Below are 60,948 nucleotides of genomic sequence, written 5' to 3'. Positions count from 1 at the left end.
CATTAATTTATTTATTAATTTTAATAATTAGATTAAAGTTTAATTTTCTATAAAATAATTTAAATAATATATTTTTTATTTATCCTTAAAAATCATAGTTTAAAGTTCAGAATTCAAAAATAAAACATAATATAATATTTATAATAAAGGTAAATAATATTTAATTAAAAAAATTAAACAATATTTATCATAATATTGAAATTAAAATTAAAATTTTAAAAAATAAAAAATATTTTAAACTTTATTTTTAAAATTAAAGATTATTTAAAGCTTTATTATAACAATTTTATCTTTCAAATTTCCTTCATTATAATTAATTCATAAATTATATTCATAATTTTTTTAAAAAAATTTAAAATTTAAATATTGTTTCATCAATATTTTTATTTAATACATCATATTTTAAATAATAAAATTTTATAAAACATATGAGTAACCAGTCCATCGCACAGGATAAAAACTAATTATATATAATTATTTCTTTATTTACTATCATTTAATTCATAAATTATTAAATTTCTAAAAAAATATTATAATAAATTTTATTTTAATCTAAAAATTCAAAATTAAATGACTTAATTGTAAGTTAATCTAACATATTTTAATTAAAATAAAATAATAAAAATTATATATTTAAAGTTTTTTATTTTTAAGTTTAAAAGGCAAGTTTGTTAATTTTGAAATTTTAGACAGGAAATTGAACTTATTGTTCACTTTTAATAGTACTACATTGATACCCCTACTTCAATACGGGCATATTGTATTTTATAATAAATTTGGGAAATTTTTAAAAAATACCTATAATATATAAACATAAAAAATATTAAAAAATATAACAATAAATAAATATAAATAAATATGTTAAAATCTACTGAAAGTTTATCAAATCTATATAAAAAATCACATAATAAATATAATTATTTATGTATGCAATATGTGAATATAAAATGGAGTTGAATAAATAAGAGCTATAAGGATTTGTGAAAATCAAATCAAATCAAATCAAAATTTCATGTATAATACTGTACAAAATCAAAGTTGTACCTCTTATATTAAATTTTAGTTACGATAAATTATATGGATGATATGTAGTTGAATCAAGCTCTCCTAATCCTAACTAAACTTGGATGCTATTACTATTGTTTTTATCAGTGTCGGCAGAAACATGACTCCCCATCCTCAAACTTTGGATGAAGGCAATCATCTGTTAGACAAAAAAGTAAATAAATTTAGGTAGCAACAGATAATGAATTGATGAAGTTATCATCAACGAAGGCTATTTTTTTGAAGAAATGAGGGAATAGTGGATATCCATTACCAATGTGATGGCGATGCACATAATACTAAACCCAGGAAATTGAAATGGTGCCTCTTCAGACAAGAACAATGCTGGATGAAGAGAAATTGGTCAATGAAAGCTATATTTAAGGGAACAAAATTAATGACCTTGTTTTTACACACACCTGTAAGAGGACTAAAAATTAATGGAGCTATGATGTTGGCCAAAGAACTTACGGCTGAGATGCATCCTTGACCTTTCCCCTGATATGTTATTAATGTCCAAATGAACTCAGAGGATTGAAATAGCAGTGAAGTGATGAATCAATTTGCTAGAACTTACCTGTTCTCCGGGGCCAAATTGTTTTGATGCAATACTACGTAACTGTTTACAATACATAGTCAAACAAACATATACTCATTAAGCTAATACAAAAAAACCAAAGCTGGCAGCTACATATACAAGTGAAGGACTTACAGATGGTGGTGCAAAGACCATCATAATAGACAATGTTGTTGCTGCATATGGAACCTGCAGTTAGATATCAGGTCATTTGAGCTTGAAAGAAGGTGTAAATACTGAGTCTAGTAGTATAAAAGAAAACTGAAACCATCAATTTTGGTGAAAAATGTTACCCAAGCTGACCAGGCTACGCCGTAAAGAATGGCCTGCATGCACACCAAGTGAAAATTCATCAGTAGACCGTCTTTTACTGTACTCGAGTGTGAGTGTCAAATGTGGATATGTATCTGATTAGGCATATTCAATTTTGGAGGATTATATCGTAATATCCAATGTCAACAAAAATGTAGAGTTTGAGCAACACTGGTTTTCCAAACACATCAAGTCACAATAACATCATCAGCTTACAAGGGTTCACGAATAAAGGTTGAACAAGGTGAGTATACAACTCTTACATTTACACAAGTGACTAAGAGTCCTACTGAAAGCAACCTTCTATCTCCTATTGAAGATACCAATCGGGGCATGAGGAACAGCTGCAAATTCAGAAGCATATGAGAAAATGATTCATTAACAACAATATTATAATACCATGTACATTTACCTGAGAAATGGTTGATGCAATTCCATCAATTAGCATCAGATCAGCAAACTGATTCTTGTTAAAGTGGAAACGAGCCTTTAAATAGTACTGTACGGTAGAAAATTTTATCAGATGGCTGTAATTGTAAGAGTCTTTTAAATTGTTTGAACATCATATGGCGAAGGTCATAGTTTCACACTTGAAAAGGAAGTTATTGGAACCCACCCATTGTTTGAAAAGTCAAAAAGGGTGGGCACCGAAAGTAGAAAGTAAAATTGGTTGGCAAGTTGGGTTAAAAGTTGGCATGGGATAATTGCAATTTTGGTCCCTAATTGTATAGGGACATTGCAAGTTGATCCTTGAACCTCAACTATAAATAGGCCTAACCATTTCTTACTTTCTTCATCCCACACTTGCCATTCTCTACTTAAGGCAATTGTTCTCTCTCCCTATTTGTAAACTTTCACTTGTATTTTTTGAGTGAAATATATTTGGTAGTGCCCGAGGACGTAGGCAAAATTTGCTGAACCTCGTTAAAATTCTAGTGTTCTTTATTTTTTGTTCTGCATATTTTGCAAGTGTCATTGTAGTGATTTATTGTGCTATTAAATTACGATAGAGGGATATTCTGGCTAGGAAAGATCTGGTATGTAAGCGATCCTCGTGATCCACCTCTCTTTCCTGGGAATTGAACTTAGTGTGATTTTTCAGTACAATAATTTTACTCTTTCACACGCTTCCGCGCAACAATTGGTATCAGAGCCAGGTTCATACTTGGAGAATACGACCGTTTATGGTACTATTCACGTATACGGTACTATTCATGTATACGTTACTATTTACGTATACGGTACTATTCACATATACGGTACTGTTCACGTATACAGTAGTTGGGATTGAGGAGAAAAATGGCAGCAGCATCGTCATCAGCAAGGACTACTGTGACAAATGCAAAATTTGAAGTAGAGAAATTTGACGGTACCAATAATTTTGGTATGTGGCAATGTGAGATCCTGGATGTCTTATGTCAGCAAGAGCTAGATATAGCCCTTGAAGAAAAACCTGACAAGATGGATGACAAGGAGTGGGCCAAGATCAATAGACAGGCGTGTGGTACAATCCGCCTATGTTTGGCCAAAGAGCAGAAGTACTCTGTCATGAGGGAGACATCAGCGAAGAAGTTATGGGATACACTGGAAGAAAAGTTTCTAACGAAAAGTCTTGAAAATAGGCTTTATATGAAAAAGAAACTTTATCGATTCACGTATGCACCCGGTATGTCGATGAATGACCATGTGAACTCATTCAATAAAATTTTAACAGACTTGCTAAATTTGGATGAGAAATTTGAAGATGAAGACAAGGCATTATTGTTGTTGAATTCCCTTCCTGATGAATATGATCATCTTACCACCACATTGCTTCATGGGAAGGACACGATCACATTTGATGCAGTCTGTAGTGCGTTGTATAGATCTGAGACTCGAAAGAAAGATAAAAGAGATCACAGAGATACAACCGCAGAAGTCTTAACAGTAAGAGGTCGTTCACACAGCAGCAAATCTGGTAGAAGGGGAAAGTCCAAAAGGAGACCCGCCAAAGATGAATGTGCCTTTTGCCGTGAAAAAGGGCATTGGAAAAAGAATTGTCCTAAGCTACAAAAGGGCAAGGCTATTTCTAATGCATGTGTAGCGGAGCATGATGAGGAGTCAGACTTTAGCTTGGTTGGCATGGCAATGGCATGTCAAACGGATGAGTGGATTTTGGATTCAGGATGTACTTACCATATGTGTCCTAATAAGGACTGGTTTTCTAGTCTTAAAGAGCTAGAAGGTGGAATTGTTCTTATGGGCAATGATAGTGCTTATAAGACAATGGGAGTGGGTACAGTCCAATTGAAGAATCACGACGGCTCAATCCAAGTCTTGACAGATGTTCGCTACGTACCTAGCCTGAAGAAAAATCTCATCTCATTAGGTGCCCTAGAATCTAAAGGGCTCACAATCACTTTGAGAGATGGATTACTAAAAATAGTAGCTGGGCAACTGACGGTGATGAAAGGCACAAGAAGAAATAACTTGTATTTTTTAAATGGAAGTACATTTATTGGATCAACATCAACAGTTTCTACAAAAGATGTAGATTCAGAGGCTACCAGATTATGGCATATGCGATTGGGACATGCTGGTGAAAAAGCTTTGCAGACATTGGTGAAGCAAGGCTTATTGAAAGGTGCAAATTCTTGTAAAATGGAATTCTGTGAACATTGTGTTCTGGGCAAGCAGAAGAGGGTAAAATTTGGTCCAGCAATTCACAATACGAAAGGAATTCTGGACTACGTTCACAGTGATGTGTGGGGACCTACCAAAGTAGCTTCTTTGGGAGGTATGCACTATTTTGTTACTTTTGTTGATGATTATTCAAGAAAAGTATGGGTGTATCTAATGAAAAGAAAAAGTGAAGTTTTGGATGCATTTCTGAAATGGAAGAAGATGGTGGAGACTCAGACTGGTCGAAAGGTCAAACGACTTCGATCAGATAATGGTACTGAGTACAAAAACGATCCATTTCTACAAGTATGCCAAGATGAGTGCATTGTGCGACACTTCACTGTTCGGGATACACCACAGCAAAATGGGGTGGCAGAACGAATGAATCGAACTATACTGGAGAAAGTTCGATGTATGTTGTCCAATGCTGGATTGGGCAAAGAATTTTGGGCTGAGGCAGTTACATATGCATGCCATCTAATTAACCGTTTGCCATCAGCTGCAATAAATGGAAAAACTCCTATGGAGATGTGGACTGGTAAATCTGCTACTGATTATGATTCTTTGCATGTATTTGGTTCCACTGCATATTATCATGTAAAAGAATCTAAGTTAGACCCAAGAGCAAAGAAAGCATTATTCTTGGGTATAACTGATGGAGTAAAAGGATATCGTCTCTGGTGTCCTGATACAAGGAAGATTGTTTTCAGTAGAGATGTGACTTTTGATGAATCAACCATGTTGAAGTACAAGGATTCACAAAAGGATGACAAAACCAGTAGTACTTTGCAGCAGGTGGAGCTTGAAAAGGTTAACGATGATCCAGCTAATATTGAAGGGACAAATGATGAAGAGGTTCCTACCCAAGAACCTCTACAGCAACAAGATTCAATTGCATATAGAAGGCCAAGAAGAGAGATTCGTAAGCCTGCTCGCTTTGATGATATAGTGGCCTATGCACTTCCAATTACAGATGATGATGTTCCTTCTACTTACACAGAAGTAATAAGTAACCCTGATGGTGTAAAGTGGAAGCAAGCAATGAATGAAGAAATGCAGTCTCTTCATAAAAATAAGACCTGAGAGTTGGTGACACTACCCAAGGGAAAGAAGGCAATTGGATGCAAATGGGTATATGCAAAGAAGGAAGGATTTCCTGATAAAAATGAAATTCGATACAAGGCTAGATTAGTAGCAAAGGGTTACGCTCAGAAAGAAGGAATAGACTACAATGAAGTGTTTTCTCCAGTTGTGAAGCATTCGTCTATTCGGATTTTGCTAGCCTTGGTTGCGCAATATGATCTTGAACTAGTTCAGCTTGATGTGAAGACCGCGTTTTTACACGGTGATTTGGAAGAGGAAATCTATATGACTCAGCCAGATGGATTCAAGGTTGCTGGAAAAGAAAATTGGGTTTGCAAACTGACAAAGTCGCTTTATGGATTGAAGCAATCTCCGAGGCAGTGGTACAAGCGATTTGATCAGTTCATGAAAGGGCAAAGGTACACAAGAAGTAAATTTGATCATTGCGTGTATTTTCAGAAGCTACAAGAAGGAACTTTCATATACTTGCTCTTATATGTTGATGATATGCTAATAGCATCTAAGAGCAAAGTTGAGATTGAAAAATTGAAGACTCAACTCAATCTCGAGTTTGAGATGAAAGATCTAGGAGAAGCTAAAAAGATTCTCGGCATGGAAATATGGAGAGATAGAGCTCATGATAGAGTTAGCTTGTCTCAGAAGCAGTATTTGAAAAAGGTACTACAGCAGTTTGGCATGAACGAACAGACAAAACCTGTAAGTACCCCGTTGGCTTCCCATTTCAAGCTTTCTGCACAACTATCTCCTTCGACGAATACGGAACGAGAATACATGTTGCAAGTTCCGTATTCTAATGCAGTGGGTAGCTTGATGTATGCAATGGTGTGTACAAGACTCGACATTTCACAGGCAGTTAGTATAGTGAGTAGGTATATGCATAATCCTGGAAAAGAACATTGGCAAGCTGTGAAATGGATTCTACGGTATATTCAGAAGACCGTGGATGTTGGATTACTGTTCAAGCAGGATAATACACTTGGTAAAGGTGTTATTGGGTACGTTGATTCTGACTATGCCGGTGATTTGGACAAGCGAAGATCAACCACCGGTTATGTGTTTACACTTGCTGGAGGACCAATAAGTTGGAAGTCTACACTACAGTCTACAGTTGCATTGTCAACCACAGAAGCCGAGTACATGGCTGTAACAGAGGCTGTAAAGGAGGCTATTTGGTTACAAGGTATGGCTAAAACCTTGGGGTTGGTTCAGGAGCATATTAACGTGTATTGTGATAGTCAAAGTGCTATTCATTTAGCAAAGAATCAAGTCTATCATGCACGTACAAAACATATCGACGTACGATTCCATTTTGTGCGGGAAATTATTGAAGAGGGGAAAATTTGTCTTCAGAAGATCAAGACTGCAGATAATCCCGCAGATATGATGACCAAGGTTGTAACATCAACCAAGTTCGAACATTGTTTGAACTTGATTAATATCCTGCAAGTTTAACAGTTGAAGAAGGCACTATCAAGTATTGTTGTCAAAGGCAGAAAGAATTGTGTGAAGATAAGATTATCCTAATCAAATCTTCAAGGTGGAGATTATTGGAACCCACCCATTGTTTGAAAAGTCAAAAAGGGTAGGCACCGAAAGTAGAAAGTAAAATTGGTTGGCAAGTTGGGTTAAAAGTTGGTATGGGATAATTGCAATTTTGGTCCCTAATTGTATAGGGACATTGCAAGTTGATCCTTGAACCTCAACTATAAATAGGCCTAACCATTTCTTACTTTCTTCATCCCACACTTGCCATTCTCTACTTAAGGCAATTGTTCTCTCTCCCTATTTGTAAACTTTCACTTGTATTTTTGGAGTGAAATATATTTGGTAGTGCCCGAGGACGTAAGCAAAATTTGCTGAACCTCGTTAAAATTCTAGTGTTCTTTATTTTTTGTTCTGCATATTTTGCAAGTGTCATTGTAGTGATTTATTGTGCTATTAAATTACGATAGAGGGATATTCTGGCTAGGAAAGATCTGGTATGTAAGCGATCCTCGTGATCCACCTCTCTTTCCTGGGAATTGAACTTAGTGTGATTTTTCAGTACAATAATTTTACTCTTTCACACGCTTCCGCGCAACAGAAGTCATACATACCATTGAAGAAGATATCATCCCACCCTCCGCAAGACTAGCGAAGAATGCTGCAACTGCTGCTTGGGAAAATGATGGACTGAAATTACAACTTTATCAGCCATGATTTCATACAATATACACCATCAAAATATGAATCCCAAGTATTACCTGCTCTTTAGCAAGCAAATAACATCCCCCAGTGATGGAATTTTCTTGAATACTGGCATCTTTCCAGGTGCATTTCCATCCTTTTGAATGATATCTTCCCCTTCTTTCAACATTGGTTGTATCATACTATCAACTTGATCAGGTCTACTTTCCTCAAGGAATATTCTCATGTACACTAGAGCAAGCGTTGATACAAATGTAGCAACCTGAAAGGATTGAAAAAGAGAAAAAAAAACAAATGTAGCAAAAGATTGAGATGTAACAATGAGCAAGGTAGCGTGTAAGAGGTTGTAAAGATGGGTGAAGGAAGAACCTGAAATGTTGAAGCAGTGGAGAGGAAACGAGCTGCTAAGGTTGCGCACACAAATGCACCAGAGCTTACTCCTGACAGAATTCCAAATGCAGATGCTCGTTCGCTATCTGATATATTGTCTGCCTACAAACAAAAGATACCAGAACTTCAGCATCAATTAAAAGTTTAAATCAATTAATCTCCAAAGGTAATGCTAAAATTATGTCAACTAGACTTAAAGTTGAATATGTGATATGTGTTCTCATACTACATATCAATGACATGAGAGAGATAAAAGAAGTAACAATGAGGGTTGAAGGTTACCAAATAAGAAAGAGATAGGCAGTTAATGCTGCCTTCAGAGACCATGGCAGTCAGAGTCCTGACTGCATAATAGGCGTAATAGTAATCGGTTGTTCTGCTGCATGCCAATACAGCTGCAAAAAAGCATCTGTCAAATCAACTTAATTTCCATGTGAAAGAGCAGGTAATTAGAACCTAAAATTAAAACTTTTCTACAATAAGCCAATGAGATGAAAAGGAGGGAGGAGCAGAAATGAAAAGAAGCTTTGGAAGCATACCAAGGGGGATAATTGATAATGTCATAGGCAATGTGAGTAGTGCTTTTCTCCCATACTCATCCGATAGATTTCGTATAAGTGGAATCATCAATACCGTCCCTACTCCTATCATCTGCATCATTATCCATTTCAGTAAATCAATGCCACCAACCAATTAATTAGTTTCATTGTATTTTATTGAGGTTGGAAATGGATGATAATGTGTGGGTTTTTTTAGTACATCCCAAAGCTTATATTATCTTCAAATTCTATCATAAGCTCTTGTTTAGCGTTGATGGAAAAAGAAAAAAAAATATTATATTTTTAAGTATTTGAATCTTCTTCTAATTTTAATTTTCAAATTCATATCGGTTCAAATCCGTAATTAAATTTGGTTTATGTCGCATATTTATATCATTTTCTTAACAACGTAGAAATAAGATGACATGGAAATTGATATATAATAAACAACATACAATATATTTAATTTGTAATTAAACATTATTTAGGATAGAAGTTAATTTTGGTATAAATTAAAAAATGAGTACATACCAAAATTTTTTTAAGACAATGCAAAATCTTTTTAATGATTTACCAAAACATTTAACGATTTACAAAAAAAAAATTAAGTAGTTATCAAAATTTTTAACAATTTATCAAAAAATTTAAGATTATACCAAAATTTCTAAAATTTACCCATATTTCTAAGATTTCCTTGTTATCTTAAACTGGATAAACTCAAATGTTGAGTTTATCAAATCTAAATAAAAATTTAAATCAATAAAATTTTGCTATGTACTAAATTTTAAATTTATACCAAAATTAGCTCCAAGTCCTAAATAATATTTAATTGTGAATTAAATTTATTTATTTATTTTTTTAAATCTTAATTTTTATGTCATCTTATTTTTACGGTGTTAAGATGAACCTATTATCAAATTGGACACAAAAGGAACTTGAATACTAATTTAAAAAATATGGAACAAAATTCAAATATTTAAAAATATATTTTTATTTTTCCGTTAACAAACGGGAGATTATATAGGAAGCTCAGCTTTAGCGCGTAGAATTTCGGTTGTAACCTTTTGATATAATGATTTATTTATTTTATCTCTTCATTTATTTATTTTTATTTTTTTAACTTTTAAACTTACGTTTTTATCAAATCAATCCAAAATAAACGAAAATTTAACTTTTTTTAACTTTGTTGATGTTGCATATACATGAATTGTCATGCGAATGACACATTAACATTTAATTAATTTTTAAAAAAATTATAAAAATACTTTTTAAAATTTTAAAAAATTAATTAAATATTGATGTGTCATCTACATGGCAATCCATATGTATGTCACGTCAGTAAAGTTAACAAATGTTAATTTTTCCATCCATTTTGAGGTGAATTGACAAAAAATATAAGTTTAAGAACTAAAAAGGACAAAAAAATTAAATTTATGACTAAAATGACTTCTTTAATAAAGTTAGAGGGCCAAAAAAATAGTTATACCTAATTTTTTTGGCACCGTCTTATGAACTCTGCAGCCATGAAACTTCGTTTGAAAAAGTTAAAAAGTGCAAGGGACAAAGATGACTGTGTTTGTCAGCACTGTATAGGAAGTTGCTTCCCTCTCATAATTAGGTTTTGCCGTCTTTCCTAAATGTCACTATGTCACGCCATTGCGATGCATGGCTTCTACATTTTGAATTAGGTTAAAATTGTAATCAGTCATCTACTGTTCCCAAATTCAGAATTTAATCTTTGTATTTTTATTTTTAAAATTTTAATTTTTTTTATTTTTTATATTTAAAATTTAAGCCTGCTTATTAATTTAGTTAAATTTTTTTATTAAATTCATTGATGTGACATTTTAAAATAAAAAAATACTCACTTAATAATCATATAATTAAAAATAATAATATAATAATAAAAATAAATTTAACATAATAATTTTAATAATATTAACAATTAACCTAAAATTTTAAAATCTAAAAAATAGAATTGAAGTCCAAAAATAAAAAGTAGAGTTAATTATCCAAACCCATCCCATGTATTGCTTGGAAGGGACAACTTTAGCATTAAATTCCATGAAAATATCACTCAAGAAAAGGCACCCTACATTACCACCACTTGGGTAATTAAGGTAGTGATCCATATGGTGAGTCAACTAAAGAAAAAGGTTCCTAGGTGTACAATTTCCCTACCTTGTCATAAATTAACTTTGAAGATATTGAATTTTCAATTTTAGTTTCACCAACTAAGGTCAAACAAATGTATATATAATTTCTTTTTTCCTTTAAAATTTAGTTATTTAAAAAATGCTATTATATTTTAAAAAGAAAAAGGAAAAGCTAACATTGTAACTTGTGTGGGGTTCACCAAATATATTTTTATATTTAATTAAAATTAAAGAACTAAAATTATAACCGGGCTTATTTACTTTTTATTTTTTAAGTTATTTAACGGAACGAGTCCACTGATTAATTTTTTATTTTTTATTTTAGTTTCTCCATATTTTGTAGGCACATTAAAAGGGTAGATGTTGGTCATAAATTTTAAAACTCCTCCATACCCAGAATGAGGATCAAACTTTCAACCATTGATTAAAGTAGAAAAGATCCTTACCATCCCGCCTGATTTACTTACTACTAATTTAAAAGCTTTGTTTATATGTATTAACCTCTAAAACATAGATTTTCCACCTACTTAGCGGGTTTAACGTTAATGTATATTAATTACTATATTTTCCATTTTTCCAATCTTTTGAAAATAATAGTAGATGAAAAATGAGATATGCAAGCAAAGACTTTTTCTTCATTTAAACTTTTAAAATCATTATTAGAATTTGATAATATTCACAACATAGGTGTTTTAATATATATACACTTTGTACCAAATATATATAGTATGTATATGTATACTATATATAAATGAATTATGTAAAAACTTTATATAATGTATATAAAATAAATAAATATAGTATGTCATTTGAAATTTTTATTTAATATTTTTATTAAAAAATCTATCTTAAAAAAAGCCTTCCAACTTTATTTTAATATATTTCATATATTTGTATTTTAATATATACAAGTTATTATCTCCAATAGTTGTATATATTAATATTGTTGTTAATTGAGCTGTTGTCACAAGTCAACTCGACACTAACTCACAATTGTCGATAAAACCATGATAAATAATTGCAGTACATTTAATATTATTTATTTGATGTATTTATGTGTTTAAATTTTGTTTTACTCACAATTTAATCTATTTTTTTATTTTAATATCGTACATATTTTATGTGTTATTATGATTAATTAGTTTCAAACATTAAGTTTCATTATATATTGTATGTTATTTTTAAACACACATCTATGTTCTAAATCCGTGGTTTCCACACGTGTATGTATGTGATAGGATTTTTGGTATTAATAATGTATTTGATTGAAACTATTTTTATTTTAATTTCGTATATATTACAGATGTGTTGTTATTATTAGTTTCGAATCTTATGCTTCATTACTTATTGTATGTTATTTTTAAACAAATATTTAAATTCAAAATTTGTGATTTCCACGAATATACATATATGACGGAATCCCTAGTAGATAAAAGGGTTTTGTTTCAATACCCACAGTTTAGTTTTTTTTTTTAATTTAAAAGAGGAAGTTACCTAGTAAATATGTAATATAGTGAAGTAATGCATGCTTGCAAAAGTGGATGATTTTTCTAAAAACGTAATACTAAAAATCTACTAGTTGTGAAGGGGAAAAAGGAAAAAAAGGTTTGAGGATTTTGATTTTGAAGGAACATGTTGTGGCTTTGCAGGGATTCCAATACCAAAACCAAACCAACAAAGCTAGTTGTGGGATTGTGTTAAGAACATAGGACGATGAACCTGTTATTATTATTTTCCTATACAAGCTTTTAGGGGTTGTAATTTTGTTAAGAAGAAGAAGAAGAAGAGAACGTACAGCTTGTTGGAAAGCAGATAGGTAAATGGCGAGGGAGCATTCATCGGTAGCAGGGCAAAGTGCGAACATGGTAACATCCGTGATGCCCGGAATCACTATGAAGTTTCCCATTCCTGACAGGAATACCGTCACCATTAAATGTCTTAAACCCCTTACCTTCTTCTCCATCTCTCTCTTATTTTTCCTCTCCAATCACTATTACTATCGACTCTCCATTACCAACCACCTTCCCTATCATAAACTGTTTGTAAATAAGACGGAGAATCAGCTTAATTTCTCACTTGATTTTCCTTTTCCTGAGAAGGACAAATGAATAAAAGGAAAGGACACCGCATGATGCTTCCTCTCTAATTAAACTACCTTCTTTCATCTCCCTTTTATTATTGTACTTATAGAGCAATATTAATTAGGGTAAACTACACCCATGGTCACTTTTGTTTACCTTAGGTTACGTTTTAGTCACTTATGTTTGAAATGTTACGTTTTAGTCATTTACGTTATCATGCTGTAACATTTTAGCCACTGAGCCATTAATCGTCGTTAATGGTGTAACGGTAAGCTGACGTGGCACGTTAAATCATCATTTCAAACAAAATTTTAGGTTAAATTATACAATTGATCCCCATATTTTTTTCGTTTTAAGTAATTTAATTTTTTTTCTTTTATGTTCTTTAAACTTTCTTCTTTTTTTCCATTCTCTTTTGTTTCTCCCTCTGTTTTCATATCTTTCTTATTTCTTTTAACATATTAGGAAGTCGAATTGGCAGTGAAAAAAGAAGTAGGAAGTCGACTATCATCATTTGCCTATAACCAAAACCCATAAACCCATACCATGCTTCTTTCTTCACTACCAATTCGACTTCCTGGTATGTTAAAAGAAATAAAGAAGGTAGGAAAACAGAGCGCGAAGCAGAAGAGAATGGAAGATAAAGAAAGAAAGTTAAAAGAACATAAAAGAATTAAATTGCTCAAAACGAAAAATTATGGGGACCAATTGTACAATTTAACCTGAAGTTTTTGTTTGAAATGATAATTTAACGTGCCACGTCAGCTTACCATTACACCATTAACGACAATTAACGGCTCAGTGACTAAAATGTTACAAAACAAAAGTGACCATGGGTGTAGTTTACCCTATTAATTAAAATGATGTTTATAAGAACCAAAATAAGAGGATGGGCACATGCACGAGCCCTAAGACCGAAAGCTCATTTCAGTTTACTTTTTACATTTTTATTTATTTTGGTTAAACTAAATTACTTGATTTTCTAGATTTTCTTAGCCTTTAGAATCAAATAAAAACTATGCATGACAACCTTGAGAGATACTGAATCAGTTTACTTTATGTTTTTCTCCAAACATCCCCTCTTCTTTTAAAAACTTCTTTTTACTTATTTCCTATTTTCTTACTAGTTAAAAGGCAATGATATTCACCCTTCAAGCACCAATTCTAAGTTCCTAAATTTTTAATTTCTAACACGTCGAATATTTAGTGTTCACGATTACCCTTCGTAACAATATTATTTCTAAAATTTATAATTATTTTTTGTTTATATGATAAAAAAGGTAAAGGTAGCTGCGCACCTTCTAATTCTTGTTACTTTTTTTTTCATCTAATTTTTGTGCTTTGGGGTTTCTATTTCTAGACCAATAATTAATGGGGGATGGTTATGTTTGGATTTACTGTAACGTAATATGTTTCGTCTGCCATTTATATTTCTCTGAATTTGTAGCTTTGAGTAAATTAAATGTGCCGAAAGTGATGCTATACCTTTTTGGGTATGAATTTGATTTCACTTCAAATGGTCTTGGAAATTGACCAACAAAAGTAAAATTAGACTACATTCTGGGTTGTTTATCTAGAAGCATAATAATTTAATTTCAGATGAATTGGGATTAAATTATATTATAATGATACTAAAAATTTTAGGGTAAATTATATTATTAATCATGTTTTGGTCACTAAATTATTATTTTTGATCTTGTGTGTTTTAATCGCTCTTCATTAAAGGGGTAATGGAGGCATGGCTTTTTTCTAACTGGTATAATAACACATTTGGTCCTCAATACTTACGTATTCTATTAATTTGATTCTAATTCTAAATAATTCAATAAATTTAACCCTCTATATTTACAAATTCTATCAATTTAATTCTCAAACACATACAATTAAATATAAATATAATTAAATGATTATCATATATCATGAAAAATACAAAATACAATATTATATATATACTGAGGAAATATTATATTATTTATATTTAGAGTTTTATTTGCTCAAAATTTGATTTCTTTTTATTGTTTTAGATTTATATCTAGATTTAGGGTCAAAGTAATTGTTTTTCAATACCTTTCTCTCTCAACCTGGTTAATTTTTTTTTTTTTTGCTTTTCATCCTTAGCTTTGTAGGCTTTTAGCCAATTATATACTTGCCTATACAACTTCAAAGGTTTTTTTTTATCAAAATAATACAAAAAAAATAATTACAAAAATGAGATAGGTTGTAAATTAATTACGAAAATAGGGTATTTTCTGCATTCAAATTGGGTGCCACCAATGTGTCAAGCGGCACCAACTATAAAAAAAATAATATTTTAATAATAAATAATAATAAATAATATTTTAATGAAAAAAGGGTGAAGCCAAATTGTGCAACACCTCTTTTTCCCCTCCTCACTTTTAGCTTTTTTTTTTTAAATTGGGGAGGTTGTGATATAATTTTGAATTTCATACTTTTATTTTATGAAAATTAGAAGTTAGTTTATCTGTCATAATTTGATATTTCAAATTAGGCTCTCCATTACACTAAAGGAACTTATTCTCAAGCAATTTAGGTGTCTTTTCTTTACTTTTGTCGATTTTTAGCTTATATTATTAATAAATAGTTTTTTTATTAGTTTTATGTCATTTTGAGACCAAATTGGTCAAATTGTGTCATAGGGGACCTAACGATGTGATTGAGTTGGTGTAGAAAGTCAATAATGTCCCGAACTTAAGGAAATCGTCAGTTAGAGTGAGTATCGCAACACTAAGGCCATGGAAGTCATGATACTCCTAAAGGTGCTGAAGTGAGGAAAATTGAGGTCGACTCCAATGATATCACAACACCAAGAATGGGTATCGCGACATCGGGACCTTAAGACCCCCAATTTTGATACTATTTTGGATATCGAGACATTGAAGCCTGGGTGTCGCAATACCGTTGCTTGACAAGGAGAAAATTGACTACAGGGGTAGTTTTTGTCCAACACCAACCCCAATCAAAAGTCAGCATCTTGGGGCACTTTTGTCCAAAAATTTTGGGTTGTATTCAGTTGTTGGTTGACAACTTTGAAGGAGCCACCTTTAACATTATTCCACACATTTTTTTATCATCTTTTTAGCTAAGTAGTTGATTCTTCTTCATCTTTTTAGGGTTTTAGTTTATCACTTTTCTGGTTTTTAGCTGTTAGTTAGTTAGTTGTCACTGTACCTAAGTGTTATTTACCTTTTAGTATTCAAACTTTAGCTTGTATTTTCAATTTCATCAAATGGTTTTAATATAGCTCATCTTCATTTCCATTTTAAAAGCTTAGAAATCTGATCTTTGTTGATATTTTCTTCACCTCCATTGTTGCCTACATCTTTTCCCTTAAGCATCCATCAAGAAACTATTAAGCTTTCTTATTCCTACTTTTTGTGCTTAATCTAATGTATGGTTTGAATGTTTATTGGGCTGTTGTTTGTATGGAAATGATGTAAGGTAACTAAATTTATGATGAAATTAGTTGACTGAAATGTTACTTGATTAGTTTTTGGTATAGGGATTAAATTGTAAAAATTAGACTAAATTGAATAAACTTTAAAACTTAGAATTGACATCTCTAAGGGAACATATAGATATGTGAGAATAAGAGGGGATCCTATTGAGCATCAATTCGTTTATTCCGAGTTAGTTTGGTGAGGTCGAGAGATAAACCAAACAAAATCGTCTAATTTGGTAAAATGATGATCGAAAGGTAAAATTGAGCTAATTAGAAGTCTAGGATTTTTAGGTCTCTAATCCAAAGACTAATCGACAACATAGAAGTCAACCAACCACTGTTGTTTATTGGATTGTTAATTTCATAGTTTTACAGTTTTACAATTTGGTCTTTATTAGTGATAGGTAATTACTTAGCTTAATTAACCTGAGTTGGCGTAATATATAACTTAACGAGTATTTAGCTAGACTTCTTTGTTGCATGCTTGCCAATTAGGAATCACTCAGTTCCCAAACTCTTTTGGGTTTGATCCTTGGAATATTCGAGTGTTCCATTGTAACACTAAAAATATTACAACTCTACTTGCTACATTTGTAGTACACCATTAGATTATTGATTGTTTTTGTGTTGATTCTTAGCCCCAATGCATGCACGCCGGGGCACGATCATTAATCCTTTTATTATCATAATTAATAAAATCATCAATTCAACTATTTATATGTGGCAAATTAGAAAAGAATCAATGGTTCAAGTTTATATGCTTTTATCAACAATTGGATTAGTTTTAATAACATACGAGGATTAAATTTTAACAAATTAAAGTAAAGGGATTAACTTCTTATTTTTTTATTAAATAATTTAAATAACTTTTTAAATTTGAAAACATGCAAAGATCAAATTATGATAAATGATAATAAAATGATTAATTTCTAAATTCCATAAAATAGAGGTATGAAATTCAAAATTACACCTCAACCATCCCAAATTTAAAAAAAAAAAACCTAAAATTGAGGAGGGGAAAAAGGGTGCCTTAACACTTTTTTTACATTAAACTGTTTTTTTATAGCGGGTATCATCTAACACATTGGTGATATCCAATTTTACTGTAAAAAAAACCCAATTTTCTTAATTAATCTATAACCTATCTTTTTTGTAATTAAAATTTTATATTATTTTAATAAAATACCCAACTTCAAAGAAAAGTATCGCAGAAGACCAAAACTTTCACCCGTTTTTATTTCTAGATTTGGCACTATTGTTTTATACTTCTAACATTTTATAATAGGGCGTGACACACTGCTTTTGGTGGCTCCATTGTCGCAGAGGTCGATGTTATTCGTTCGTGCGTCTATTGTTGCATTAATATTTTATATTTAAAATTTATTTAATATCATTAATTTAATATTTTTAAATATTTTTATATGTATATATATTTTAAATATTAATAAATTCAAAATAATATCTCGAAATAGATCGATACCAACGTACCAATTTTAATAGAAAAATGGTGCATCCATCGATGATACTGATTACTTAATTAAATTTCTAGTTTTCTATTACGATAAAGTCTTAACCTAAAGCTTAGTTTAACAAAAATATTTTTTAAAAAGTTATTTTTTGAGAGAAAAAAATACTTCTCTCAAGCTAAAACTTAGCCCCAAGGCACTTTTTTTTATAAGCTGAAAATTTTGACTTCTCCCCAAAAGCACTTTTAAGAAGTATTTCGAAACTAGACCTAAGTAACTGTTAAACTTCTGATTTTGTCGGTGTCACTCGTCAATCAAGTATCAATTCAGTTAGATAAATTATATTATTATAAAAATATTTTTATCATTTTATATTTTTTATAAATCAATAAAAATTTACAAATAATGAAACTTAAACTAAGGACCCATAAATTTCAATCCTTTAACACTACCATTTCAACCAAAACATCCATGGATTTAAACATAAACATATTTAAATGAAATCAAATGGATGTCACATAATCTAATTTCATTTAAATATGTTTATATTTATAAAGTAATAACTCATATTAGTTTAGATCCATCTATATTTTTATTTTTTAAAATGTAATATTTTTTTATTTTTTTATTATAGTATTATAAATTTTAATATGTAAATATAGATATAATGCCAATATTCTCTATAAAAAAATACCAGTAATAATCAATTTGATGGTTGAACCATGACAAAATTAAAAATTTTAAAAAAATAAAAGATAAGAAAAGAAATTTAATAAAATGATAAATTGGTATTTAAATTATATATTTTTCAAATCTTAGTGTTTAAACTTTTTTTTTAGAATTGGTACCTAAATTTTATTTTCGTTACCAAATTACCCAATTGTTTAAATTTGTTAAAAAAACCAACGGATTAAAAGTCGTCACATGGCATAATGTTTATTTATATCAAAAATAATTCAAAAAAAATAAAAAGTAAAAATTTATATTTTTAATATATAATTTTAAAAAATTATTTATTAAAATTTATTTTTATAACATAATAATTGTATAAAACTTAAAAATTTTATAAAAAAAGTTTATATATTAAAGAGATCAAAATAAAAGCTCAAAAATCATATAAAAGTTCACAAAAAATTCTAAAAAAAGAGAGTTAATTTTCTTTAAAAAATTATGAAATTTAATTTTTATAATATATCAATTATATAAAACAAAAGTTATATATAATTATAAAATGATAATTATTTGGTGCACATTGATAGAAATTTTTAACCTTATAAACGGGTTAAGATTTTACTACATGTCCTATTTACTTATTTTTAAAATTTTAAATACTACTTGACATATGATAAAATCACAACTCCACTGGTGGAATTAAAAAATTTTAATGTATCAAATAGTTACCCATAAATAAATGCAGAGCATTTAAAAATATATAAAGGTTCAAAAAGATTCACACTATAAGTTGATAAGTTGACCGATCAAAGCTAATCAATGCCAAATTAATAAACAATGCTTATGTGGCTTTTTATGTCGCTTGCCCTTGGTAATTCAGTGAATAATCTTTGATAGATGTTGACCATAAATTTTAAAATTATTTTATATCCAAGACGAGAATTGAACCGTTAAAGAGAGAATTCGTTTTAGCCTAAAACAAGGCTGGATGGAATTTAAAATTGGGCTGGTGAAGCCCAGAGCCCAAATTGCTATTGCTTCATTCACTCTTTTCTGGTGATGAGATAAAACGATGTCGTTAGCCCTGTTTCTTTCAGATACCCAATGATTCATGACACATTAAACAGCGTTACTTGAGATTTATATTTTCTTTTGCTTTCTCTCAGATTTCAGTCTCAAAACGAACATCAACACCCACTCTTTTGTTTTACCTCCTTTCCTCTTTCTCCCTGGTTTAGCTTATCTGTTTTTCTATATGAATTCCTCTGACTTTGATAGGTATTAATATTTTTGCCCTTCTATTTCTTTTTTATGCTTTGTTGGATTCCATATCTGTGATACATTTCGTTGAAGTTTCAAGTTTTTTTTTTAGATTTAATATAATGGCAGTTTATTAGTAACTTTCCCTGTTTGATTTTGATCATTTCCGCCGGGCTTTTTGAAGTTTTCTTTTATTGGTTATGAGGTGTAAGTGAGTACTAATGGAAAGTAAGCTTCAACGCCCTCAGTCTTTTCGTTTAAACCGTAGAGGAGACCGTAATAATCAACGCCCTTTTGCTAAAGGTAAGCAAAATCTATACGATTTTCACATCCCTTGATGAACTGAAAAATAGGGTTACCGTTATAGCATTGATTTATGTTGTATGATCGTATATCTTTGTATTCATTAAGGAATGGAGTGTAAATTGTTTCTGTTACCGGCTTCATTTTATGGATTATTGATTTTGGGGTCACTTTGACAAGATGTAGTTTTGGTGGGGTTTTGATGCAGATGATGAAAGTGGCTTGTTTTCTTCAATGAGGTTGCCACAAGATAATCCAATCAAGATTGTGTGGAAGCAGGGGTTTATTCGATTGGTTCTTGTAGCAGGCATTCTATGGATGCTACTTATTCTTATTGTATTGCTATTTCATGTTTGGTCATGCCAATCTTCAATTTCTTTCTTGTCAGGTACGGTTTCATCCATCTTTACATTGGTATGTACGTAACTTTATCTTTGTTTGGATTTAAATAGTCGGCTTTCTGTTAGTTTCTGGAAAGGTATAACGTAGGAGAATGAATGGATACTGATCTATTGTACAAATTTTTTTCTCCAGCAACTGGTCATTTATAAAGTTAACTGAAATTTATGTTTCAACATTGGCCTGTAGTGTACTTAGACTACTTAACAAATGCTGTTAGTTTGATTTGATATACTATCATCTTTTGTACATGTTAATTAATTAATCAGATAAATACTTGGAAAAAAGATTGGTAGGCTTCTTTTCTGTATTAGGGAGGTTTATAAACAAGCCAGAATTTGCTTTTGCTTCCATTTTTTGTGTGCTTCACTAATTTTCGATTTAGTCACCATTTCTCATTTGTCAAGGTTACATCCATAATTAGTAAAATTGTCCTAAACAATCTAAAATTTTTGGTCTGCAAATTGTAACCTCGTTTTGTTATTGGTTTAAGACAATATGTTCCCTTCATATGCAGCTATGTGTAACAAAGAGGGCAAGGTGTTCATCGCAATGGACTTGCTTGGATTGGCTCCAAAACCAGAACATCGTAAGATTGCTAGCTCGTCTTCATCAAACTGTTGATACCTCTGTTTTAATATGAGTGATATTGATTGTAAGTTAATGAAATAGGTTGTCCAATTCCGGTAGCTGATGACCCTGACAAAATAGTTATTCCAGAGGGAAGAACACCTGATGCAATTGTTAAAAATCTAACCTATATTGAGGAGGAGGATTTGGTTAACAATGGATCTCAATCCTTCGCAGTATTTGGAGGTAACCAAAGCTGGCTGCAAAGAGAAGAGAATTTTAATTTGAAGCCAAGTATGAAGGTAGGACATATTTTACTGCTTTTAATCCCCTGGTCGTATTCATATACGTAGATAACAAATGCAAATAATAATGGTCTAGGTCCTGGAGATTAAAAAAAAAAAAGGAAGATTTTTTCCCCTAATTATTTGTTAGATTTCATCTATTTTGGGGATGAAAATTTTCTCATTCTTGCATCAACCCTCTCCTACTTACCCCTTTTAGATGGTTGAAAAGAGAATTAAAGGGCTTTATAATGTAATAAAATTCTCCTTTTAGGTGCACTGTGGATTTCTGAAAAATGGAGGTGCTGACATGAATCCCGTGGATATCGAATATGTCAAGAGATGTAGGTTTTTGGTTGCATCTGGGATTTTTGATGGATATGATGTACCTCATCAGCCATCGAATATAAATATTCGTTCTAAGAAGCTCTTCTGTTTTCTGATGGTTGTTGATGAAGTATCTCTCAAATTTATTAAAGAAAATGTGACCGTCAGGAAGGATAAAGATAAGGGGATGTGGGTAGGCTTATGGCGTCTTATCCCATTGAAGCATCAACCTTATGATGAGCCCAGAAGGAATGGGAAGGTTCCCAAGATTTTAACCCACAGGTTATTCCCCCAAGCACAGTACAGCATTTGGATTGATGGTAAAATGGAGCTGATAGTTGATCCATTGCTTATTCTTGAAAGGTAAATTCATGTCTTCTTCAATTGTTAACAATTTTGCTTTTTCCATATTTTTCCTTGTTGATGAATGAGGAAAGACAATCTCCTATAATATCCAAGCCTACTAAATATGCCTTGTTGATTTAACTTTTCCCTAGCTATATAAAGTTTGAATTATTTACATCGATGCAGAAACAGTTATGAATCATTTTCTATTGGCAGATACTTATGGCGTGATAAGCATACTTATGCTATTGCTCAGCATAAACATCATAGGAGTATATATGAGGAGGCTGATGCAAACAAGCGGAGGAAGCGATATGCCAGACCTCTTATCGATCTGCATATGAAGATATATTACTCTGAGGGCATGGAGCCATGGAGCTTGAAGAAAAATACGATTAGCGGTATGAAGGGAGACATAGGGCTCTTCTATGAAATATGGAAGGGTTGCCTTGAGTAGTGAAGTGCATGCCCTTCCAATGAGTTCGTAAAGGATGCATTATATATATTTTTTCTATTGATGCATTTTATATTTCTTGATACTAACACAAAAACCAAATGCAGATGTGCCAGAGGGAGCCATAATTATAAGGGAACATACAGCACTGAATAATTTGTTTAACTGCTTGTGGTTCAATGAGGTCAATCTCTTCACACCAAGAGACCAACTGAGCTTTGGCTATGTTGTATACAGGTTAAAGGGGTTGTTTAAGTTCTTTATGTTTCGAAATTGCGAGTACTATTCACTTTTTATCCTGCACCCACATACTCGGGAACATTCTTCTAAGGTAGAGTGGGTGAAAAGCTTGAGTGAGTTCAAGGGTAGCGGTAGTAGCATGAAAGAAAGTAGAGGTGGGTTTGGCTTGTGGACTCCCTATCCCAAGAACCTTGATTCAGTTACCCTGCCACAAGTGGTAAGAACATCAAAAGCTGGCTGATGTTTATCATAAGTAATCTCAATCGTCTTTTGAACCCGAAACAGTTATTCTGTGATTTCTTTTATGGATCCATCCCTGCTTTGTTAAGCAGGGATGCCCTTGTAAACTTGTGTACATTAGATGGAAAAGAAGGTAAGTTGTTTCCTAAGCATGATTCATATTGAAGTCAATAATAATTATTATTGCCTTTACATGATTCCCAAATTCAGAGGAGCATTCTTCTGCATGAACGTGCGTATTTGTTGTATACATTATTTTGTATTGGATCTATTGAAGAAAATAACTGGACAAGGGAACTTGGCTGATGATCTCGTTAAGCCGTCTATTTAAGCTGCGAAGTGCTTCAATGTGAGGCTCGTCTTCCTCAACAGGAATCACTTTGGCAAAACTCCCTTCTTCAAGATAATCTACCACTCTGTTTGCAGCTTCAAGCCCCGTGACATATGATTTCTCCTGTTATAAGCGAGTAAAAACCATTTTCTAACCAGTTATATTATGCTATAAAAATCTCTGGCTAAATTATATGCAATTTGAGATCACAAAAGCAACCTGTAGCCAGGAACCGTGTCGAGTTATTATCCAGTCTCCGGCCATAAACAAATTAGGGAACGATGTAGATCCACGCATCATGTACTTATATGAACCTTTTCAAGAAGCAAGAAAACACTGAATTAAGTAGTGATTTAGTCCAAAGGTATCTAAACATATTGCAGAATGCTTTAAAAGGTCCGAAATTTATAAGACTATGGTTGATCAAAGTCTATTTATGGGTTTTCTTCCATATATGCATCATGATCTTCCTAACTTAAGTAGTTAAAACATCTTGCAAGATTAAGTCTAAAGTTAATAAACTCTTGGCAAAATAAACCCTCATCGTTCCCTTGATATACACTTTGTTACCGTTCAATTCAATTAGGTGGTTAGGAGCTCACCCGGGAAAAAATGAGTCAATCTTTTCGGAAACCTTCCGATTTCTTTGGCCACCACACAGGCACTCTCGAGGTCATTTATGTACTTTGATAGGTATGAAATAACCTTTTCGGTTACAAGCTCATCATTCAAAGGCAGCAACTCATTGGCATGATACTGCATGACAAGGTAAAGGTGAGATCCATATTCAAAGGCAGAGTTTCAAAAATTCTTTCCGTCCAATGAAAAAAATAAGACCCATGTTTGAATGCATGAACTTACAAAATCAGCTTCTAATACAGTTTCTGTATCATCTTTATGCTCGTCATGAATTACATTCAAGTCAAAGATGGTGCACCCGAATAAATCATCAAATCCAGCACAAGCGTTGCTTGGATTCGGGATGGCAACCTGGTATATTCAATACATAATATCAGCTTTAGCACCTTGGCAAAGTGACTTCTTGATGCAGCATAATATCCTTTTAGATGCAGCGAAGTTTATTTTTGCTGCAATTTCTTGTGATGAAAACTAAAAGGACCATGATTAGCTGTCTACCTATTATCTTTTTAAACTCAGTAAATCCAAGTCAAATTTCTTCAGAACCTACTGCAAGAGCATATCAGAAAAGTGCATAGATGGATATACCATTGAAGTAGACAACCAGTTTTAAGTCAAAATAATAGATCAAAAGGAGGAAAATAAAGTAAACAAAGAAATCCATTAGAGAAATGCACAAGATTGCTGTTATGATATTCAGTTCTAAACCAAGGGAAGATCTAGGTACAGACCTTCCTATCCAGCCACAACTTGACAGTAACCACATCGATGCCGGCTAAGTTCAAAACTTTCAGAAACTCTTCCCGTTTACATAATGCTGCACTAAACAGGACTCAATTGCCAGTTAAACAGGATAGCTGAAAACAGCTGTCAACTGAAGCACTAAAACTCTAGTAAAGATTTAGAGAAAACATAAAAGCATGGAAGACCATCCAACTAAAAATTAGGACATTAAGCTTTGGTCCAACATATTGAAAAGATAAATTCAACTTAAACTACGTGTATTAAGTTCCAAACTTATAGCATATATTACACAACGATGAATCCTATGTAAGGAAAGAACAGAAGGGCAAACCTTTTCTTGATAGTTTCTTGAAGTGTGGTGATCCCAACAGCCACAACAACTGCATCAACACTGTATGTCTCGTTGCCACAAACTACTTCTGTTACGCAACCTGTTTCCTCATCGAAGTTAAAATCTGTCACCTTTTTATCCTCCAACATTTCACAGCTTTTAGCCTTCAAAGACCCCACCCATGGCTCGAAAATTTTCTGCTTAGTAGTTCCACAACAAAATGCTACATCGAAATGCTTCTATAACCATTCATAACATAAAACTTCACAGGGTCAAATTTGAGCAACAGCAGATTACAGATCAGAATGGGAGTTGGGTTGAAAATTCTTTGCACAGGTTCAAAACATTTATAGAGAGGAACTTCAACAATCAAACCTGGTGGGCAAGAGTTAAATAATATAGCAGTCCTAGAGTTGCTGCAGCACTACATTGCTCTGCGGGAGCAAACAAACCCACTTGAAGTAACGGACCAAAAATATCCTGATAGAGCCTCTCTGAGCATCCAAACCGTTTAAAAAGCTCCCTTGCAGTAACTACCAGTTAAACCTCTGAATAAGGCACTTGAATATTTCATCTTTGATTCATTCAATGATGGATTCTAGTACTGAAAGGGAATCCTTACTTGAATCATATTTTTTCCAGGCAACATCAGTGTTGTCAAAGTCAATTACTGCAAACAGGAGGAGCGGTCAGCTGATAACGGAAATAAATAGAAAGCTAAGAAAGATTGCCATAATTATGTTTATTTAAAAACATCCAGTTACAATCCCAAAGAGATGGAAAATAATCAGCCTAATATTCAGTGCAAAAGCAGAGAAGTCTTATTAGAAAAAAACAAAGGATAAAGTCGATATCCCCAGGCATTGGAAAAACACCGTTACTTTTTTGGAAGACAATGAATCATTACTACTTGCCTGCAGCCATCAGAGGAAGTGATGTTAATCTATCAACCAAGGGGAGTCGGACAAACTGCATATAATGGAACGATCTCGAGATGTTAATAAGCGGAACTATCGACTTTACAGACTAGCAAATAAAGCATGAAGATGGAACTAAGAACATACTTGAGTGTGGTATAAGGTTCCTAATGGAGTTGGCAATTGAGGGAGTTCCTGGTATACTGGAAATTCAACCTGCAGAGTTATCCCATGTCTGTTTAGAAAACCGAAAGCAGCTCTATCGAAGGTTCATAATATTTAGCTTACCAAGGTTTTCACAATGGGAGAAATGTCTTTGTTTTTTACTTTTTACCATGAACAAATCATTCTTATAACAATGACGAGAAAATTATTGCTTGATTTGCTAGCTTTGTTCCAAACAGATAGTAGAAACTATTGAATGATGCAACTATAACAGTTCTTATATCAGGTGGAATGGCATGTTTGTTCAAAGCAACTAATAGAAAATACCTCTAATCCTTCCCCTGAATACTGTGCAGATCTTGTCCAGCTAGTGAAGGGCTTGATAGCCAACTCATCAACAAGACTGAATATATTTTTATAGGGATACCAAAACCCTAACACCCCCCCAAATAAAATAAGGAAAAAAGGGTTCAAACCAGAGATTAGTGTTCAATATTCAATCAAAGAATCTAATAAACAAATTATTAGAGGAGCAACATAAGTCATACTAGTGCATTAATGGGAAAACCAAGCCCTTTGTGGCACTGCATTTGTATGATTCAATCATGGCAGAAGAGCAGAAACATAAAAGTTTGGTTCTACAATGATTTACCTTGGATACCGACATTATCTGGAGTGCCTATACCATCACCACCATCAAGAACAGTAACATCAAATCCCTGAAACAAAAATCGTAACTCCTCATTTTCACCTAAACTGTAAGTTACTCAAGGGAAAGACAGGATTCCCCCCGTAAGCAAATATAGTAAGAACCTGTTTGCAGAGATGGTGAGCAGCACCGAGACCAGCCCAACCCGAGCCAACCACCACAACTTTCTTCTTCTTCTTCTTGTCGTTGTTTTTACTGTTGTTGGTGTCGTCTCCTCCTCCATTGACATGGGCTCGAACAGAACCAGGGCTGTTGGAAAACCCAACTCTCTTACTAAACCTGTTAGACATAAAAGGTGTGAGCGTGAACCATTTACTCATAGCCAACATGTTTTTGTGGATGTTTGTTCTTCAATGGCGTAACAATTAACGCTCTTCAACTACCCCTAGATGACTTTTTGTTTGGTTAAGGGACTGTCCAGAAATTAGAGACGTGTACACATGCTGCTTACTCTCATCACCACAATTTTTAGTTTTTTTTTTCTTGGTTTTTTTGGCTGTGATTTTAACATCTTTCTTTTGTCTTAAGCTACGCCAGTGGGGATCGAGAACTGTTAAAGACAATTAGGCTGTAATTTCCTGAAATTTTAATGTGACAATTTTTAAGCAAAAGTTACGAAGAATGATTTGGTCAGACAATCGAACGGTCCCCATCAAAAGAAAACATACTCCCGACCCAAGCGCAAGCATAAGCTTTTTTTTTCATGTCTGATTAAATTCACCTTACATTTTCTTGTCCCAAAAAAGAAGGGAAATAAAAAAGCTTTTTTTTTATCATTTTTTGTTCGAAAAATGGCTGCAACCACACTCTCCGTCCGGTCAAACCGTCTCACTCCAGGCACCCCTATTCCCAGACCGCCGGTCAACCTCCCCACCCAAACCTACCCTTCTTTTAAACCCACAAAGACCGAGCCCTGGAGAGCCACCACAATCGTCCACTCCCGGCGAATATTAGCAGCTCGAGCTGGTTCACGAGCTGATGATTCGGCTCCCTTCGAGATGTCTGTTGAGAACGCGCTCAAGCTCCTTGGGGTCTCCGAAAATGCTTCTTTTGATGATATTCTTCGCGCCAAGAATTCGATTGTTGCCTCTATTAAGGATGACCAAGAAGCTATCGCTCAGGTAATTCATTGCCCTTCTTTTTCTTCTTTTGTTCAATTTCAGAATTTTCTGAAGTTCAAACGATTTTGATGATAAATATTGAACCTTTTTGTATAAATTCGATAATCATGCAACTTGTTAGCATTTCCAATCTTCTCTGTGTAGTTTGCAAATTCTGTCATTTATTTATGCTCTCAAATTGCGATTTGAGTTTTTTACTTTGTGTCCATTACCTGGATTTGATTTTATTGTCTCAATTTACAATAATTGTTCTTTACAGCATACCTACCAAAAAAAAAAAGTTCTTTATAGCATGTAATTTCCCATTTGTATCTGGTGGACATTTCCCATTTTCTAGATTATGCAGATGCTGTTATTTGTTGCCATGAAGTAGATGATGCTTATGGTGGTTCATCTATCCTTCTTTTCACTTAACTAAGAAGATCCCCTGGACATAGCATGGTAATCTATGGTTTTTGTTTTTCTTAGTACTATGTTTTATGTTTTTAGGTTGAGGCTGCGTATGACATGTTGCTTATGCGAAGCTTAACCCAACGACGAGCCGGAAAGGTGGTGGACAGGAGCATTAGATATGCAGATGTTAAACCTGTTAATCCTTCCGGGGTGGGATCGATGCCACGGTGGGTGCAAACGACTGTGAAGAATTTACCTGTTTCAGTTGTAGCGCCGGTTACAAGCGAATTGGGCATACAAGCTGGTGTATATGGAGCTCTTATGGTTCTGACGTATGTGAATGGAGCTTCTACGTCCTCTGTGGTTCCTTACACCGGACCTGATGTTCCTGGGCTTATCTTAGCAAGTAGCTTTGGAGCTTCCTTATATTTTATGACCAGAAAGAATGTCAAGCTAGGTAATGAGACTTCTTGCATGTGGATTTTATTGCTTGCAATAGAAAATTTAATTACATGTTGCTTTTGTCAAATGTGAGAATCCAGCAATTTCTACTTGCTATTTGTTTGCTTTTTCATCTTATCCAAAGAAGCAAAGGACAGGGAGAAAGAGCAGAGAAAACCTTTGGGTTTCGGAGTGCTGCTGCTTCTTACTGAGTGAAAAACATTGTATCTAATGGTGTATATTTGATTTAACTTTATTCACTAGTTCATATATTGTAGGGTATTGCTTGTGAAAATGGATTACTGGAAAATTTCCAAATTTCATTTTATCATGCATAGAAGATTTCCAAAGTTCATATAATCATTCCATATGGCTAACTCTTCTTTGTGCTTCCCTGTCTAGTGGTTTATCAGAATTTTTCTTTCTTTGAGCTAATAACCTTATCAGTTTCCTCGAGTTGAACTGAGGCTTTGCTATTGAAGTCTTTTAAAGCAAAAGGAAGTTGGCCTGCCATAGGGGTTTCATGACCTGCCAAAGCATGCCAATAGATTAGACTGCATTCTTGTACAAATTCCAAATTTGTTTAAACTTCAGTTTAGATGAAACATCTTAAGTCATTTCCTTTGTGTTTTTTTCCTCTCTTTTGGCAGGTAAGGCTACATTGATTACTATAGGGGGGCTTGTTGCTGGTGCAGTGGTGGGATCAGCTGTTGAAAACTGGTTGCAGGTAGACATTGTCCCGTTGCTTGGGATACACTCTCCGGCTACCGTTGTTAGTGAATTCATACTCTTCTCCCAGTTCTTGGTTTCAATGTATCTAAGGTAGGAAGGATGTTTCTGGAATTTAAATTGTAAAACCTGTAATTATTCATTTGCATGATCATAATCAAGCTTTTCTAGGATGTGTATCATTGCATGTGTACAAAACTACTAATAGAAGATAGTGAAACTTCAAACCCTCTCGAATTCTGCTCAAAACTTATGTTCCAATATGTGTTTCTTTTTTGCTGTTGGAGGATGGGGTAGCTTCTTTTCTTTCATGCATTCCAAGGGAGAAACTTGTGGATTTTCTATCATTAGCTGTTTGCATTAGCCATTGCCATCTATGTTAGTCATATTCGCATGTCAGTTTTTTTTTTTTTTTTTTTGAGCTCTTTCATGTATTTGAAGGGGCGTTAGAGATCTTTATCCCAATATCTATCTCAAAACAGGTTGGGTATGAATATTTAAAAGAAAAATATTGAGAACTTAAGAACCGACCTATTGATCTAGTGTTTATCTTCTCCAAGAATAATTTAGGTTGGAATCACAGTTAAAAAAGAAAAAAAAAAAGAAAAAAGAAAAAAACTGAACAGTCAGATCAAACCATGGCTTTGTTGGACATGTATGAATGAGCTGACTCTCCAATTTTTTTTTAACCCTGGTATCTGCATGCTTTATCTACACACGGAAATTGTTTGTTTAGAAAATGAAATCAGTAAAAAAATCTCATTTTAAGATTTATGATGATATTTCTCATATTTGAGTCTTGAAACCAAAAAGTTAAAATCTATGAAACAGGAGAGTCCCGTTACCAAATGTTTTATGGAATTCCCTTTGAAAACTTAGCTATACATAATTCAAACGTAGAGATTTTGACAAGAAAACATTTAATAATAATATTGTCAATGTCTAATATGAAACTTAGCAGACTACCGGAAAAGCATGAACAGATATGCCTGCCAGACAACATTAAACGAAATGGTGGGATTGTCCCTGAATCCTTCGTCAATATTACAGACAAAACAATCCAACACTGTAAAATTCGAAATTCGTGAAACAGCAGGTATTAATCTTATTGAGTTTTAGCAGGCAATACGATCCAACAATAATTTATGAAAGCCCAGAAAAGAGTTCGGAAACATAATTTCACTAGATATCCAAAAACCATGAAATGGTTGCTAGCTCCCTTTGCTTCTGATCAGTAAGATGTTAATTGTGTTTGTATTTCCAAGAATGAAAAGCAAAAATAAATAAATAAATAAAAGAACATATACTGTTGAAACAGTGGAATTAACAAAGTCAAAAAGAGTCGAATGCAGTAACTGAAGAACAAAAGGAGACTGATATAATGAGAACGGAAACTAGTTTAATTAACTATAATAATCTGTCTGTCACCTTATCTTGCACTTTTCCTCTAAGCTCATTTTAAGATTTTCGGCACGATGTTAAATGCAGGTATTGGTTTCCAGTTAAAAGTTACAGGGTATATTAAAGAATTGAAGGCTTGTTCCTCTTAAGGCCTTTGGAATCTACCAGGTGTATTCACATTAGACAATGATACAACAAATAAAAGCATGCAGCACGATTAGGTACTGCCAGCTTCTGTTGGTGTGGCACAAGGAGCCAGTATATTAGGACGAAAGTTGACTCCTCCTCCTTTAACTGATAGATCCGGACCCTTAACCGAACTAGCCCTGCTCACAAGGTTTGAGTCAAGAAACACCACGATTACTGTGATGTCATCGTGGAAATGCCGACGCACGCCGCGGTCAATCTTCTTCAAGTCAGAATACCTCATTTCCCTCTTATTTGCTGCTTCTTTTAGAGCAGTTTTTACCAGCCTTCTTGCACTTCCCTGCATTAAGTCCAAAACCCAATAAGAAAAAAAGGTTAATTTCTCAGTTCTTTTGGTACACTTAATTTAAGATGACAAGATAAACGCAACTACTTATCTGTGAATGAACAGAGGAAAACAAAATCAAAAGACAGAAGAAAACGAGAACATTGTTGTTCCACCTTGAATGAACATGCATTCGTGTATGCGTGTAGTCACTTGACACACATGCAACAAGAAACATTGAAGAAGGGCGTAAAAATGCTCATTACAGAGCATATTGTCATTCATTATCAGTCAATTGGTCTGAAGATCAAATAAAATGTGATGTAGGGAGGTAGTGTTCAAACCAGACGACTTGTTATCAAGGTATTTTGCTTGAAAGTTAAAAAGGTAAATGTTAAGCAGCAGTAATGGCATGGAAAAATATTGAACAAGCAGTAGCCAGAAATCATGGCTCTTCCGGTGGGATGCCATAGCTCATAGTCATACAACAAAGGAAATATTCTCAATATCACAATCAAAGCTTCCATAATCTATTATCAGCAACCAACTAAAAAAGGCTTTCATACTCTAACCAAATGGAAGTTTCAGAAGGATAGGAGAACGGAGTAGTGTTATAAACAGATCAACTATATTTAACTTTGAGGCATGAACTTACACTTCGTGGATGATTTTGTACTATATCAACAGCTTCTTGATTGCTTAAGTGCTCCCACAGCCCATCTGATGCAAATATCACAAACTGATCATGTGGCTGCAGTTGGTGAACTGATATTGATGGGTCTGCACTTAATATTGGCCTTTTCAAAGGTTCCCGAAGGCGGAATTTTGAATATAAAGGCTCCCTGTTGAACTCGGCCTTTTTCAAATATACATCACCAATTGATCTGGAAACCTGAAAGGTTAAGAATTCTATCAATAACACACTCAATATGCAAGGGAAAGCAGAACATACCATGGAAAATCATAAAACCATGCACTAGTGAAATGTACTAAGCCTCTCTTTGTTTGGGAGATGGTGAGGGGGTTGTTTTAGTAAACTTATTGCAGATACTTCGTGAATGAATTAAGGCAGTGATAGCATCTATCATTGAAATAAGTTGAACTTACGGGGCATGGTAAAAGAACTATTACTCCAATCTCACACAGTGAATTACATATCCTCCCTTTGCGTGTGTGCGCCAGGGGGAGGGGGGTCATTTTGCCAAGAGAAGGCTCCGAACATCTCCCAAAGCCACCAGTACAGCACAAACCAGGATTTTTAGCTTATTCTCTTGTAAAACTGAAACATGGGAGAATTAACTCCTAGATCATATACCTATATAGATGAAAATCCAGCAGCTAATGTGATTCCCAAATAAAACCTAATAACTATCAAAAGGAACGTGCTGTATCAATGGATAACTATCGAAATTCTTCCTTTCCATGAGATCAACATACAGTCCAACAACTTTCTTAGATTGCACAGCTTTTAGGCAACAGCCGGTAGCACCATTTTATCCTTTTCCATGATCTTTAATAATTACAAACTTCTCTCATAGCCAAAGATTTTTTTCGTTTCCTTTTTCCTCTTTTCACTTTGCAGATAAAGCCATGCATCCAACTGGAACCAATAATTATAATGGCTATCCTTCTCCTTCCATGGCTCCACCATATAGGAGGAAAACATATGATGCAGCTGATATAACTCTTTCTTTCCAACCAATCAAACAATTTCCCATCAAATACTACTTAGGAATTGTAATCATATAACATTTTTACTCCAAACACTTTTAAAGGCATTTGCTCATTTTTACTTTTTAAAAAAATAAGCATCACCAGCTGAAACTCTGCCCCATGTTTATGCTCTAGGCATTGAGTATAAATCAAGAAAGCTAAAACAAAATTTTTAAATAATCATAAGTAGCATTCTCTGTAGTGCTAAACTCGGGCAAGGACTCTCTTGAGTGTCTATAGCATGATCAGATGAAAATTACCTGTATAAGACCTTTTACACGCCATACATTGTGCTTCAAAACAACAATCTGTGAGTCATCAGGGTGCAATGACTGCAGCTCTTGTCTTACAGATTCTATGCACACATTATGCTCAGCCGACAGCTGAATGGCTAGAACCTCTCCTGTTGCCTTCACAGCTCTCCCCAAAACAGCACGTGAATCACCAAGGTTGGCAACATAGAGGGTTCCACCACATATGACACCAACCAGGCAGCAGGATCCAACAGCTGCAATTTGTGGCTTCATAGGCCACTGTTTGGTAACAAGAGACAAAAAACCCTCTTCTGTTGCTTGATACGCTTTTCGTATCACATCAACTGACATTGTCTGCTGCTCTGAAGTGAACCCTGAACATAACAAATATTGTTGAATAGTAAACATCAATGATACAAAAGTGCATGAAGAAAATAAAAATAAGTCAAGACAAAGACCACGATCTACAGCTACGAATCAGCAGTGAGATGCAAAATAACAAAAGTGATAATCATGAACCTAAAACTGTTTGGATTTAGAACAACAAACCTTAAGTCTTCAACTATAGCGGCAACAACTTTACCATGCTATTCAATCATTTAATTCTATCCAAAACAAATTGCTTATAGAATATTAGTTTCATCTACTTAATCAGTAAATAAAGGTTAATAAATAATTAACCCCAAGCAAAGGCTTTGTACTTACGCTTGAGATGTTGAAAAAGATGTTCATTTATGAAACGTGAAGTCTCTGGGCCCCCATGTCCATCATATACGCCAACAAAAGTACCATAGGGACCCAACTCATTTAAACTCAAACAACCAGACTCAAGTTGGCTCTGATCCTCAAGTAAATTGTTTGCCTGAACCACTGCCATCGAGAACTCACCATTGACGTGCTGCCCTGTGTCCTTGTACCACAAAAGTCCATCTTGGCGACCTCCGGTATCCAAACTTGTGTGACTGTATTGATCTGACCTTGGCCGAAAACAGGCCCTCAAAAAGTTCATCAACCCAGATAACATCCCTCATCTCATCCAGAAACCCCTCCAAGTTCTCCACATCTAAATGTGCCCTATATACAACCAAACCTTAGAAACCTGAACAGCGAAGCCATATTCTCCTTTGCTTCTCAACACGATAATTTAAATAGTACTACAGCAACAGCAACAACAAAGCAGACCAAAAGATTAGCAATATTGCAATGTGCAATAAAGCTCAAAAACAACTAAACCAAGGAAGCCTTAAGTAAAAATAATATCTTCCACTACTCTTAACCTCAAATACAAAGTTAACAGCATCACTCAGATGAAACAACAAATTTGATAACTGTATAATCAATAATTAGCAGATCAATAATTTACAAGAAGATATTAATATCGAGCTCAAACAACAGAAACACAAAGGAAGGGTTTTTAAAAACAAAAGAACCGGTCAAAGCTCACTTTCTTTTCTTTTTTTTTTCTAACGAAGTAGTTGGTCAGCCATTAGAACATCCGGAAGGTCTAATGTTTCACATTGAGAACTTTAAACAACCCAGTTTTACATATCCCTTAAGACCCTTTAATCCTCGTAATTCAACTCATATCTCCCACTGTCCCACACTAAATATTAAAATAAAAAATAAGAAGAAGTATACCTTGTAGTTTGACCACTTTGGTTTAAACTTGAAGAAGAGGATCTGGAAACAGAAAAGGAAAAAACTTCATGCGAGCATGGAATTGGAATTAGCAGATCTATGGATCAACCAAATCAAAAGAAAAAGTTTAAGTTTGGGTTTTGGTTTTGGTTTTGGTTTTGGTTTTGGTTTTGGTTTTTGAGTGATGAGATATAATTGAAGAACAAGAACGAGATAAGAACATAACAGAAAAAATGAAAAGGAACAGGGGTTTTTTTTTCTTTTCCTTGTTCAAAAAGGGGAGTGTATTTATGTGAAAGATTTCGGCTTTGGCCTGAACAAACTAATAAAACCTTTTTCTCTTACTTGGCAAATTGCGATGGGGTCTCTCTTGTTTCTCCCTCAAATTCTCAGCAGACAAGACCCATAAAAGACCAAAAATGGAGGGCTAGAAGCCAGCAAAGCAAAGGTCTAGTCTTGGGCCCCACCCCCTACCAAGAAAAGAGAGAGAAGGTTGATTAGATGAATGGGGATCTCAGGCTTGTAATTACAGGTGGGTTTCATCTTGGACCGCTATGTTGTTTCCACGTGTTAGCTTAAGGAAAGTAGGATGAAATCCTTGTGCATTTGGCGGTTGTCGTTTTTAACCATGGAAATATCATTACTCTCTAACCCGTTTTTTTATTGTTTGTCTAAGGTTTTTACTTCCCTAAATTTGCGGTCGCAGCCAATGGAATTAGTATTTTCAAATTTCAGTTAAAATCAAATTAATTAATTGAACTGATTTAATTCGATTAATTAATAGATGGTCGAAATTAGTTAAGTCGGAAATTAATTAATAATTTTTTAAAATTTTAATTATCGGTTAATTCTGTTCGAAATCGAATAATTAATCAACTTTAATAATTAATATTATATGTTAATTATGTGTTAATTTCAAGACTTATGTAGTATTTTTAATTATATAGTGTTTCAAGACATAAAATTTTGGTTAATTGGGTTAACTTTCAAGATAAAAACATATAAATTTAAGTTAACTAATCGAATTAATTAAAATATTTTAGTTCAATTAACGGTTAAAAAATTATACAATTCGATTAATTTGATTAATGTTAGTTCGGTTCAGTTATTATTTGAACACCCCTAAATAGAATGCCTAAGCTAACATGATATAATGATATAATATAAGGATAGTTTGGTGTTCAATGATTACTCGTAACATGTTATGGTATTTGTTTATATGGTAAATAAATACTAAAATCATATATAATTTTAATTTAATATTATATATTATATATAAATATAATTTTTTATATATATAATTTTGATTTGATTTAATTTTTACAAATCATTAATAATATTATCAAATTAGTATCATTTTATATTGATATATTGCATAGACAAATAATTAAATTAATCTTGTCGAAACTATTTTTAAATTTGAAAAACGGGGATCGACTTTGAAAATAAAATGGGAGTCGCCACCGATCTTTTATTGAGGTGTGATCGGATCACCTTAAAAATAATTTTAGGTCTGCGAATTTTGAGAAAAAAACAGGTTCGAGAGTCTGTTACGCACGAGGAAGGGTTAGCACCCTTGTGACGCCCAAAATTGGTACCGAATTGATTGTTTAATGTCTTAGTATCGAGAATTTGAAAAGGTTTTAAAATACGATCCTTTGAAAAGAAAATTTGAATAAAATGAATTGGATAATGAGACTCACTTATTTCAAATAAATAAATTGACACACTCAGTAAGTTAGAGTGCAACATTTTAAATCCTCGAAATTAAGTTTATCTTTTGACTTTTAAAATCTATGCATTTGAGAAGGATATCCGATTATTTGGGTCAAATGAAAAAATCAAAATCCAATAAGTTAGGGTTCGATTTCACAAAATTCCTAAATATTGAATATTGCTTTTATTTTCATTTGTTAGAAATTCTCGTCTCGAGAAAACAACATGTCATATCCAATGCGTTAGGACACAACGTATTGAATTCTCGAGAATGAGCTTTTTATTTATGTGTTAATTAAAAAAGGATATTCAGTTTCTTAGATCCCGAGAAAGATTGGAATCCAGTGAGTTAGGACACAATCTTTTCGAGGATCACAAATTCCTAGCGTCGCGTTATTTATGAAAAACTTTTTGAATAAAAATACTCTCGACACTTGAATGATATCAAACGTAGTCTTTAATGTAGCACGATTGAATGGTAACGTATGAGATGATTGGTAATCCGAACACACACTAAAAATAATGACCAAGCAATAGATAAATGTTAACAAGAATAGCCACAATAATTTTGATCCTATTATGCGAACATCAATATTACCAATTAAACATCAAATGAATTAATAATCGATTTTAAAAATGTAAACTAAGAAAACAATGGCAACAAGAGAAATCACAATCAATAAATTATACATGCCAAAGTCTTAAAATGAACAATATATATATACCAATACATAATATTTTCTTTTAAAATAATGCCTAATAAATCTGAAATAATAATACATGATGAATTTAAAATAAATATATAATAAATCTAAGCTAATAATATATAAAAATTTATGATGCTAATAATATATTGTAATTTTAAAATAATACATAATGAAATTTAATACTAATACATATGATAATAATATATAAGAAAACTTAAAGTATAGTACGTAAAGCAATATATACACATAAAAATAGATAAATAAAATCTGAATAACGTAACAACAACAAATTAATTATTAAATTGATTAATAAAAGGATCCGACCATAATTAGAACCAAATTAACAGGAAACAAAAGAAATTTAAAAAAAAAATAAATGCGGGGTCAAAACGAGATTAAAATAAGATTAAAGAGCCCAAAACAGAATTAAAATAAATAAAAATGACTAAAGTGAAACGCGCGAATAACACGAGGGATCAAAAGGGGAAATAATCCCAACACCTCGAAACACTGCGCTATGGAAAGGACTAAAGTGAGCAGAATCCAAAACACATTGGGTAAAATTAATAAATAAAGAAAACATAATTAGAAATATGAACTAAAACAAAGGACCAGCAGCGCAAATAGGCCATTGAGATGAAACGCGCGGATCCTTCCCTCGGGTCGGGTCACCGCGCGGGTCACAGGCCTTTAAACGGTGTCGTTTAAGTACCACCAAATATCATTCTAAACCCTAAATCAGAAAAACCAAGTTACTTTCCTTTTCTTTTCAAAACAATCAGCAAACCTATGCCCTCATCTCTTCTTATCCGCCGTTTTTAACCCAGAAACCCTTGCCAAACTTCGATCACGGCGAAGTAGACAAGGATTCCACGGCGAAATATGAAGGTAATCCCTTTTCTTTGCTCCTTTAGTATAGAAAATAGAAAGAAGCAAAGAAAAATAATAGAGAAACGCAAAAATAAATAAATAAATAAATAAACCAAAAATGGTGAATCACCTTCTCAAATCTGATTTTTTTTTTGTATTCAGTATGTGTGTCCGTCTTACAAATTTCAATCGGCCCTTTTTATAGCCGGAAAGAGACAAAGAAATTTTAAAATTTTTACATTTTCTATTTACTGCTAGTATTTGCTGTCAATCCCTTATTGCTGCTCCTTTTTTGCCGTTATTGTCTGTTTTTGCTGCTCGTTTGCTCGTCTTTTACAGGTACGGAGTGCAGGCTGGGGACGTGGCGTGTACAAAGGCAAAGGCGTATGCATGTACGGAGGCTCTCGTGATGGTGGTGCACGTGAGGCTCGTGTGTGGGGGCAGTGGCTGCTGTGTGCATGGAGAGCAGCGACGACAGCTTGCTGCAAGCTGCTATGGTTTCTGCAATCGGGTTGGGGATTTGGGCTGTAATGGGTTTGTAATTTAGGCCTGGTGTTGGGTAATGTAATTAGGTAATCAGGTTTGTGATATTGGGGCTTAATGGTCTGATGTATTTTGGGTTTGGGTAAATTAATTGGGCCTACTATTGTAATAAACTGAACATTTATTTATTTTATATATATATATTTTTATATTTGATTTTAATATCTGTATCGGGCCGGGCAAAATTTGGGTATTACAAATCTGATATGAAAATAAGTATATGTATTCATTTTTTTAAATGTATACACTTAAATCAAAGTTGTTTTCTGTCTTTTAACACACTTTCTCTCTATCTTTTGACATGGTTTTTTTTGTTCTTGTTAGCACACTATTTTATTCTTCAAGTTTGTCTGCCACACTAAGCCTACGATTTTTTACAGGTTTTAGCCAATGGAGGATTCTATAGCGAGTTTATCTTTAAATGACGTAGAGGAAGAATCCATTCAGTTAGGGGTAGAATCATCTAATAGTGAAACACCTTATGCAAATTGTTTTGTGGGAACATTTCTTACTTCAAGTGTGGTTCACTTCCAAACTATGAGATCGACACTAGCCAATGTAAGGCATCCTTTAGAAGGAGTCTCAATATCAGATCTGGAAAATGGTAGATTCTTATTTCGATTTTATTTTGAAGTAAATGTGGATCAAGTTGAGAAAAAATGGCCCATGGAATTTTAATTCACATTTGTTGGTGTTATACAGGCTAAAGCAAGGGGAAGACTCGTTGACCGTCCAATTAACAGAAGTTGATTTCTGGATTATTATCCATGACCTCTCCTATAGTTTTATGTCCAAGGTAGTTGTAAGACAGTTGGAAAACTTTATTGGAAACTTTTCGGAATATGATACATCAACTATCCAGTTAGGATACAAAGGAATAATAAGGTTAAGGGTACGGTTATATGTCAAAAAACCACTAAAAAGAATAAAAAAAACTCACACTCCCAAACGGTACGTTTGTCTATGTCAAATTTGAATACGAAAAACTCATTTTTTTATTTTTATATGGCAAATTAGGGCACGGTGAAAGTTATTGACCAATCAAAACGACTCATCTGAAATAGGAGTATCAGTTCCAGTGGCAACTCCATGAATAATTATGGAGGGAGTAATACGAGGGAGTCACAATCTATTCCTATGAATCAAGGAGCAAATAAGGGCTTTCCTTTCAAAATTCCTTACTTTGCAAAAGGAAAGTCAAATATCCCATTAATCCTTGGGCCAATAATAGTAAGTAAGATGGGCCATATTAATAATGAGGTTAGTAATAAATTTGATGAGGAGATGGCAGTTTCAAAAGAAGAAAATAGCCCAATAAGACAAATTGATGGGCTAAAATGGCCTTGTTTTCAATCAAGTGCTTCAAGAGTTTCCTCAAACGTGGATTCGAATGAAGCCTCTTGGGTATTTTAATGTAGGTACCAAACCAAAACAGATTGGCAGGCCTTACTAATAAGGGCAACCGGAAGCGATGAAGTTTTTAAGTTGAAACGTTCGAGGTTTGGAAAGACCCCAGATAGTTCAACATCTCTAGCATATGTTGAGGGACTCAAATCCCTCTATAGTTTTCTTGATTGAAACTAAACTATAGGGTTCTTGTATGGCAAAGATTAGGAGGAAGTGTGGCTTTCAGAATGGAATTGATATTGACTCGAATAAGAGAAGAGGTGGATTATCTATGGGATGGAAAAATGATTGTAAGGTGTCGTTCAAACCGTATTCATGAAGGCATATAGATACTATGATTGATGAAGACTCGAATGGAATGAAATGGAGGTGCACTAGATTTTATGGAGCTCTTGAAGAAAGTCAAAGGGAGGCTTCTTGGAATTTTTTACATTCTCTTAATGATTTCCCACAAATCCCTTGGTTAGTCATAGGGGATTTCAATGAGTTCGCATATACATCTGAGAAATAATGAGGTTTAATCTGACGTAAAAGTCAAATGCAAAGGTTTTAGGAGATGTTTTCCTATTGCTCTCTTTCTGATCTAAGATATCCTGGGCAGTGGTTTACTTGGGAGAAGGGTCGAACCAAATCAAATAATATTCGCGAGTGGTTGGATCATGGGGTTGCTAATGACGAATGGTGGAATTTATTCCTGAATTATAAAGTGTAACACCTAACACACTTTTTCTTAGATTATTGTCCTCTACTTCTAAATTCGAAGGTGGATAATATGTATGCAAAAATGTGGCATTTTCGATTTGAAGCTGCTTGGCTCTTAGAGGATACATGCGAATCGGAGGTTAATAATTTGTAGGATACTAGTTTGGGCTCTATTCCAACAATACTAAAAAAGGTTGAGGGGGTCTTGAGGCTTGGTTTAAAAGAATAAAAAAAGAGATCCCTAACAAAAAAGGATCTTGAAAAACAGCTCCAAAAGTTGAATGCTTTGAATCCAACCGATGAAGTATTAGGGAATATTATTGATGCCAAATTAGCTATCTGTTTGGAGGCTGACAAAGAGGAACTCTATTGGGAACAGAGGGCCTGAGCAAATTGGCTAAAGAATGGTGACTGAAATACGGATTTTTTTCACAAAGCGACAACCGAGAGAAGAAGAAGAAACAGGGTGGAAAAATGATAGACTCAAATAGAAATACTTACGAAAATAAAGAGGATCTTTTGTCGCTCGCTACCAGCTATTTTGACTCCCTTTCTTCATCAAATGAAATTGAAAATGCTGATGCGATTTTAGAGGGATTCGTGTCTTGCATTACTCCATCGATGAATGACGAACTTACAAGGGCATTTTGATACGAAGAGGTGTGTCTGGCCTTAAAAGCCATAAACCTGTTAAAGGCCTCGAATGAGGATGGTTTAAGGGCAGTGTTTTGCTAAATATTCTAGCACATTGTGGGAAATAAAGTAGCAAAATATCATATTGACTTGTTAAATGGCTCCCACAATATCTCAAAAATCAATCAGACATGAATCATCTTGATCCCAAAGGTTAGTAATCCTAGCACTATGACTCAATTTAGGCATATTAGCCTTTGCAATATTCTATACAAAATTGCTGCAAAAATGTTAGTAAACATATTTCAGAGTGTACTTTATTATTGCATCGATAAAGCACAAAGTGCTTTTGTGCCCTGGAGACTCATATCAGACAACATTCTAGCCGCCTATGAAATTTTTCATTCCATGACAAAGAAGAGACTGGGGAAACATGGATATTTCACTTTGAAACTCGGCATGAGTAAAGTGTACAACAAAGTGGAATGACCTTTTATCAAAATCATGCTTAAGAGAATGGGCTTTATAGAATCATAGGTTCAGAAAACTATGAGATGCGTTGAAATAGTTTTTTATTCTGTGGTAGTAAATGGAGAGAGACGCGAAAGATTCACTCCTACCCGTGGACTTAGACAAGGTGACCCACTCAGCCCCTACTTATTTCTCATCTGTAGTGAGGGTCTATCAACTCTCTTAAAAATGGCCTCCACAAATGGTGATCTTAAGGGGGTTCATGTAAATAGACATGCCCCGCTCATCAACCACTTACTTTTTGCGGATGGTAGTCTGATTTTTGGAGAGGCCACGACGGAAAGAGCTAGGCCACATCTAAAGGGGCTCAGGGCAATTAATAAATTTTGACAAATCGAGTTTGTTTTTCAGTTCTAACGTAAGCTAGGAAAATAGGGCAAATGTGTGCAGAATTTTGGGAGTTAACTCCAGCATTAATCTCAAAAGTGTTGTTCCAATAGGGTCAGAAACGTGTAAATTATTGTACTAAAAAATCACACAAAGTTCAATTCCCAGGGAAGAGAGGTGGATCACATGGATCTCTTAAATACCAAGTCTTTCCTTAGACAGAATATCCCTTCTATAGTAATTTAATAGCACAATTAAATACTACTATTATACCCTCAAATATTGAAAGAAAAATAGGACAAGAAAGAACACAAGAGTTTTAACGAGGTTCGGTAAATTATACCTACGTCCTCGGGCACTAACACCAGATGATAACTTTACTATCTTCAAAGTATTACAAACAAATAGAATTCCTTAAGAATTCTCAAATGAGAGAAGAGAGAAAACTAAGAGAGAAAGATTGGTTGGGATGAATTGAAATGAGAAATGAGAAGGCCTATTTATAGTTAAGGTTTAAGGACCAAACAATAAATAGCCCATTATCTCAAGGACCAAAAAAAATTATCCCATGCCACTTTTTCAAAGTCAACTTTAGGGTACTAAACTTGCACTACTTGGATTGTTTTCCATTAAAATTGTCTGCCATTAATCATAATGTTAACAATCTCCACCTTGAAGATTTGATTAGGATAATCACATCTTCACACACTTCCTTCAACTCCCCAAATTCGATAAAGCTATCTTTTGTAGTGCCTCCAAATGCGCTCTCGAGCGCCATACACCTAAAGGTGCTCAAATTCTCAGGATGTTAATCAAGTTCAAACAATGATTAAACTTGATTGTTGTTACCACATTGGTCATCATATCTGCGGGATTATCTGCTGTCGGAATATTCTGAAGTAGAATTTTTCCTTTTTCAAAGACTTCCCGCACAAAGTGATATCTTACGTCGATATGCTTGGTTCTTGAATGATAGACTTGATTTTTCGCTAAATGAATAGCGCTCTGACTGTCACAATATAAACTTATGTGACTTTGAACAACTCCTAAGTCTTTCAACAATCCATTAAGCCAAATAGCCTCCTTAACAGCTTCTGTAACTACCATATATTCTGCCATTGTAGTAGACACAACTACTGTAGACTGTAAGGTAGACTTCCAACTCACTGGGGCTTTCGCAAGAGTAAACGATACCCCGTAGTTGAACGGTATTTATCTAAATCACCAGTAAAGTCGGAACAACATATCCAACTACAAACTGACCAAGTGCTTCATCCTGTTCAAAAATTAAACCAACATCTACGGTTTTTCGAAGATACCGTAGAATCCATTTCACAGCTTGCCAATGTCCTTTTCCAGGATCATGCATATACCTGCTCACAACTCCAACAGCTTGTGAAATGTCAGGCCTCGTACACACCATCGCATACATCAAACTCCCAACTGCATTAGCATATGGGACTTTCGCCATATATTCTCTTTCATCTTCAGTCTTCGGAGATAATTGAGCACTAAGTTTCAAATGAGAAGCAAGTGGGGTACTTACATGTTTTGTGTTTTCATTTACACCAAAACATTGTAATACCTTTTTCAGATATTGCTTCTGATTCAAACAAAGCTTGCCTCTCGGTCTATCTCTACTTATCTCCATGCCGAGAATCTTCTTGGCCTCACCTAGATCTTTCATCTCGAACTCTTGATTCAACTGAGCCTTCAGCTTATCTATCTCATTTTGGCTCTTCGAAGCGATTAACATATCATCAACATACAAGAGTAGATAAATGAAAGATCCGTCATGCAGCTTCTGCAAATATACACAATTGTCATATTTGCTTCTTGTGTACTTCTGCCTTCTCATAAAGCTATCAAATCGCTTGTACCACTGCCTCGGGGATTGCTTCAATCCATATAGCGATTTGTTCAGCTTACAAACCCAATTTCTACCACCAGCATCTGTGTATCCTTCGGGCTGAGTCATATAGATCTCCTCTTCTAACTCACCATGCAAGAAAGCCGTCTTAACATCAAGTTGAGCTAGCTCCAAATTCAACTGTGCTACCAAGGCCAACAAAATTCTAATAGAGTAATGCTTCACAACAAGGGAAAATACATCATTGTAGTCAATTCCCTCCTTCTGAGCGTAGCCTTTAGCTACCAATCTTGCCTTGTAGCGAATATCCTTCTTGCTAGGAGATCCACTTTCTTTGCGAATACCCACTTGCATCCGATTGCCCTTTTACCTTTCGGTAATTGCGCCAACTCCCAAGTATTATTTTTCCGGAGAGACTGTATTTCTTCATCCATGGCGCTTTTCCATTTATCACTTTCTAAGCTTTGCATTGCTTTTTGATAAGTGATAGGAATATCATCAACAACGGGAAGGGCGTAGGCCACCATATCAGTAAATCGAGCAGGTTTACGAATTTCTCTCCGTGGCCTTGCAACTGCAACTGGTTCTGGTGTACTTAGTGATTCTTGGATCAGAACCTCTTCAACCTCTAATTCCTCCATTGTGGCTGGAGAATTAGACTTATTAACTGGGCAAATCCCCATCTGCTCAAACTCCACCTGTTTTGGAGTACACTCCACCTGCTGTGGAGTATTGCTCGTCTGAATATCTTTATCTGCTACCTTTTTCAATGTGGCAGATTCATCAAAGGTAACATCTCTGCTACAGATAATTTTCTTTGTGCTTAAGCACCAAAGACGAAATCCCTTCACTCCAGAAGTGATTCTCATAAAGAGAGCTTTCTTTGCCCTCGGATCTAACTTTGACTCATTCACATGGTAATATGCAGTGGATCCAAACACATGTAAGGAATCATAATCTGTAGCCGGTTTTCCAGACCATACCTCCATAGGAGTTTTTCTTTCTAATGCAGATGATGGCAAATGATTAACAAGATGGCCAGCGTATGTCACAGCCTCAGCCCAAAATTGCTTGCCCAACCCAGCATTGGACAACATACATCGAACTTTCTCCAGCAATGTTCGATTCATACGCTCTGCCAATCCATTCTGCTGTGGTGTATCCCTAACTGTGAAGTGTCGAACAATACCATACTCTTGGCACACATCGAAGAACGGATCATTTTTATATTCCCCTCCATTGTCCGTCCTAAGCCGCTTGATTTTCTTGCCAGTCTGGTTTTCGATCATAGTTTTCCATTTAAGAAAAACTCTAAGCACTTCATCCTTAGTTCTCATGGTATACACCCAAACTCTTCTGGAAAAATCATCAACAAAAGTAACAAAGTAGTGTTTTCCTCCCAATGAAGGTGTCTTGGAAGGCCCCCACACATCTGAGTGAACATATTCCAAAATACCTTTTGTATTATGGATAGCAGTACCGAATTTCACTCTCTTTTGCTTTCCCAGAACACAATGCTCGCAAAATTTTAATTTGCAAGCCTTTGCACCTTTCAACAATCCTTGCTTTGCCAGAATTTGCAAGGATTTTTCACTGGCATGTCCCAACTTCATATGCCACAACTGTATTGAGTCCAATTCTTTGTTGCCGGAAGCTGCAGCGACTGCTCCAATAACTGTACTACCTTGGTAGTAATACAAGTTATTTTTCCTGATGCCCTTCAATATCACAAGTACGCCAGATGTCACTTTCAAAACCCCATCTCTCATAGTAACAACTGAACCGTTGGATTCCAAGGCTCCCAATGAGATGAGATTTTTCTTCAAACTGGGCACGTACCGAACATCAGTCAGAACTCTGGTTGATCCATCTTTATTCTTTAATTGGATTGAACCTATCCCAACAGTTTTACAGGCATTGTCATTGCCCATATAAACAACTCCTCCATTTAGTTCTACTAAATCAGAGAACCACTCCCGGTTAGGGGACATATGATAGGTACAACCCGAATCCAATATCCACTCATCTGAATGGAACGACGATGATGATGCAACCAGTGATAGTTCAGAGTCACTAATATCATGCTTAGCAACACAAGCATCTACAGCAGCTTTTCCCTTATTCTTCAGCTTTGGACAATTTTTCTTCCAGTGGCCTTTCTCATGACAAAAAGCACATTCATCTTTCCCGAGTTTGGACTTTGACTTTGATCTCCCCTTTTGAGTTTTCTTTCGAGTGTATGAACGACCTCAGACTACTAAAGCTTCTGTATCTCTGATTGAGTTTTTCTGTTTGTCCTTCTTTCTCTGTTCATAACTGTATAAGGCCGCACAGACTTCGCTCAGAGATATATCACTCCTGCCATGAAGTAGAGTAGTTTCTAGGAACTCAAACTCCTCAGGAAGTGACCCCAACAGCATCAAAGCCAAATCTTCATCTTTGAATGTCTCATCCATATTCAGCGAATCAGTGACTAACTGATTAAATTTGGTGATGTGATCATTCATTGTGGTACTTGGGACGTAAGTGAAGCGAAATAATCTTTTCTTCAAGTGGAGCTTATTTTGACTATTTTTCTTCAAAAAATTTTCTTCAAGTGCCACCCACAACTTATTTGCAGAAGTCTCCTTTGAAAAAGCATACCTCTACTCTCGAGAAAGGCATGATCGAATTGTGCCACATGCCAACCGATTGATCACCTTCCAATCTTTCTCCTGTACATCATCTGGTTTCTCTTCATCAATGGCAATGTCTAGACCCTGCTGAAAAAGGGCATCTAGAACCTCACTTTGCCACATACCAAAATGGCCCGTGCCATCAAAGATCTCCACGGCCAATCTTGCATTTGCAATTGTCGGTCTTGTCCACATGGACGATGTTGAAGCTCCTACACCGACCGTTTTCTCCATAATCTTTCAATATACCTAAGGAAATCTTTTCTGATGTGGAAGATCAGTTTAAACTGCAACCACAGAGCATACTACGATTAACCTTCGGCTCTGATACCACTTGTTGTTCCAATAGGGTCGGAAGCGTGTAAATTATTGTACTAAAAAATCACACAAAGTTCAATTCCCAGGGAAGAGAGGTGGATCACATGGATCTCTTAAATACCAAGTCTTTCCTTAGACAGAATATCCCTTCTATAGTAATTTAATAGCACAATTAAATACTACTATTATACCCTCAAATATTGAAAGAAAAATAGGACAAGAAAGAACACAAGAGTTTTAACGAGGTTCGGTAAATTATACCTACGTCCTCGGGCACTAACACCAGATGATAACTTTACTATCTTCAAAGTATTACAAACAAATAGAATTCCTTAAGAATTCTCAAATGAGAGAAGAGAGAAAACTAAGAGAGAAAGATTGGTTGGGATGAATTGAAATGAGAAATGAGAAGGCCTATTTATAGTTGAGGTTTAAGGACCAAACAATAAATAGCCCATTATCTCAAGGACCAAAAAAAATTATCCCATGCCACTTTTTCAAAGTCAACTTTAGGGTGCTAAACTTGCACTACTTGGATTGTTTTCCATTAAAATTGTCTGCCATTAATCATAATGTTAACAAAAAGATATCTTCGACTCTCTTCAATTGTGGGCAGAAACAAAAATGGGCATTCAAAGACATAACAGATAATCGTTGTTTGCGTTGTCGTGATTATAGTGAGTCAAAATGTTCATGTTTCCTGTGATTGCATATTTGCTAAACAAGTATGGTTGAGATTAAACTATCAATTGCCAGTTTTAGTTGCAGATTCAAGTTTTAATGAGTGGTTAAGTTGGCTCTTCGAAAACTTGGCCAATAACAAGAAAGATTAAATCACTATTACAATTTGGGATCTCTGGTTTTCTTGAAACAAATTGTTACATGAGAAAAGAGAGCAGAGCGTGGAAGAAGTGATTACCTTCATCAGAGGCTATGGGAGAGAACATCGAGATTTATCGTCAACTCTGCAACACCCCAGGCCTAGAGAAATGATATGCTGGAATCCCCCTCCATCAAGTTAGGTAAAGGTCAAAGTTGATGCTAGGTTTTCGGTTGCAAAATAGATAACAACATCGGGTTTTATTATAAGAAAAGAATAAGGCCATATAATGGGATTTGGGTTTCAAGTCCATAACCTTGTAAAATCAACGGCAATGGTAGAAGAGACCGCACTGCTCCATGGAATCCAATTCGCATCAGAAATGGGGTTCATGGAAATTATCATGGAAAGTGACTCAAAGATTGTCATAAAAAATATCATCTCACCAGAGGAAGACTACACAGAGATTCGATCGATTATTTGGGATGTGAAGGCATTGGCAAGAAATTTCTCATCATGTCGATTCGAGTTCATCGCACGTGAAGGAAACATAGTTGCACATGCATTGGCGAAGGAAGGTATGAAGAGGCTTGAGAATTGCTTTTGGGTTGAAGACACATCGATAAAAGCTACAGAGTTGGCAAATTCTGACCGCCGTTTCCATCAACCATTGTAGACATCCCATTCCCCTTATTTGCTTTTGGATTGAGGACATTCTGATCTATCGCAAGTTAACCTCAATCCCTTACCCAATGATTTACTCAGTTCATGTGAAGCAAGGGAGGGTTTGTGCCGTTTTGGTTCTTTGGCTACTAAGGGGTCTGACTGAAGCTTCTAGATTTTGCTTTATCTTTATGTGTTTTAATTTTCCGGTTGTTTTTCTATGTTGCTGGGTTTGTCACTTGGTTTTTGTTTTGGACTTTTACGGCTTTCTTAAGCCCATTTTAATACCAAACGGAATACATTTCAAAAAAAAAAATTAAATCAAAGTTTTATGTATACACATGAACCGCAACTTAAGTTTTATGTGTATAATTATACCAAATCAAAGTTCATGTATCAAATTGCACATTGAATCTAAATTCATATATAAATTTGATATTTATCCCTTTGGTTGGAAGATAATTTAATAGATAAAAAAACAAATATAGGATTGTTTGCTTCACATAGTATAAACAACTTCCAAAATAAATTAAAAATAATATCACAACATTATATTACCTCATCATTAATTAAAATAATATTCTATCTCTCTCTGGTACCATTGTTGTTCGAATATGATTCAATATTAACTTTTCGAAAAATCATTGATTCTTTTATATATATATAATCTTAATGGTAATTTACCAATAAAAGCCTTTTTTTTTCAAAATTTACCGAAATGGGCCAATTATTTAATTATTTACCGGAATGGTCCATTTTCTGCGAAACGCGTCCACGTAAGCGCGATGTCAGGGTACGCGCCAGGAAATCGCGTCCACGTCAGCGCGACTTGCTGACGTGGAAGGAAATCGTGCCCTTGAGGACGCGATTTGCTGACGTGGCATGAACAGTTTATGTTTTTTAGCTTGGAAAACTTTGAAAGGCCATAACTTTTGGCTCGGTTGTCCGATTGAGACGATTTTTTTTATTTCGAATAACTTTTCGAGATCTACGCGCTGGCAAACCGCCGAAAAAGATCCTTTTTTGCCCCTAAATTTCGATTTTTTCGGTTTAAAATTGAATTTTGAAACATTCAAATCATTATTTTCCTTATTTATTTGAAGTAAACACCGGATCTTTTTTTACAGAATTGTTGTATTATTTTTTCTGATTTGACATGTGTATGGAATAGGTCCGATAAATCGTTAGAACGTAAGTAATATAATTAAAGATAATAACAATATTTTTATAATATGTCAATTAATTAGTTTAGCTTAGTTGGTTAAGATGCTTGCTCTTTTTCCTTAGTACATTGGTTCAAATCTTGTTGGTAATAATTTCTTAAATGGTACTCGATTGAATACACCTAACTACTAAATGCTAAGTTAAAGTTAAATTTTAATCGATATATAACTCTAATACTATTTATAAAGTTAAATTTTAATTAGCAAATAACTCTAATACTAATTAAGTCATAATTAAGATGCTTAGAGTTTTATTCAATTAATAACTCTATTTTACATAAATAAAACTAGCGCATCTTTATTAATAAATAAAAATTTATTTTTAACTAATAATTATAAATTATAATTATAAAAAATTCTCTTGTATTTTACACTTAGAGTTTTATTCAAATAATAATTTTATTTTAAAATTAAATTTTTTTTACATCAATTCTTTTAAAATAATAATTGTAAATTAAATCATAATTATTTTTAAATATATATTTATAACAGATTATTTTACGCACAACTTTTTTAACAAATAATTCTAAGTTAAATATTATAATTATTTTTTTAGTAAAAAAAATATTATAATTATTTTTAAATGTCAATTTAAAAATATAATGGAAAATAAATAATATTTTTGTCGGTTTAAAATTTTTTTTCCAAATTCATAATTTTATGTATATTATAGATTATAAATTAATTAATTAAAATTTCAAGTAGTTTAATTTTTTTAATCTATTTGATAACAAATTTTAATTGGAGATTTTCTATAAAAATAATTGAAAAGGATAAATAGAGTAGAGGGTACTGGAAATACATTTCATTATTTTACCATATGATTCTACTTTCTTCATTAGATTCTGATATTTGGGGAGCTAAATTTAATTTCATCTTTTCGATTTTTCTTTTATTTTTTAAAATTTTTAATAATTTCAGCCACATCAATTAAAATTTTCCACGTGGATGCTACAAGTTAATTTTTCATTAATAAACAAGTAAATTAAATGTTAAGGGGTAAAATTGTTAAAAAATAATAATGGTTAAATTACCAAAACATATAAATGCTAAAATAATAATAATAATAATAATAATTTTTATTATGTTATTTTTAATGTAAAAAGAAATTTTATATAAGCATTGTGGGTTATTTTTTGTGTGTCTTACTATTAAATTTTAAGGTATAAAAATTTATTTGACTTTTCAATTTTATATAAAAAATTATTTTAACCCTTTATTTAAATTTTTGTCTCTTTTAGTTCTCAAATCGTCTAATATAGATGAAAAAATTAATTTTATTGACATGACATGCCCATGACAATTAATTTTTAAATTTTAAAGAATTCAAAAAAATATATAAAAATGATTGAAATAATTAAAAATTATAATTTTAATATTTTTTAATTATAAAAATTAATTAATTGCTAATATGGTATACACGTGGATTACCACATGAATGTTACATCAACAAACTTAACCGACGTTAACTTTTTCATCTATTTTAAGGTGATTTGATAAAAATATAAATTTAAAGACTAAAAGAGCACAAAAAATAAAATGGTGAACTAAAATGATTTGATAAATGATAATGCGAATTTTAAAATATAAATATAATAGGTTTGTGAAATATCTTTTGGAGAAGGTTAGGACACAAAAGTAGTTGTAGATAACGTAAGGATTTGAAAAATTCAAAGTTATTTTAGTCTTCGATTAATTTAAGAAATTAATATAGAAGAATAACTATAGACCATTCAAATACGTTTAGAATTTGATTATAGGTGTTCATCATATCTGTTCTTTTCTACACAATGTCTAAAATTATTTATAGTCATTCCTCAATCCATAAATAGAAAAATAATATGCATCAGCACATTCGAACTCATGTCCTCCTACACAACCAACTTTCAAATGTTAGTTTTAAATAATAATAATAACTCATAGAAAGTGAATGACTACCAAATTAAATTGTATTCCTCTTGGCTCCATCTTTTGCTTCTCATTTGTTTCTCATCTATTTATTTATTTAAAATATTAGTATGAATATGAATGTATATTATTTATTAAGTGTTTTACTGAATTGGTATCATCCTCAACCGGATCACTAGAAAAATTATGTAAATATTTTTCTGTAATTAAAATAAGGTATATTATTCGAGTGTAATTTAATCTTTTTATTTAAAAAACTAATAAAAAAATGTTTATGGTGAGATTTGAACCTGAACTATTAGGTTAGTAAAAATTTTAATTTATCACTCAGCTAAAACTTTATTTTAATATTTTTATACATTTCAATTTTCATTATGCACATTTTATTATTTCCATCAATTATGTATATATATATTAATGTATTCGATTGATATGCACAAGTTAACTTGATACTAACTCAAGATTGATGACAATACCATGATAAATAATTTTAATCTAATTTTTTTATTTTAACACAGTACATATTTCATATACATTATTTATTATATTTATTTCTAAATTTGAGATTTTTGCATGCGCGATAGAATTTCTAGTTATAATGGGTTATTTATTTAGGTTAATGGTTAGAAAGTAATTCTTATTATAAAATAAGGGTTCACGGTGTCTAAAATTCCATTTTCACGGTGCCTCTATCGTTGATTATTTTTTGAAGAAAAAATCGAGGCATCTCTTGAATTAAAAACACGTGTTTGACAATACAACCATGAAAAGCAAACAAAACAATAAATGAAGCAACCAAATGAAGAGAAAAAAACGCAGAAACATAAAAACTGCCTCGGTGAGAGAAGAAAAAACGATCCAAACACACAAAAAAACCTATCATCTTTTCCATTGTGTCTCAGTCAACCATAATCAAGACTCCGACCGTCTTTCAGAAACAACTCAAGCAATGATAGAACCATCCTGATCATGTTGCTGCATCAACTGTCGATCCCTTTCAGTAACCGCAATAGCATCAGAAGGTACTTCTTCAACCCAGAATTGAGAGTTCCCCAATTTGAAACCCATGCTTGCTATTGTATGAGCAACTAAATTAGATCCTCGATCTGCATGTTGAAAAGAACTAGAATCAAAATCAAGAGCCATCAATCTAATTTCGTTAACATAAACTCCAATTGCAGATCTGTCCAAAACCCCTTTTCTGCGCCTTTACGATTATCGTTCTGGAATCCCCTTCCACTACCACTTTCATGAATCCCATATATCTGGCAAAAGTAATGGCATTCAAACATGCCAAGGCCTCAGCTGCGAAAGCATCTGCGACATGCCTATGAAAAACCACTCCACTCCCCATAACCAAACCCATATTGTTTCTAATAACAACACCAGAACTGGACTGCTTTAAGTGTTGTCGAAACGCCGCATCAAAGTTCACCTTCACCGACCTTCTATCTGGGTGCTGCCATTTGGACGACATCAACCTCTGATTGACAGGTAGTTTTTCCTTTATTACAGTCATTTCCAACAGAAAGCTCTCGATCTTGGTCCTTATCTCATTAACTATTTGATTTTTCCCTTCCATTACCTGTTTGTTGCGGGCACACCACAGCGACCACACAGTAATCAGGATTCTACTGCAATTTCCTGCTCCACTTGAAAATGTAACAAACCCAGTCCCAAAAATTATTCAAAGTAGTCTCAGTAACCCAAATCAATCCCAACTGATATCACAGTTCTGTTGCAGAACCACATTCTAGAATAGCATGTCAAATTGATTCTGGACAGCAACCATATCTCGGACAAGTTGGAACAAAGGCTATTCTTCGATTGTACAAAATATGGGGAGTAGGTATAAAATTATACATCATACGCCATATGGTGGTTTTACTTTTGGCTGGGATATCCAATAACCATAGTTTCCTGTATACTTCAGTATTATGCAAGGAGTTTTCATTTGTATTGCCACTGTTTATTAGAACTCTGTAACCACCTCGAACTGAGTATTCACCAGTACAATCACCCATCCAAACCACCTTGTCTTCTTCAACAGATCGAGGCAAAGGGATACACAGAATAGCAGCAGCTTCCTCGGCATCGAAAATACTAGTAATAACATCTTCCTTCCACCTTTGTTGTGCTTGATCAATTAATTCTGAGACCATAGATATTGAATTATTGGCTGTTGTTTTATGAATCCTTCCTCCTGCCCGTCTGGGAAGCCAATTATCTCTCCATACATTAATCTTGGTACCCGAACCCACTTTCCAACCCATACCCTCTTCCAAAAGCTTTCTGGCAGCAAAAGTACTCTTCCACACATACGAAGGATAATTTCCAATCCGGGCATTCCAAAAATCCCTATGAGGAAAGTATTTTGCTTTAAAAATACGAGCAACGAGCGATTCTGGCTTAATTAGAAATCTCCATCCCTGCTTAGCCAATAGGGCAACATTAAATTTACAAAGGTCACGGAAACCCAATCCCCCAAGATCCTTGGGTTTACATAAGTCAGACCACTTACACCAATGCATACCAAGTTAATACTTACAAGTATGATTGGTGGTATAATACCATTTACACATTTGATTACTAGTGTAAAACATGAGTCACGTGTTAAAATCCTTGAACATAAATAAAATATAATTAGTAATAATTTAAAATTGAAATTAAAAGATAAACAAAATTTGGTTTGTCTGAAATTCAGGAGGGTTTGGGCAAAAATATTAGGCCCGAAAAATGAAGTTAGTGTAAAAAAATTAAGCTCGTTTAAAATATGGGTTGGATTCAAGCTTAAACATTCAAGGCCCAAGCTTGACTTGACTCGGCCCGTTTTAAGTTTATAATACTTTATTTTTTTTATATATTACGTAATTTAGACCACATTAAAAAAATAAATCTATAATAAATATATAATATTACTCTAATGTAAACATTAAAATAATGTTAAGATGACTATATAAAAAATTTTAATAAATAAAAAATGTATAAAATTATTAAATATTAAAATAATATAATATGAATATTTTAAAAAAAAAATCAAAAGATAATATGGGTGGGCCTAAAATAAGCTTAGGTTTTTTTTTTCTAAATATGGACGAATTTAGACAAAATTTTAGATCCAATTTTTAGACAGGACCAAGCTTGAAAATAATAAAATACGTTAATATCATACATAAGCCCGATCCGGTCATAAACACCTTTATGAGTGATTAAAAATAAAAAATAATTTAATGCTACTAAATTATTAAAAGGGTTGAGTAGGGGAGAAACAAAATACATAAGAATGAGATGCGAAGCAGAAGAATATACACAGTAGAGTGAAGTTAACGGAGGGAGGAAATAAAGGCACATGCATGAATGCAGTAGATTCATTGCATTTCATCCATTCTCCATTGCCAAATTTCATTTTCGTATCCTCTTCCCAAGTTTTTTTTTTCTTTTTTGGCTAAAGCAACACTTTTATCCTCTTGCGCCAAGTATATGTAATATATATTATCTATACTTAACAGTGGCTAAATTTGTGAAACAAGTGCATTTCATGGGAAAAGAAAGTGAAAGGATTTATTCTGATTTGTAAAAATAAATTATTCTAAATTAGAATGATTAACTTTTTCTATTGATGTGAGCTCTTTGGGAAGATATCTAAAAGTGCTTTCATGTCCATCAAACGTGGAGTATTCTTGTATTCGGAACCGTCAGATAACTAAATTCGACTTTCATTCCACTCAACGGGTGGGTCTTATATACTCCTTTTTGTGTTTGCACTTAAAAAAGGCCAATCTTTTGGCCAACTTGATGAAACATTTGCACACCAAGGAGCAAGAATGTTTCAAGAGTTTTCTACACTGATTTAAAAATAAAAGAGAGATTGATCTCTTTTGTGTAGTAAGTAGAGGTGTGTAAAACTTGATTCGATTCGGAAAAATTGAAAAAAAATCGAATTTGGAGTTAACCGAGTTGAAATTTACAATTTGATTAACTCGAATAATTCGAATATCAAATTTGTATGAATATCCTTTTGGGCCCTGTAAAGTTTGAAAATGAGCAAATTGCTATCTCTCCCAACAAGAACTACAAAATAATTCAAAATAGTTTTAAAATTAAAAATATTTATAAAAAATCCAAATTTTATATTTTTTAAAAATTATAAAAAAATATAAAGAAATTTATTAAATTAAAAAATTTTCTAGAATAATAATATTGAGAACCAAATAAGTTAATTAATGATTCAAGTTTATTGTTTTGCTTTGAAATTTTTTTCAAATATATATGGTTTCAAATTTACGTGCTCTAACATGGAATTAGTTGTACTGTAACAAGATTTAAATTTGACATGAGTAATTTTTTAATTGAACTCAAATGATTTCACTCGATTCGATCAAACGCTCACCCATCGTCATAAGAACAAGATAGAAAGACTTCTGATCCAAAGATTTCCAAACTCAATTTAAAAAATTTACAAAGATGCAAATAATTAATTAATTAATTTACTGAAATCATTAAAAATATCATTGAAAACATTACAAATATGTGAGAGATTTAGTTATTTAGTGAATTTTCATTACAAATTTATAAGAAAATCAATAACTTCATAAGAGATTTACTATTTTTGTAAGAAATTTAGTAAGCTTTATTTTTAAAAAATATTGAATCGTTTTATAAGAAATTTAACAATTTCTAAAAACTAAGAATATTTAAATAAACTCAAAGAGATATGAGTAAAATTTATAAGAATTAGCATTGTGTCCCCACTATGGGGGGTGATTTTTAAAAATGTTTTTATAAATTTCATGTTGTGGTATATTGTATAAATGTTTATTTCTTTTTTATAAGATTAATTTGACTTTAAATTATAATTATACTAAAAATGATAAATTTTATATTAAATTTATTTAATAATTTAAAATTTTTGTTAATTATAAATTATAAATTTACATTTATTTGAAATTTGAAATGAACTTTACATTATTGACAAGGTAAGGCGTTAACCTATTATTTAAAATAAAAATAATTATTTAAATTGTTTTCTTTTTTTATTATTATAATTGATCGGTTGTAAATTTTAAATCGCTTATCTAATCAATTTAAATATATCATTTAAAAATAAAGCAAAAAAATTAGTATTCTATCATGAACTTTTTAAATTTCAAAAATAGAATTTTAAGGATGACACATATTTCGTTTAAGATATAGTAAATAAATAAAAAATTTCAAGAATTGGAAGAAGTGAACATGTGGCACTATTAAAATAATAACTAAATAATAAAAGATTTTTTCCTCTAAATTAAATCAAATTGTTTTGTTGAAGTAAGGTCGGACTTATTTTAGGAGAAGTTTTTGAAGTGTTGTCTGGTAGGAGCTGACGAACCCTTAACAATAGAGGTATTGTGTCTGGGGTGTTTGTGCTTGATTTTGTTCTCGAGGTTTATTTTTTGACTTTGGTGGGGTTCGAACATTTTCTCTTATATGACATTAGTGGGTAAGAATAGTACCACTTATCGTCCATCGACTCCCGACAGATGACACTTCAAAAATTTCTCTTAGAGTGAGTTCAACATCCTCTCAACATATTTAAATATACTTTATAATTTAATGTCTAAAAAGTAAAATAATATAAATTAACATATGACATAAAACGAAAAATAATATGAATATGATAAAAATACATACAAAATAAAGCTAGGCAATAGACTAACCCACAAAAGAAGAAGAAACAGGGCTCATTTTTGTATTTTTAATTGTGTTAATTAATTTTTTATGTTTGAAGTATTGTTTAAATTTATAATCATATGAATTTATTTTTGGTATTCATTATTCCGTTTTATAAATCATATTCGGGGTTCATGGTTGTCCCTCATAATAAAATTGTCTCCAATGCTTGAACCTATATCTCTCCTTTGGAATGTAATGTGTCTTACTATTACGCTCAACACTTGTTGGTAATTCATATGAAAATTTTAATGTGTAAATAATTCATTTTATGTATATTTTGTCATATTCATGTACTCATGGTGTGTTTATTTTTATTATGTCGTGTTTTAATTATTTTTTTCATATAGTACTTCTATGCATTTCATTGTATTTTTTATTTTACATAATTTATCAGGTTTAGTTCTAAACTTGTAACACCTTATACCTGTCCAGATCATTAGATCCGAGCTACAAGGTTCCACATTCGATGCTGGAGCATCTACAATCAATCACAACCAATTTATACTATTTAATAATTAAAATCCAGTCAAAACATACATTCAATACAATACACAATCAATTTCGGGTCTTGCATGAACTTATGAAAGCTCTAAAATTAACTCGAAATAAAAATAAGACCAAATTGTAAGAACTTCAAAACATTGGGTGGACATTGCAATATGAGGAGGTTCCTTGTTGCACCATAGCATACTGTAATGGCCTCATTAGGGCGACAGGTTTCCTCGTCTCATTGTGGCCTAGAGTCTATATCTCGCTAAGACAACACTCATATGACGTCGTGACGACGTCGCATACTGTTTGTATAGTTTCTATAGTTTTTAATAGGCATCAACCTGCAATTCTTTCCAAACATTTACCATACATGTTCAAGTCATCAATAGCCAATACCAATACCATTCAAGCAACATTTCAAGTTCATTAGTACCCTAATCATTAATATGTTTATGCCATATTACTTTTAAACTATTTACCTAACACATTTCATTCATTCACATACAACATACATGCTAATCCACATTTACCATTAGCAAAAGTACTATTTAATTTATTTACAAACTATATCACAACTCATATACAAATTTTGCATACACATGATTATGTCCATTTGCCAGCTTTCAATTTAAACATTCTCAAACATAGCAAAATACCAAAATTACTCTACTAGATATGATAACATGTTAATTTGCATGACATTTTGTGTTTAATTCGATTTATTTCTGAATTGATCCCTGCTAAATTAGTGATTTTAAGTTTTAATCTTGTCAGGGGTGTAATTGAGACACTAAGAGAAAAAAACAAGTAGAAAAGGACCAAATTGAAACACAATCAATGAAATGAGGCCGAATAAAAAATATGGAGAAAGCCAATGACTCATTAGATTTTTTGACTTTGTAAAAGCCAAAAATAGAAAAAAAAATCTTATTTTATTATTTATTTATTTTTATTTAATTCTATGTTAAATTAGTTAAGGCTAAAATTAGTAAATTCTATGTATATAAATAGGGCTTTAATGTTCTTAGGAAAGACACCCCTAATTTTACATTTGATTTCAATTTGAAATTGAATAGCCATTATTCTTTTTGATTCAAATTGGCATGAGCATTCTGTTTCCATTTCTTTATTCTTTCAAATTGGTTTAATTGCTTTCCAAATATTTTTCTTTCCCATTCTTCACCACCATAATCAAATCACCTTTCAATTCTACAAAGTATGAATAATTTCATGGTTCACAAAAGTCCCTCTTAGCTTTAGGCCGGTGCTCTTTCTGGTCGAGAATCGTGAGATACGTATTTGTGCTAAAAATAATTCCAATCATATTCACATTTTTTCCTAAGTATCGGGATGGACAACTCATCCCTTAAAGTTAAACTCGATTTCAAATCAAAGTGCACGTTGGGTTGGAGTCGTGTTTGCTGACAGTTGGAGAAACAAGTCAGTCGTGCTGTATTTAGATCTCTAAGAACAAATCAAAGAAGAAGTGATCGAGTTTAAACGACCCACGCGGTTGAGGCCTTTGATTCGAGTTGGGTTCTTCAGAGCGCAAGGCTGCCAGAATCTTGAATCGGGAACACGTGTAGCTCAGTTAGATAATCGGTAAGGGTTGGTTTCCAGGTCGTACCAGGACCAACTACGAGAGAAAGAATTGGTAGTTAGGACATTCTTAACTAGTATAACCAACTTATTGTTTGGAGGGGAAAATTAATTTTCAGGGATCGATTCAGAAATCCAGAATCCACCGAGTCTAGGGCTAGGGCTTATTATCTTTGATTACAAAATTCAAATTTAATTTCCAATTTAATTTCTATTTTATTTAATTATTTATTTATGTTGTTTCAATTGTTTAGTTTCTAAACATTTCAAAACTCCCCTGATTTATTTATTTATTTTTTAGCAGGTCCGTTTGGAGTCGTGGGCACGACTTTTGCCATGACAAAAATTTTAATCTCAAGTTAAACATGAAAGTTGATTATAACATCCAATCCCTGTGGACTCGACCCTACTACCACTCTTTACTACTATTTAAAGTTATTTTGTAGGAATTACGCCCAGTGCCTGATCAGAAAGTCCAAAGTAAATAGATTACGCCCAGTGCTCATCAGTGTAATCGAAGTATTAGTTGTGCCCAACACTCATTGAGATGTAGTGGAAGTAACCTGTACTTAATCTATCCTATGACATGCCAACTATATCCAACTTTGCTCGAACAGTTAGTAGGGTAACAATTTATCCAATTCTATCATTTTGTTCAATTCACATTTCATTATTTCAATTCATAGTTCAATTCATCAATTTATTACATAAGATAACTTATTTCAGCCCAATTCAAGGGTCAATTCATACTTTCATCGAATTACACTATTTTCAATTCTATTCAATTTAGTCTTTTATCTCGATAATCAAACATAATCATACCAATTCAATTAGCTAACCAATCTCAGCTTACCTTTATATCTTACCATAGAAAACAATAGAAATATACAACAATTAAAGTGATTTAAATTATAGAAATACAAATTAGAGTTCTAAGCTACTGGTCAATAACTTTGGATTTTCCTTTCCCTTTTGGAAAATCCAAGTCGATGTTAGCTACAAATTAACATGAAACATATAGCACTATCAATAATTAACCAATTCCCAATCAATTATCAATTTATACAATTTTTTTAGTTTATTCAATATAGTCCCTAAAATCGGGACCAACATAACTCTCAAATAAAAACTCCGAATTGAAATCCAATTTTACTATTACCCAT

At 33.1% G+C, this 60,948-nt stretch overlaps 5 protein-coding genes across 10 annotated transcripts; 2 read left to right on the top strand and 3 right to left on the bottom strand.

The window, feature by feature from the left end:
• Positions 1 to 893: 893 nt before the first annotated feature.
• LOC107945077 (uncharacterized) lies at positions 894 to 13,123 on the bottom strand. The gene is made up of 14 exons (XM_016878924.2): positions 12,766 to 13,123; positions 8,815 to 8,926; positions 8,558 to 8,670; positions 8,255 to 8,377; positions 7,942 to 8,147; positions 7,795 to 7,870; positions 2,346 to 2,432; positions 2,197 to 2,277; positions 1,915 to 1,947; positions 1,757 to 1,810; positions 1,622 to 1,663; positions 1,464 to 1,542; positions 1,319 to 1,389; positions 894 to 1,204 (listed from the first exon to the last, which is right to left on the bottom strand). Exons 1-14 carry the CDS (start codon positions 12,931 to 12,933, stop codon positions 1,118 to 1,120), a joined length of 1,332 nt encoding a protein of 443 aa, XP_016734413.2. The 5' UTR covers positions 12,934 to 13,123; the 3' UTR covers positions 894 to 1,117.
• Positions 13,124 to 19,749: 6,626 nt separating this feature from the next.
• LOC107945072 (probable hexosyltransferase MUCI70) lies at positions 19,750 to 23,263 on the top strand. 3 transcript variants are annotated; one of them, XM_016878917.2, is made up of 8 exons: positions 19,750 to 19,927; positions 20,122 to 20,212; positions 20,421 to 20,600; positions 21,129 to 21,200; positions 21,284 to 21,483; positions 21,740 to 22,155; positions 22,354 to 22,538; positions 22,699 to 23,263. In XM_016878917.2, the coding sequence occupies exons 2-8, from the start codon at positions 20,131 to 20,133 to the stop codon at positions 23,070 to 23,072; spliced, it is 1,509 nt and encodes a 502-aa protein (XP_016734406.1). In that variant the 5' UTR covers positions 19,750 to 19,927; positions 20,122 to 20,130; the 3' UTR covers positions 23,073 to 23,263. The 3 variants fall into 3 exon arrangements, with proteins under 3 accessions (XP_016734406.1, XP_016734405.1, XP_016734404.1); XM_016878916.2 differs by having other exon boundaries at positions 20,115 to 20,212; XM_016878915.2 differs by having other exon boundaries at positions 20,094 to 20,212.
• On the bottom strand, positions 23,233 to 27,430 carry LOC107945071 (uncharacterized). Its single transcript, XM_016878914.2, has 13 exons — positions 27,012 to 27,430; positions 26,851 to 26,917; positions 26,526 to 26,632; positions 26,181 to 26,249; positions 26,031 to 26,085; positions 25,739 to 25,786; positions 25,492 to 25,649; positions 25,117 to 25,355; positions 24,773 to 24,863; positions 24,264 to 24,392; positions 24,005 to 24,158; positions 23,622 to 23,716; positions 23,233 to 23,525 (listed from the first exon to the last, which is right to left on the bottom strand). Exons 1-13 carry the CDS (start codon positions 27,234 to 27,236, stop codon positions 23,340 to 23,342), a joined length of 1,623 nt encoding a protein of 540 aa, XP_016734403.1. The 5' UTR covers positions 27,237 to 27,430; the 3' UTR covers positions 23,233 to 23,339.
• Positions 27,431 to 27,500: 70 nt separating this feature from the next.
• LOC107945073 (protein CHAPERONE-LIKE PROTEIN OF POR1, chloroplastic) lies at positions 27,501 to 29,840 on the top strand. The gene is made up of 3 exons (XM_016878918.2): positions 27,501 to 28,028; positions 28,518 to 28,878; positions 29,513 to 29,840. Exons 1-3 carry the CDS (start codon positions 27,699 to 27,701, stop codon positions 29,686 to 29,688), a joined length of 867 nt encoding a protein of 288 aa, XP_016734407.1. The 5' UTR covers positions 27,501 to 27,698; the 3' UTR covers positions 29,689 to 29,840.
• A 1,130-nt stretch (positions 29,841 to 30,970) lies between these two features.
• On the bottom strand, positions 30,971 to 35,455 carry LOC107945070 (probable protein phosphatase 2C 60). 4 transcript variants are annotated; one of them, XM_016878909.2, is made up of 5 exons: positions 35,070 to 35,455; positions 34,137 to 34,585; positions 33,438 to 33,805; positions 32,120 to 32,356; positions 30,971 to 31,479 (listed from the first exon to the last, which is right to left on the bottom strand). In XM_016878909.2, exons 2-5 carry the CDS (start codon positions 34,453 to 34,455, stop codon positions 31,210 to 31,212), a joined length of 1,194 nt encoding a protein of 397 aa, XP_016734398.1. In that variant the 5' UTR covers positions 34,456 to 34,585; positions 35,070 to 35,455; the 3' UTR covers positions 30,971 to 31,209. The 4 variants fall into 4 exon arrangements, with proteins under 4 accessions (XP_016734398.1, XP_016734402.1, XP_016734400.1 ...); XM_016878913.2 differs by having other exon boundaries at positions 34,320 to 34,585; positions 35,070 to 35,452; XM_016878911.2 differs by having other exon boundaries at positions 34,137 to 34,494; positions 35,070 to 35,449.
• Between the last annotated feature and the right edge of the window lie 25,493 nt (positions 35,456 to 60,948).

This window comes from Gossypium hirsutum, chromosome D12 (assembly GCF_007990345.1).
Source record: "Gossypium hirsutum isolate 1008001.06 chromosome D12, Gossypium_hirsutum_v2.1, whole genome shotgun sequence".
NCBI lineage: Eukaryota > Viridiplantae > Streptophyta > Magnoliopsida > Malvales > Malvaceae > Gossypium > Gossypium hirsutum.
This window is presented reverse-complemented; position numbering and strand designations above follow the sequence as displayed.

Excerpts from the sequence above, each read along its gene's own strand:
- LOC107945070 (XM_016878909.2), bottom strand. The coding sequence starts at position 34,455 with ATGTTATCTGGGTTGATGAACTTTTTGAGGGCCTGTTTTCGGCCAAGG. Across the intron at positions 33,806-34,136 it reads TCTTTTTCAACATCTCAAGC|GGTTCACTTCAGAGCAGCAG; the intron begins GTAAGTACAAAG and ends TGTTATGTTCAG. Across the intron at positions 32,357-33,437 it reads GTGTAAAAGGTCTTATACAG|GTTTCCAGATCAATTGGTGA; the intron begins GTAATTTTCATC and ends TTAACCTTTCAG.
- LOC107945071 (XM_016878914.2), bottom strand. The coding sequence starts at position 27,236 with ATGTTGGCTATGAGTAAATGGTTCACGCTCACACCTTTTATGTCTAAC. Across the intron at positions 25,650-25,738 it reads CTGGAAAAAATATGATTCAA|TTACTGCAAGGGAGCTTTTT; the intron begins GTAAGGATTCCC and ends TTTAACTGGTAG. Across the intron at positions 23,717-24,004 it reads ATTGACTCATTTTTTCCCGG|GTTCATATAAGTACATGATG; the intron begins GTGAGCTCCTAA and ends CTTCTTGAAAAG.
- LOC107945077 (XM_016878924.2), bottom strand. The coding sequence starts at position 12,933 with ATGGAGAAGAAGGTAAGGGGTTTAAGACATTTAATGGTGACGGTATTC. Across the intron at positions 8,671-8,814 it reads ATTATCAATTATCCCCCTTG|CTGTATTGGCATGCAGCAGA; the intron begins GTATGCTTCCAA and ends GCTTTTTTGCAG. Across the intron at positions 8,378-8,557 it reads GCCTATCTCTTTCTTATTTG|GCAGACAATATATCAGATAG; the intron begins GTAACCTTCAAC and ends TTTTGTTTGTAG.
- LOC107945072 (XM_016878917.2), top strand. The coding sequence starts at position 20,131 with ATGGAAAGTAAGCTTCAACGCCCTCAGTCTTTTCGTTTAAACCGTAGA. Across the intron at positions 21,201-21,283 it reads GGCTCCAAAACCAGAACATC|GTTGTCCAATTCCGGTAGCT; the intron begins GTAAGATTGCTA and ends TTAATGAAATAG. Across the intron at positions 21,484-21,739 it reads ATTTGAAGCCAAGTATGAAG|GTGCACTGTGGATTTCTGAA; the intron begins GTAGGACATATT and ends TTCTCCTTTTAG.
- LOC107945073 (XM_016878918.2), top strand. The coding sequence starts at position 27,699 with ATGGCTGCAACCACACTCTCCGTCCGGTCAAACCGTCTCACTCCAGGC. Across the intron at positions 28,029-28,517 it reads ACCAAGAAGCTATCGCTCAG|GTTGAGGCTGCGTATGACAT; the intron begins GTAATTCATTGC and ends TTATGTTTTTAG. Across the intron at positions 28,879-29,512 it reads CAGAAAGAATGTCAAGCTAG|GTAAGGCTACATTGATTACT; the intron begins GTAATGAGACTT and ends CTCTTTTGGCAG.